Source organism: Rutidosis leptorrhynchoides, chromosome 3, assembly GCF_046630445.1.
Source record: "Rutidosis leptorrhynchoides isolate AG116_Rl617_1_P2 chromosome 3, CSIRO_AGI_Rlap_v1, whole genome shotgun sequence".
NCBI lineage: Eukaryota > Viridiplantae > Streptophyta > Magnoliopsida > Asterales > Asteraceae > Rutidosis > Rutidosis leptorrhynchoides.
In genome coordinates this window covers 691,882,432-691,954,520 of record NC_092335.1, presented here as the reverse complement: position 1 = coordinate 691,954,520, position 72,089 = coordinate 691,882,432, and positions in this window count along the sequence as shown.

The window sequence follows — 72,089 nt, the reverse complement described above, 5'->3', positions numbered from 1 at the left end:
AGATTTTGATATAAAATTCGTAACTGCTTATTTGATTCTGAGCAGGTAAATCTTAGTAACTGATTATGATAAGTTGTTAGACGAATTACTCTCAAAAAGTAGTTAAATTTTCATAAAGATATTGCGTAAATTGGGCGAACGGGTCAAAAGTTACGATTAAAATAAGTTACATTTCGGGATAGGCTGAAAAAGTACGTTTTTAACATGGTTAACGAGGTGTAATTAAAAACCTAGGTTGATAGGATTGCAGACGTCGAAAAACTATTGAATTTAGACTCAAGAATCGGGTCATTTCGATTTTTCTTGAACCCTATACACTCGGTCAAAGTTTTGTACATTTTATTAAAAGTGCTGTTAAAAACTGATTCGACCAGCGGGTACGTTTGCTGTTACTGGGGCTGTTCTGGGTCGAATGAGACTATACAAAAAATTGGGTAGAGTCTCCACTTAAAAACGCCGCATCTTCAATTAGCGGTGACTGATTTGGAGTTGTGATGATTTTTCTAAAAATCACAGAAGTTGCTGCTGTAAATACGATTTTAAACGTGTGTTTTTGCAAATGTTTCGGGTTAAAAAAATAATGACCAATGCTAGATACTTGAGACTTTTTGTACGAAATTGATACACTTATATTAACTATTTCATATAGTGTGAGGTGTTCTAAAGTGATAATTTTGTATAAGTATAAACCATGTAATTTAAACCGTCCGTTTGTACACTTGACCCATTTAAGTCAAAAAGTACCGAAATGAGTAACGAGCAACTTGGACACGTCCGATATATCAATTTAAGTAAGTTTGAAGATTGTAATGTTTTAAAATTGAGTTTTGGCATGTTTTGGTCAAAATGGGTATTTATGACCCATTTGGGTCATACGCGTCTACTTTGACCAATATGCGAAATTTTGAGGATCAAAGATATGTAACACGTCTAAAATATCATTTTTAAACTTATGACATGATTTTTACATGCTCAAGTATTATGGTTTGGAATTTGAGTTGTCAATGGAAAAATTTTATTATTTTAGTGAAAGTGTCAAAATGACTCTCAGGCTCACTTTGTAGGCTCGTAAATTGTAAATGATTAAGTTATGGTGAAAGATATTAATTGGGTCAGAAAGTAGATATGAGATGCTTCAAAATGATATAAGATATGTATGATTTTGTCGAGTCAAAACTAGTTTAAAATGAGCATGAAAACAGGATGTTGGGGCTGACTTTTAGTTTTGGTAAAGTGTCAAAAATGACTCTTGAGTCTACTTTGTGAACTCGTAAGTTGAAATCAGTTAAGTTTGGATAAAAACTATTAATTGGCATTGAAAGTATTTACGACATGCTTTAAAACGATATATTATATGTATGATTTTGTTAAGTCTAAACAGGTTTAAAAGAAGCGAGAAAATGGATAATCGTTGCTGATTTTGAACACTTTAACAGCATTTTTATCAGCATTTTATGTTTCGAGAGACTGTTTTCGCGAGGTCATAACTTTAAAACCGTAATTCCGTTTTACTCAAATAAACTGTCTATAGAAAGGTGGGATGACATACTTTCCAATGGTCACAACCTAAGGTATTATATCAAAGTTGGTGGGACTCGGAATCCGCTGCAAAATATTTAAAAAATACATATATGTAAATAATATTTATTTTCCAAGTAAAATAGATAACTTAAGTTTGACTTATGTTTGACTATTTGACCAACGTGGGTAATATTATGAGATTGTTTATTTGTGTTGACCATGTTGACTGTGTTTGACTTGCGTTTGACTTAATTTGACTTACTTTGACTTGTGTTGACTTTTGCTAAACTTTGCTAAATTTAAGAGTCGGACTTGAGCAATAGGACTATACTTACCCTAAGGACCGGTCTAGCTTATTAGACACTTATTGACAAACATATGTTCTCTAGGTTGAGGTCTACGGTTACTTGCATTTCGATATTCGATCACCTCTCTGTGATTTATTTCTGAAGTTGTCAGGTGAGTTTCATATGCTCCCTTTTTAATTGCTTTTGCAATCTATATTTTTGGGCTGAGAATACATGCACTTTGTTTCAAACACAATGGATACAAGTACATACTAAATTCTACACCGAGTTTGAACCGAAAATCCCTTATCTTTGGTAACTAGTAACTGCCGGTTATAAGAACTGGTGGGCGCGAGTAGTTATATATGGATCCATAGGGCTTGACATTCCCGTCTGTTCCAGGTATAGAAACCTTAGCCTGAACTATAAAACAGACGTATGCTATTTGAGTTTAGTACACATTGGATTACGTGTATTGTACATGTTGGTTGCATGTATGTTAAAACATGGGTACTTATTATAACGTTAAAGTTTAGTTACCTGGGTGCTCAATCTTGTAGAATATTTTGATAAACGTTTCTGGATGAAACAACTGAAATCTTTTGATCCACTTTTATATACAGATTATGCGCAATATTAAAACTATGAACTCACCAACCTTTGTGTTGACACTTTTAGCATGTTTATTCTCAGGTCCCTAGAAGTCTTCCGATGTTTACTTATACGTTATACAAGTTATGTGCATGGAGTCATACATGCTTTATTCGAGAAAACTTTGAATTCAGAAAATCATCATCATGTATCTTATTTTGACTGCATTGTCAACGGATGTATTATCATAAACTATTATTTACGGTGATTGTCTATATGTAGAAATCATCAGATGTCGAAAACCTTGGATTTAGATGTTCATTTATGATGTGCCTTTTTAAAAGAATGCAATGTTTACAAAACGTATCATATAGAGGTCAATACCTCGCAATGAAATCGATGAATAACGTACTGCGTCAATAGCGATTTTGGCGGGTCGTTACAGTTCGGTAGAGAATTATAGCGTTGAAGGTGATATATCTGAAGATGATCAAAACGTGATGAAGAGGCCGATCCAACCTACCGTGAACCATCATTTTGGGTTTCTTAATGTTGAAGAAGATTCCTATCTACCTGCGTTCGATGAGGATGACGGGCTAGGATGGGATTGTTATAACAACGACGGTGTAATTAGAAGACGAATGGTTTTTGGAAATAAAGAAGAACTTTTATCCGCTGTTAGGAATTGGAATATCGATCGACAGAGAAAAATTTTTGTTGAAAATAGCAGGCCAAAATATTATAAAGCAATTTGTTACACAAACAGTCCTCATTACAATGGTCCAAACCAAAATAGACGATGTCTTTGGATGGTAACTGCTACAATGAAAAATAATGATCGTGTGTGGAAAATTACAAAATGCTTTGAAGGACACATTTGTTATGGAAGCGTGCAAAGTAACAACAATCGTTGCTTAACCTCCAGTATAATTGCTACTGATATTATATCTTTTATTAGTCAAGAGATTGCGTATGCGGTTAAACACATCCAAACTCACGTAAAAAAAGTTTGGAAAGTGGATATTTCTTACGCAAAGGCTTGAAATTCTAGGCGTATTGCAATAGAACGTTTGTTTGGAACTTGGCAAAGTAACTTGGCAGAATTGCCCACATATGTCAATGAATTGCTTCACACCAATCCGGATACAATTGTTCGATGGGTATTTGGCCCTCAAGTAGAATATGGTGTCCACACATTCAAATATGTATTCTGGGCATTTGGGCCCGCTATTATGGTGTACCAACAATGTATTCCTATAGTTTGTATTGATGGAACTCATTTGAAGGGTAACTATATTGGCAATATGCTTACATCATTAGCCAAAAATACTAATGGGCAAGTTCTTTCTATTGCATTTGCAGTAGTTGATAGTGAATCGAACGAAAGTTGGGCTTGGTTTTGGAAATGTTCCAAACACATGTTAATGTCGGTAACAGAGATTTGTGTGTTATATCTGATCGTCATGTAGGTATACCGTATACTTAATGCGATGGCTAACCAACAATATGGTTGGCATCATCATTATTGCTTGCGCCACATTCGTAGTAACTTGATGACAAAGTTTAACAGAAACACCGAGTTGAAGAAGTTGTGTTGGAGGACCGGTTCCATGATACAAAGTAATAGATACAAACTTGCAGTGTGTGGAATTAAAACATTAAATGAGGCGGCTTGGAAATATTTAGAAGACGCTGATCTTTATAAGTGGACTTTGTATAGAGACACCGAACGTTTGCGTTAGGGTAACTTAACTACAAACATAGCCGAGTCGTTGAACAATGTTTTGCGTCATGCTCGTATAATGCCAGTCAAAGCGTGTATGGATTATACATTTCACTATACAAGAGAGCACTTCACCATGCAAGAAACAACCGCTCATGAATGGCAAGCACCACTATCAAAGACTATGTGGACACAATTTCAAAATCGTGAGAAACTTGCTTCTACTTACACAGTAACATGCTACAACCAGCAAACAGGGGTGTACAATGTCCAATCTACATATCAAAGAAGCAGTGATGGTGGGACAGAGTACAATGTTAGATATTTGGCCAAAAAGTGCACTTGTGAAAGATGGCAACATCAAAGAATGCCTTGCTCTCATGGCTTTGTAGTATGTCGCATGAGAAATAAAGATAAAAAAACCTTGATTAGTAAATACTACACTACTACCACTTGGAGGGAACACTATAGTTATCACTTAAATCTACTGATCATGCATATTTTAACCATAGGGTTAATATGTCTGTTCATTGTGTAAAGTGAGGTTTAAGGATCTTAGAACAAGGCTCTCCGGTCTGGCTACCGTGAATAACCCTGGCCGACATGATGATGTCGGCGGGGTGGCCAAGTGATTAAGTCCACCTTCGATAACGGTCGTTGATCGAAAGGCCCCATATAAGGCTGTAGGTGCTAGTCGATAAAGAACTAACCTGTTAACCTTGAGAAGACGAGAGATGATGCTGGTTACGTAAGATGTATGGTTGATGATTGTTCCGTAACCCTGTTGTGTGATTGATGATAATAAGGGTTTGTATATATAGGCAAACCCTAATTCTAGAATCATCTAAGATAATGATAATCTCGTCCATAACTAACTCCCCCTAATCACGGTTATAATTATGGAAAAGATATTGACTTGATGACCAAGTAACTGCCGTACCGGGAACAAAGGCATTCGATACATAACCGCATGCCGCATACCGCATACAAGGTACACGCATTCGCATGCTATCAAGGGCCCGCATATGGATGGAATGCGCATGCGGGTTGCGGTATCATTATGTCCCCCCAGTTTGATGTTATATGACGCAAGACATATGATATCAAACTATTAAGCGAAAAATAAAAAACAAGAAAACGGCTAGCATTTAATTTTCCGCGTGCGTTTCGATGTTATTAAATGCCTGTCACTGTCATAGAAACCCATTCGACTAACAAGACGTAAAGTGGTAGCTTGGCAGGCGCGTGTGAGCCACGCGCTCAACACAGGACACATCGAACTGGCGCCCACGCGCGTGCAAAAAACATCAATCGTTGATTCCGTTACACGTGTACAGCCACGATGAAACCCATTTCACCCCCATAACCCCCAAGATGCACTATAAATAGACCTGTTTCTCCCACATTTCCATTTTTCTACATCAAGCTTCCTCAATACGCAGCCTATTTGAATTCCAATCAAATTCCAACATTCCGGCCAACATCTAAAGGTTAGTCGTTCTCTGATTACTCATAGAAAATGACTAAGGCTAACGAGACATATGTAGATAGTGTAGTGTCTATTATAGAGCAGAAGCATATTGATTCTTTAGTTAAACAATACCCACCGCTAGCACAGTATAATCCGGTGCCTCCCCAGTCTAATCAACGTGCTCATTCACCGCCGAGAATAAGGTAGCTATATATGAGCATGCGTTTAAGCATGGCAATTTTATGGTGCCTCCTTCCGACTTCTTTTTGGGCGTTTTAGATCATTTTGGCGTAGGGTTAGGGCAATTACACCCTTACGCGATAGGGAAGATTGTACTGTATGAGATGTGGTGCGTTGCACTCAACAAGATGCCCTTAGTTAAGGTGTTCTGCCATTTATACCGCTTAGCCAACCACCACAAATCCTGGTTCACATTCTTCGCCCGTCAAAACTTCACCAAAACCCCAAAATCGAATGCGGGTCACGGGAAAGAAACTTTCTTTTTCATTGACCAATCTGTTATTGGAGCCAACTTTCCGCAAACGCTTATCAGGTGCGAAAGCATGGCCAAGGACGTGAACAAAACCCCCGTCCTTGATGACGAGGAAACGAAGCTGTTAGCGGAGTGCGCTAACGCCCAGCTTGTGCACCGGTCTTATGGGAACGTTATGTTGCGGTTGGGAAGGATATCCGCGCACTGGCCATGGGAGAACATGCGTCCAGCCATAATCGCGCCGAATGGTAAGGGTAGGAATGGTATAAATGCATATGAATACTTAACCACTAGCGTATACATACATGTTTTAATATTGTGCATATGCTTGCAGAGATGAAGATGAAGAAAGTGCTTACCGCAGAGGAGATTGCGGCCATCTCCTTCCGCAAGAAAAATGTGAACGAGTCGCTTGAGCAGGAAAAGACTGGCGAGAACGAGGTGGAAGCACCTGCCACCTCGGGCAACAAGCGCAAGGCTGCCGAAGCCACCCAGACCAAGCAGAAGAAGAAGAAGCTAACTCCTAAACAAAAGGAGGACATGCAGAATGACAACTTTGTCCCCGTTGATCCAGCATCCGCAGATCTTCCTCCGCCCATCACCGGTAAGCATATCTTTTCTCTCGTAAACACCATACGATTAACTTCACGTGCTAACAAGTGACTGATATGCAGAGCATATTGAGGAGACGCAGCAGGCGTCGCCGCAGGCAAATCCGGAAATGGAGGCTACCGCCACATCCAGGGACAGGGCGATACACCTTGACTCTGATTCTACGCCAGTCCCACCGCCCGGTAGCTTCCGATTGGCAAACCTGGTGCAGCTCACCCAGTCCTCCGCCGAGAATGCCACAGAGTAGTCTGCATTTTTGCAATAAATCTTTCTGGCTGAGTTCCGCAATTAGCTAGCCGCACTGCCCTTTCACCAAGCACTCAATGCCTTCGTCCAGAACGGCCTTGTGTTCTTTGGTATGTTTGCGGATCAGGCCCGCCGCTCCACCAATTTGTATCAGGTGGCCGTGCGGAAAGAAACAGAGTTGGGACTGCTGCAAGTGGGCATTGACCAGGTCAAGAAAGACAGAGATGCCACGGAAGAAGCGCGCAAGGCGGTGGAGGTGACTGCGGCGGAGACAAAGGTTGCGCTGATTGAGGAAAGGAAAAAGAACAGCGAGCTGGTGGGGGCGGTTGACCAGGCTAAGGGGGAGACGCAGCGCCTGGGGATGGAACTGGAAAAGGTGCGCAGGGAGATGGATGATGCGGTGACTGGCCGCGAGCTAGTGGAGGCAGACTTGTCAAAGCTTCGCACCTCCCTTCCCGTCATCGCGCAGAAGGTAATGGACTCGGGACCCGTCACTGAAAAGTTCAACGCCTACGTTGATGCGGTGAAAGAGCATGAAAATAACAAGGTCATGCTTGAGGTGATCAAAGGTTGCGACCTCACGCTACCGTACCCTGAGGTAGTGCGAAAACATTTGAAAGAGGGTACAGCTGAGGCGCTCCTAGAAGCGGAGTAGGCCATCCAGTCCATCCCGATCCCCCTAATAGACGCGTTCACTGCGGATCCTAATATGCCCATTGATGGGTTTCTCAAGGAGGATTTTTAGATTTTGTTTGTAATCATTTGCGCCGTAAGTCCCGTGTTGGGCAAGCATGTTAAACAATGACTGTAATAACCTTAGTTGTAATATATGATATTATTTTGTGCATGTGTTGTGTATTAATTGTTTATATATCGCGAATCAAAACAAATGGTGGACTGCATGCCTATGCGCATAGTTAACCAAAACGCATGCGCATACGTAGGTACTGCGTAAAATAAACCAATATTTTAGCAATTTTACCTTTAACAATTTAGACTCAAAAGCTACTGCGTTATTGCTTTGTCATGTGCTAGAGGTGCACTTTAGCTGTATGGTAAGTAAAGCAACTAAAAACAAACCAATGCTTTTATACTTAAGAGTTCCTCAAGCAAACCAATGCGAGAGTAATTACGCACAAGCAAACCAATGCTTGTAGTTTTAAGTCGACTTGGCAGCCATCTAGTCTGCATGGCGCTTGGCTAGGGGAAAGCCAATTCCCTTCGCCTGCCGTTAATATCTAGCTTTGTAACTAAACAGGCTTCTTCCGCACGAGGGCTAGAGGACACCCCTTAAGTAGGCAGGAAACGCATACAAAAAAGAGAGAAATACACATCAAAAGTATGCTCGAGTAAATATTTAATTGGCATTAATAATGATGACAACCGCGACACATCCAAACGGACGGAAAATACATAGAAAAAATAATGTGCTAAAATAAATAGGAGTGATCAGGTCCATCCAGCTACATATAATATTTTTTCAACAATGTCGCATGCCAAGTGCGTTTCACGGGTTTTCCATCTAATGTCTCGAGATGGTATGCCCCGGTGTTGCTTGTTTTTGCTACCCTATATGGACCTTCCCAACGGGGGCCCAATTTCCCAGTATCCTCCGCATGACTTGCGTCGTTCTGATACCAAACTAAGTCCCCGCACTTATAAGAGCGCGAACGCACACACTGATTGTAGTACTTTGCGATTTTCTGCTTATTATTGGCTTCGTTTACCGCCGCAGAGAGTCTGCGTTCTTCAAACAAATTAAGATTTTTTCGCAAAGCTTCTGAGTTATTTTCCTCGTCAAAATTCTGTATGCGGAACGTTGGTACCCCAATTTCTGCGGGTACAACAGCTTCTGATCCATAGACCAAACTGAAAGGAGTCTCACCAGTGCTCGCTTTAGGCGTTGTTCTATGCGCCCACAAAACTTTTGGTAGTTCATCCACCCAACCAATGGGACCATGACCCAATCTAGCTTTAATTCCGGCCACTATATCCCGGTTGGTGACTTCGCATTGGCCATTTGCCTGTGGATGCGCAATGGAAGTAAAAGTTTGCTTAATATTAAGCTCCGCGCACCAACTACGAAAAGGATCCCCCTCAAACTGTGTACCGTTATCACTAACGATTTCGTTTGGTATGCCGAATCGACAAACATTGTCTTCCCATACAAAATTTCGCACCCTCTTTCCTGAAATTGCTGCCAGCGGTCGCGCTTCAACCCACTTAGTGAAATAGTCGATTGCAACAATCAAGAATTTGATGTTTCCTGTGTGTGCAGAGTATGCATAAGATACTGACTTAAAAAGCATATGGTATAAAATAAATGATGGGTGTCAATTGCCCATTTACAGAATGACCATGGTGAGGAGACCGGTATCATAGGATGCGCAGGTGCCCTGCTGATGGGTGCATGTATTTGGCAAGATTCGCATTGCTTAACTATTCGCGCGGTATCTGCATACATAATGGGCCAATAATAACCTAGCCGCATAATTTTTGACACAATAGACCTGTGCCCCGAATTGAGAGCGCATACACCCTCATGCACCTCGCGTATAACCTCCTCTGCCTCTTTCGGACCACTACACCTTAAGTGCGGCCCTAAATAATTTTTTTGATATAGGACTTCACCCTCAATGGCATACAGTGGTGCCTTGGTGCGGACCTTCTTTGCATTTACGGAATTCGCAGGTGATGTGCCATCCGGCAGGAAATCAATAATAGGTGTCATTCATGTTGAGCTGGATTCCTCAACAGGTGCCACCAAAGGCATCATAACAATTGATTTCGTATGCAACTCTTCTATAAGAACTTTCTTCCCCAGATGATCAAAGGCCAAAGCAGTCAATTTGCTAAGCGCATCCTCCTTCTTATTTTGCCCCTGCATGACGTGGGAGATTTGAAAAGCTTTAAACTGGTCAGCGAGGTTATGAACAAGTGATAAATACTGCTGCATGGCTATGTCATGCGCTTCAAAGTCTCCGCTGACTTGACTGCATACCAGCTTTGAATCCACATAAGCGTGCAGAATTTTGACATTTAATTTATGCGCGATACGCATACCTGCTAACAAAGCCTCATATTCTGCTTCATTGTTCGTAACAGAAAAATTAAACCGCAACGCATATGTATGCTCTTCACCATCTGGGCCAGTTAAAATTACGCCTGCTCCCGCGCCAGCTGCGCTGCAGGCACCATCGGTGTATAATTCCCATGGTGACAAAGATGGCACAGGCGCGTCCTGATGCGCTACCGATGCTTCAACATCCGCAAGTAACTCTGCTAGATAATCCGCAAGTATTTGACCCTTAATTGCACTGCGCGAAGAAAAATTTATTTCATGTTCTCCTAGCTCAACTGCCCATTTAGCCATTCGGCCAGAAATCTCAGGCTTGTATAACACCTGAAAGAAAAATGATTGCGTTAGTTAATGCGGTAACCCCGGACATTGCAGAAAATTAGGCATGTACCAACCTGCTTGATCGGTTGATCAGTTAGAACCATGATTGGATGTGCTTGAAAGTACCGGCGCAAACGCCGCGCCGTGTGGACTAGCGCATATACTAGCTTTTCTATTGGTGAATAGTTTACTTCGCTTGATGTCAGCATCTTGCTTACGAAGTAAACCAGCATTTGCGTCTGAGAAAACCTCAGCGTTATATTTCTGCGAAGTAAATAATGCATGTAAATAAAAGTGGATTACCTTTCCGCGATCTGCGATAAGAACCGAGCTGATAGCCTCTTTCGATGCCGCAAGGTACAGCGTAAGCGTTTCTCCTTATACTGGCGCGGTGAGTGTTGGTAATTCAGCGAGCACCTTCTTCATCTCCTGAAAGGCTTATTCTGCTTCCTGAGTCCATACGAAGTCTTTTTTCTTTAAACAATTCTTCAAAGTATTGAAGAATGGCAATTGTCGCTCTGCGGCCTTCGACAAAAACCGTGTGATCGCCCCAAGCTTTCCGGTTAGACTCTACACGTCTTTCTTTGTCTTTGGAGATGGCAAACTATCAATGGCTTCAATATTTTTGGGATTTGCCTTAATTCCACGCGCTGTCATCACATGACCTAGAAACTTGCATTCCTCTTCCCCAAAACTACATTTGAGCGGGTTAAGCTTCATGTTGATCCTGCGCAGAGACGCAAATGTTTCTAGGATGTCTGTGAGCATTTCTTCTTCGGTGTTACTTTTAATCACCAAGTCATCGACATATGCTTCAAGGTTTCTGCCAATTTGGTGCTTGAAGGCTGCGTCAATTACGCGCTGATAAGTTGCGCCTGCATTTTTTAATCCGAAGGGCATCTTCGTATAACAGTAAATACCTTGCGGCGTATGGAAAGCAGTTTTGTCCTCATCTTCTGCAGCCATTAAGATTTGGTGATAACCCTTGTACGCATCTAGAAAACACTTGTACCGAAAACCTGACAGTGATTCCACCTTCCAGTCTATCTCCGGGAGAGGGTAGTTGTCCTTAGGACACGCTTTATTAATGTCTTTAAAATCAACGCACATCCGCCAATTACCGTCAGCCTTTTTGACTAACACAGGATTAGCAACCCATATCTGATACCGTACCTCCCGCAGAATGTTTTCTTTGACAAGGTTATCTACTTCTGCGCACAACCAATCACTGCGCTCGAGAGCCATATGCCGCTTATTTTGTCTAACGGGTGTGAGTGATGGGTTAACATTCAATTTATGTTCCGCAATATCTCGCGGAACCCCCGTCATGTCTGATTCACGCCACGTGAAAACATCCGCGTTAGCAGATAATATTCCATGCAATTTGGCCTTTGTTTCGGCTAACAAGCCTGCGCCGATTTTAATTCGCTTATCCGGATGTAAACGGTTTGCTATGACCGTATTGCTTGCGAGTTATTCTCCCATGCTGGGAATGTTTACAGGAACAACTGAACCACACAACTAGGTTGCTTGATGTGATGCAATTGTGGCAACCCCTCCCTTCGTAGGAAACTTGATCAAACCATGCACCACCGATGGTATAATGTTAAAACGTAGTATGAAATTTCTCCCAAGCAGCGCGTTGTACCGCGAAGTTGAACGTACCACATAAAAGTCAACCAACTCATGTCTGACCAACTGCGGATTCTTATCACCTGCGAGCTCTATTATTAGCTCTATCCGGCCTAGCGGCCATGAGCTTTCTCCGGAGAACCCAGATAACGTAATATCAGACTGGCGTAGCTGCGTTTTAACTTCTGCAGGGAGTAAACGATAGCAATGCTCGTACATAACGTCGACGCCACTCCCGGTGTCAACATGCATGCGTTTAATTTGTACTCCGCAATTAGGGATGCGACACTTGATGATAATGGACTCGTTAACTGTGTCGATTGACATTACAGGAGGAAATGTGATTGGGATAAGTTCCCAGTCATGGTGATCATTGTACTTTCTCCGCTGGCTAACTTTCTCTGCGTCGACCATATTAATGGTTAAGTCGGCGTTTTTTGTTTTATCAACTTTTTTCCATGCAAAAGTTTTAGCCTTCGACCCTTCCTCTGCGGATTTTCCCTTGTCCTTCTTAGGTGGTTTTACCTGCGCGCAATGCCTCGAGCACTCGTTCCATCAAGTTTTTACACCGATTAGTGTCATGACCATAATCATCATGGAATTCACAATACTTTGTTTTATCCCGCTTACCAAATTCTGTAAGCGGAGTTGGAACCGCAAAGGTCGCGCACACTGGTTCGGTTGCCAAAATTTCCTTTGGTGTTTTAGACAAACTTTTCAGCAGCGCATAGTTCTGATTATTGATGCCGCGGTGGTTACTGTTTCGATAATTGCCACTTGATTTCCCTTTATCATTTCTGATAGGACCACCGCTAGGATACTTTCCGCGATAGTTGTTACCACGATTTTGATCGCGCGAACGATCATCATCGTCTTTCCTCTCGTTGCGTGAGCTAGCTGTTGGAATATCATTATCTTCGCCACTCCGCATATAGTCATGGCATTCATTGAGCGCTTCAGCATAAGTTGTTGGGACTGTATGGCGCAGACGCCTTACCAGTGTTGGATGATGTTCTGAGTTCATACCATGTATGAGTTCGGAAATCTGTTGCTCTGGCTTAAGATCTGGTATACGCAGACACTCATTAGTATATCTTGTGAGAAATTCACCCAACGATTCCTTGGATTTTTGCACAATATCATGACATTCGACATGAGTGCTTTTGCGTGGCCTCTGATTCCGATACTGCAGCAAGAACTTCATCCGCAGATCCATGAATCCGGATATGCTACCTTGTGACAACCCGGAAATTTTTGACCAAATTTAAACTTTATCTTTAAATGATTTAATGTTTTCGACACGATAAGCAAAGTCTGTAATGTTGAGTCATGAAAGTTTTGGAACTATATTCATGTAATCAATTATTCTTTGACTGTTCTCGAAGATTCACGAACAATATATATATAACTTAATGTGCATATATATATGATTTCAAGTTATTTAGTAAACGATAGTAACATTCGATTATTGATTCGATTGATATTTAGATAAGTTAACTAAAACGTTTAAGATGAACCAGTAAAACACTAATTTGCCACAGTATTGTGATGACCCATCCTAATCCATCTGAACGAAGTCATCAACATCTGGTCTCATTGCGAGGTACTGACCTAAATATGCCATGAATGACTCCATGTAATATGAGCAAATGCACAGCGAAAGATTTCTTTCATACCTGAGAATAAACATGCTTAAAAGTGTCAACCAAAAGGTTGGTGAGTTCATAGGTTTATCATAACAATCATTTCAATATATTAATAGACCACAAGATTTCCGTTTATAAATATATGTACACTCGCAAGTGTATAAAAGTATTCTATAAGTTGTTGAGCGCTTCGGTAACCATACTTAACAATTAATGTGGCATATTCCCTTTATTATGAAATCTCCCTACACTGTACCAAGTGTAGTAAAAACGAAGTACTATGCAACCGTTTACGATACTAGAGCGACTAGCCCGGTTGGGGTGGTCAAACCCGATAGATCTATCAATAGGATTCGCGCTTACATGTTCTTCCAACATGTAAATATTAGTTACCATGCTACTAGGGAAGATATGCAAAGTGGTACAACTCAATGTAGAATATATTTTAAGTACTTGTGTCTATTTCGTTAAACATAAAAGCAGCTCATGTATTCTCAGCCCAAAAATATATATTGCAAAAGCAATTAAAAAGGGAGCAAATGAAACTCACCTAATGTATTTTGTAGTAAAAAATACATATGACAATATTGAACAATGCAGGGTTGACCTCGGATTCATGAACCTATATCATTTGTGTATATATAATAATACACATAATCGTAATCGAATAAGTTTATATATAAATATATGATTTACTAATTATATCATTTTTATATTAATAATATATATATATATATACACGTCTCATATATTCATTTTGTATATAAAATTGGAAATTTTGTTATGTTATATGTGTTAAATATATATATCGTTTGTTTGTTAAAAACTAATAATTGTAATAATACTAAAATGATATTTGTAATGGTAAAATGATAATATTGATAATACTTAATATTACTAATAAAAATAATAATGTTAATAATTCTATTAGTGATAAATATAATGATACTAATAAAAACTGTAAAGATATTAATTTTACTATTATTGATAGTTATGATAATAATTTTAGTAATTATATAGTAATACTCATTAACAATAATACTTATAATGATATTAATAGAAGTAATAATATAATTGTAGTGATAATAATAATAATATTAATAAAAGTAATAAATATGATAAGGTTAATAATAATAATAATAATCATGAAATGATACTAATACTAATATTAATGAAAATAATAATAACTTTTATTATTTTCTTAATAATAATAATATTCATAATTGTATCTATTGTTATAATATTGATAATAAATCATAACTTTTATAATTACACTTATATTAGTAACAATGATATTAATAACAATAATTATAATAACACTAATAACAATAATGATTATATTCATAATTATAACATTTATAACTAATAACAATAGTCATAATAATCATAATAATTAATAATAACAATAATAAAAATAAAATAATTATGTATACCATTTAAAGATTTGTGTAAAAAGAATTGCCTACAACGAGGCTCGAACCCGCGACCTCCTGAAAACCCGTCACTTCATTTAACTAACTGGGCTGTGCCCATTTATCCGAAAGATTTCAGAAACCATTATATTCAACCCGTAATTTAAATGCTTCTTCTTCTTCCTCAGTTAAAGATATCGATCAAGAATTCACAGTTACTTATTAAGGAATTTATTATTTAGTTTTAGAAGTTTATATGATACATTAACATTCATAATCTGTTTGAAATTGATTTCATAATAAGAAAAATAAAAATCACGCTGTTAAAGACATGAAAAAAAACACTCGTTTGAAACTCAAGAATCAAATTCAAATTTAGAGGCTGTTTCAGGTCACGATTACTGAATGAAAAAGTTTTAAAATCTTCTTTATAAACTAACTGAATCACTAATTTAACTTAAAACACTAACATGAATTCGAATTTTGACCCAATCGATTCGTTTAACTTTTTATAATAAAAGTTTGACTTCAAAATTTGCATTCGATATAAAGAATTGATTCGTGATATTTTTGCAGATAGTATTGTTACAAAATTCCTAACAACACTACATTCCTAGTTTTTGAAAATTATTTTGAAATTGAACTTTTTATTTAAATGAGTAAGAACAGGGACCGGACCTTTTTTTTATTCTTCTGCCTTTCTTCGAATTTGCCCAGAGTGATTTAATGAATTAGGTAATACATATAATTAGTCAAGGTTGTTGTGTAGTAAGTGTTTGATTTATATCAGAGTATCGACAAGGGAATCAAATTCAGGAGTAAGAAGTTAAAAAAAATAAAGAAAATAAAGGAAGACATCGACCCAAAACAGAATTTGGATTTGCTGTATTTGTTTAATCTGATTTGTACGAACATTGTAAATTAAGTATAGTATGAAAACAACTTGTAACCGATCCAATAACCTTTAATTCATAAGAGTTTTATATTTATTATTAATATTCATAATTATATTAATAATAATCTAAATACAATTAATAAAATAATTAATAATATTTATTATAAGAATAAGAGTAATGATAATAATATATCATATTAATAATTTCAATGAATTTGATAATAATAATATATTTGTATTATTTTCCAATAACAATAATGATTTTTTTAACATAATAATAATAATAATAATACAAATATTATATATATTAATATTTATATTTATATATAACATTAAATAATAATATTTATAATACTGATATTAGTATTAATATTTATTTTAAAGAAAGTAATGGTAACATTACTAATGTAATAATATATTTTTTTTTACTTGTAATTACATTTATTCATATTACAATTTATAATTAGGTAGTATTTAATGATTTTATAATATGTTTTCAAATTACAATATCTATAATTATATCGAGCTTTATTACATAGTTAAATACACTATTTATATTTTTAAACCATTAACTTTAATATCGTTATATATTTACAAGTAATATCCATATGTATATATATATACATGTATATATATATTTAAAATACTAATTTCATTACTTAATATAATATTGTATACTTCGGTTTATTAATATTTTTATATATATAATTATTTATACTTTCTTATTTATATATACTTATTTGTTTATAAATATTAGTTCGTGAATCGTCGGGAATAGTCAAAGGGTAATTGAATCCATATAAATAGTTCAAAAATTTGAGACTCACTGTTACAGACTTTGTTTATCGTGTTAAAATCGAATAAAGATTACGTTTAAATTTTTTGAAATTTTCCGGGTCGTCACAGTACCTACCCGTTAAAGAAATTTCGTCCTGAAATTTGAGTGAGGTGGTCATTGCTAACAATAAAAATGTTTTCATGACGAATATGAGTTGATAAAGAGAGTTTTATCATTAATGATTAATATAGATAAAACGATTCTATATTTGTGAAGCGTACGAATGAAGCTGTCACAAAAGAGTGAGATAGGATTTGACTTTTGATGTAGTCACGGTGAATTTCCGGAATTCAAGGGATTTAAAGGAAATCTTCGAAATCTATATAAGATTTGATTCCTCGAGATTTATGGAAAATTAGGATCCTTTTTAATTTAATGCGATGATCTGTCCCGATTACTACGTCTGATATTTCCATTATAAATTTACCTTTTCCGTTCCATTAGTTTTCACCACTTCTATACTCCATTCCTAGATTCAAAAGATTGTGAAAATGCTTAATCCAGTCCTGATTCTTGTTCTTATCTTCACTATCGCAACAATCATTCTCCTTTTCCAATTACCACCGGAGGAATCTGTTTTCTTCTACTCCGCCCTTGGGGTTATAATGTTTTTAATTCTCCCGTGTCTTTATGTTGCGATAAACATTGATATACACGGTTTGTAATTTCTGTGTTGTTGTTGGGGTTTATATCTTCCCTTATGTTTCGGAGCTCTTTTCCTTTTTATTCTCTTCTCGACCTCTAGTAATGCGAGTAATGGTTCAAAATTTGTAAGTATGGAGTTTCGAATGATTATAGTATTCTAAGCAGAAAGGAATGTATTAGCACGATTTGATTTGTTAAATTACCAGAATCTCTGAGGATCGAATTATCAATAATACATTTTGTTGATATGTTCGGAGGTGAAACAGAATGAACGAGTCGTTTAACATGACACATGATAATGGTATGATCTACTGTGAACCATCATCATGTTTCATTAGAAACTCAGAATGACTTACTGTAATATAATCACGTTGGCCGGGCGTCATTATATTATACTAACCCATGCTTCAATTCCCAACACTTCTCCACAATTTATTCATAATTTATACTTAGATTTTACAGAAGTTTCCAATATAATGGAATACAGAAAACACGAAGAGGTAGATAATTTCGAACAAGAATATTTATGAAAATATCCTCAGAAATATCGAAGATATTTATGATGATATTTTGGAATTTCTAGGTTCGAAGGTTGATGAAGAAAAATTTTCCGCAAGATTTTAACATGACTTCGGAGCAAGATATTCTTTAAAGATTTCATCGGATCCAGAATTACCTGGATTCTTTGAATATAGGGTTTGGTCCTTGTATTTGTCCTTGGTCTCCTTCATGGTTAGTTCAATCCGTTTTTCAGTACCAAATTATCTATCGAGCGTTCCCAACACTCCATTCTTTATCATCAAACTCTTGGCCATTTAGGCCATCTACAATTTTACTGTTTCCTCTGCATTTAATGCAGCCATATCTGAATCGTCGATTATCAATCCGAGGTGGTTTCAGGAGAATTGTGTTTTTTTAGATGATTAAACGCTGATGGTAATATGGTGGAATATAAAAGGTTTTCTGGTAACAATAAATGAGTACGCATATATATTAAGGTTATAATAAGGTTGTTTTGAATGAAAAGTTGAAGTTGTCTTGCTGGAGCTGTGACAAAATTGACTGATTTGGAGAGGGATTGTAAAGTTATTTTCGGTAATAACAACGCCATGAGAGCTAACACAGATACGTGTTAAACGTTTACTCAGGTTCCAAGTGTTTTCAGGTGCATAACTATATGCATCATTCTTTTCTTCCGTAGATGAAGTGCGGTTGGTTCATCCTTTCGATTGAGGTGTTTTCAAGAATCATGAAAGATTTGAACGCAGATTGTAATCGTCAAGACACAAATGAGGTTTAAGATGAAATCAAGTGGCAAACTTGAAGAACTGTTTAGTTTCATATGTTATAATCAATATTTTAATTCATTTTAATGGTCCAATATTATTAGTCCACAGTTGATAGTCCACAATTAACAGTCCAATAATTCATATATAGTTTAATATATAATATTCGAATTAATTAATACGTATCGTGACCCGTGTACATGTCTCAGACTCGATCACAACTCAAACTATATATATTATTATAGAATCAACCTCAACCATGTATAGCTAACTCCAGCATTACTGCATATAGAGTGTCTATGGTTATTCCAAATAATATATATAGATGCGTCGATATGATATGTCAAAACCTTGTATACGTGTCCCGATATTTAAAGTGCGTAAAATAAATAACAGAAATTAAATGACGATAAATAAAATTGCTAGAATTAAAATTGCGATAAATAAAATGCGATAAATAAATTGTAATCAGTTAGCTAGGAACAGTTAGCGTGGATTCTTAACAAAATTCTTCTCATAGTTAAATTGTTTGTTTCTAACAAATTTTATTTTGTCCAATATTTTCTTCATTATGCCACTTGTTGGATTCTGATAGATCAAAATCCAAATATGAAATTGAATGAAAATGGTTATTCTGCGGTGAACGGATTCGTATATCTGTGGATATAAGAAGGATAGTAAATGACTGTTGAATCAGATTCGAAGAATGTACAGTGTAACTTATTAATGTGAAATCTGAATATTCCTCGGGTATTACCTACCCGTTAAAATATTTTCACCATTAACAGTTTGTACAAAAGAATTTTTAATTACAATCTTTATGAAAACATATATACATGTATATTTTCTTCAGATGTAATCATGGATTTAATGAGTTAATATGATATTAATCTCATTTGATTTACCGTTAGAATAAGAATATATAATCTCTAAAACATTAGAGATTACATAATCGCTATGTCGGATGAAGATAAATGATGTAGAACGATTCGTAGAACGATGATTATGCTCGAGGTACATAATGAGATGTTGAGGCGTGGATTGTTGACGGTACTGGTGCTGTTATTGATGGTACTGTTGGTGCCGGTGATGTTGTTGAAGCTGGTAAATTTTGCACCATATTCTCCAAATTGATTACTCGAGCGCGAAGTTCGTTGACTTCTTCTATTATTCCGGGTTAATTGTCGGTCATAACGAGCGGATGAATAAGGTTTTGAATTTAAGATAGTATATAATCTTGGCGAGATATTCAGGTAATGAGGGTGAAAATGGTATTTCGGATTGGTTTGCCGGTGAGTGCTTCAGGTTCATCACCAAGAAGGAAACTTGGTTGATGGAAAGTATCGCCTTCTTCTCGTTTCCATTGGTTAATTCGACTACGAACTCATCAGATGAATTGGGATGGCTGATTTGGTTGAATCCTTCTGGTGACGCTGCTTTCGGAGCTTGAGTGAAACTTCATATCGGAATCCGAGGGACTTGAACTAGTGGCGATTTCCATTTTGTACGATTTAATAAAGAATTTTTCGATATGAAATGATTTCCGGCTATCGGATGGTATTCTAATTACATAGAATATCTATATATATAGAACAAAAGATTTCGTAGAATACGGAGCAATTTACGGAATATGTCAGGCAAAGTTTACAGTAACAGATACGCTAAGATATGAATTTGTCTATACACTATCTATGCAATAAAAGCAGTAAGGCGTGTCTAGACTTAGGAATGATAAGTAGGTAATTTTCCACTAATAATGATAAACAATACTTATAGTATGCAGCTAAGGTCAAAGTCCAGACTCGCTAATGCTTCCTAACAACTATCAGTTAGATACACTAATGCAAGACCTGGTTCGCTAGGACCAACGCTCTGATACCACCTGTGATGACCCATCCTAATCCATCTGAACGAAGTCATCAACATCTGGTCCCATTGCGAGGTACTGACCTAAATATGCCATGAATGACTCCATGTAATATGAGCAAATGCACAGCGAAAGATTTCTTTCATACCTGAGAATAAACATGCTTAAAAGTGTCAACCAAAAGGTTGGTGAGTTCATAGGTTTATCATAACAATCATTTCAATATATTAATAGACCACAAGATTTCTGTTTATAAATATATGTACAATCGCAAGTGTATAAAAGTATTCTATAAGTTGTTGAGCACTTCGGTAACCATACTTAACAATTAATGTGGCATATTTCCTTTATTATGAAATCTCCCTACACTGTACCAAGTATAGTAAAAACGAAGTACTATGCAACCGTTTACGATACTATAGCGGCTAGCCCGGTTGGGGTGGTTAAACCTGATAGATCTATCAATAGGATTCGCGCTTACATGTTCTTCCAACATGTAAATATTAGTTACCAAGCAATTAGGGAAGATATGCAAAGTGGTATAACTCAACGTAGAATATATTTTAAGTACTTGTGTCTATTTCGTTAAATATAAAAGCAGCGCATGTATTCTCAGCCCAAAAATATATATTGCAAAAGCAATTAAAAAGGGAGCAAATGAAACTCACCTAATGTATTTTGTAGTAAAAATACATATGATAATATTGAACAATGCAGGGTTGACCTCGGATTCACGAACCTATATCATTTGTGTATATATATTAATACACATAATCGTAATAGAATAAGTTTATATATAAATATATGATTTACTAATTATATCATTTTTATATTAATAATATATATACGTCTCATATATTCATTTTGTATATAAAATTGGAAATTTTGTTATGTTATATGTGTTAAATATATATATCGTTTGTTTGTTAAAAACTAATAATTGTAATAATACTAAAATGATATTTGTAATGGTAAAATGATAATATTGATAATACTTAATATTACTAATAAAAATAGTAATGTTAATAATTCTATTAGTGATAAATATATTGATACTAATAAAAACTGTAAAGATATTAATTTTACTATTATTGATAGTTATAATAATAATTTTAGTAATTATATAGTAATACTCATTAACAATAATACTTATAATGATATTAATAGAAGTAATAATATAATTGTAGTGATAATAATAATAATATTAATAAAAGTAATAAATATGATAAGGTTAATAATAATAATACTAAAAATCATGAAATGATACTAATATTAATATTAATGAAAATAATAATAACTTTTATTATTTTCTTAATAATAATAATATTCATAATTGTATCTATTGTTATAATATTGATAATAAATCATAACTTTTATAATTACACTTATATTAGTAACAATGATATTAATAACAATAATTATAATAACACTAATAACAATAATGATTATATTCATAATTATAACATTTATAACTAATAACAATAGTCATAATAATCATAATAATTAATAATAACAATAATAAAAATAAAATAATTATGTATACCATTTAAAGATTTGTGTAAGAAGAATTGCCCACAACGAGGCTCGAACCTGCAACCTCCCGAAAACCCGTCACTTCATTTAACCAACTGGGATGTGCCCATTTATCCGAAAGATTTCAGAAACCATTATATTCAACCCGTAATTTAAATGCTTCTTCTTCTTCCTCAGTTAAAGATATCGATCAAGAATTCACAGTTACTTATTAAGGAATTTATTATTTAGTTTTAGAAGTTTATATGATACATTAACATTCATAATCTATTTGAAATTGATTTCATAATAAGAAAAATAAAAATCACGCTGTTAAAGACATGAAAAAAAACTCGTTTGAAACTCAAGAATCAAATTCAAATTTAGAGGCTGTTTCAGGTCACGATTACTGAATGAAAAAGTTTTAAAATCTTCTTTATAAACTAACTGAATCATTAATTTAACTTAAAACACTAACATGAATTCGAATTTTGACCCAATCGATTCGTTTGACTTTTTATAATAAAAGTTTGACTTCAAAATTTGCATTCGATATAAAGAATTGATTCATGATATTTTTGCAGATAGTATTGTTACAAAATTCCTAACAGCACTACATTCCTAGTTTTTGAAAATTGTTTTGAAATTGAACTTTTTATTTAAATGAGTAAGAACAGGGACCGGACCTTTTTTTTTATTCTTCTGCCTTTCTTCGAATTTGCCCAGAGTGATTTAATGAATTGGGTAATACATATAATTAGTCAAGGTTGTTGTGTAGTAAGTGTTTGATTTATATCAGAGTATTGACAAGGGAATCAAATTCAGGAGTAAGAAGTTAAAAAAAAAATTTAAGAAAATAAAGGAAGACATCGACCCAAAACAGAATTTGGATTTGCTGTATTTGTTTAATCTGATTTGTACGAACATTGTAAATCAAGTATAGTATGAAAACAACTTGTAACCGATCCAATAACCTTTAATTCGTAAGAGTTTTATATTTATTATTAATATTCATAATTATATTAATAATAATCTAAATACAATTAATAATAATAATTAATGATATTTATTATAAGAATAAGAGTAATGATAATAATATATCATATTAATAATTTTAATGAATTTGATAATAATAATAATAATATATTTGAATTATTTTCCAATAACAATAATGATTTTTTTAACATAATAATAATACAAATATTTTATATATTAATATTTACATTTATATATAACATTAAATAATAATATTTATAATACTGATATTAGTATTAATATTTATTTTAATGAAAGTAATGGTAACATTACTAATGTAATAATATATATTTTTTTACTTGTAATTACATTTATTCATATTACAATTTATAATTAGGTAGTATTTAATGATTTTATAATATGTTTTCAAATTACAATATCTATAATTATATCGAGCTTTATTACATAGTTAAATACACTATTTATATTTTTAAACCATTAACTTTAATATCGTTATATATTTACAAGTAATATTCATATGTATATATATATATATATATACAAGTATATATATATTTAAAATACTAATTTCATTACTTAATATAATATTGTATACTTCAGTTTATTAATATTTTTATATATATAATTATTTATACTTTCTTATTTATATATACTTATTTGTTTATAAATAATAGTTCGTGAATCGTCGGGAATAGTCAAAGGGTAATTGAATCCATATAAATAGTTCAAAAATTTGAGACTCACTTTTACAGACTTTGTTTATCGTGTCGAAATCAAATAAAGATTAGGTTTAAATTTTGTCAAAATTTTCCGGGTCGTCACAAGTATTTTCGAATTGCTACAGTACCCGAAAAGCTATAGTGTTTTCAAAAATCACTATTTGCTACAGTAACTTTGCTACAGTAAAACAATATTTTAAAATGAAAATGTATATATGTATATGTATATACTACGAGACGATGATTTATAGAAGTAAATAACCAAAAAACTTAATTGATTAAAGCTACACTTCGAGTGATATAGTTTATCAATGATTAAGTTTAATTTTTGATAAAGGTACACGTCGCGTAACGAAAAGTACTAGTTTTCTAAGCGTACGAAAATGCATTCGAGAAACCGAAACTAGGACATAAGTCGAGTAACAACGTACGAGTCAACGGACCAAAAATTACAAGTCAACTATGCACGTGAATATAATATAATATATAATTAATTATATAAATTAAATATATTATATTTATATTATAATAATATGTCGACAAGCTAGTGTACACAACGATTGTGAGCTGGATCCCATAGCCATGCGATCGCATGACCAAGGAGGCTAAACCCCCATGCGATCGCATGGGGTACTGTTTCAAGTCAGGTACTATAAAAGCTCGATCTGGTTCCAGCTGAAATATTCTATCCCTCTTTCTCTAATATTACTCCGTATATTTATTTAATTTATTTTATTATTATTATTATTATTATTATTATTATAATTAATATTATTATTATTATTATTAAGATTAATATTATTATTAATCTTATTATTATTATTATTATTATTATTATTATTATTATTATTATTATTAGTATAATAATTATTAGTATTATACATAAAATACTACGACGAGGTTATGTCCAAATGATTTCAAAATGATTTTCGAGCAAGATAGAGCTAAGGAAACTATGGGTTATAACTATGGATGTTATGGGTAATGTTCGTGGGTATTGTTCGCAAGTCAAACCTAGTGTTTATCATCTTCGTTGCGTCTACGTACTTTCCTGCAATATTGAATCACAATATTGATACGTTGAGATCTACGGTTATTTGGTATTCTGAGTTTCTTTCACATTTCGGTGAACGACTTTATGTGCTGCTAAGGTGAGTTTCATATGCTCCCTTTTTAATTGCTTTTGCAATCTATATTTTTGGGCTGAGAATACATGCACTTTATTTCAAACGCAATGGATACAAGTACATACTAAATTCTACACCGAGTTTGAACCGAAAATCCCTTAGCTTTAGTAACTAGTAACTGCCGGTTATAAGAACTGGTGGGCGCGAGTAGTTATATATGGATCCATAGGGCTTGACATCCCCGTCTGTTCCAGGTATAGAAACCCTAGCCTGAACTATAAAACATACGTATGCTATTTGAGTTTAGTACACGTTGGTTTGCGTGTATTGTACATGTTGGTTGCATGTATGTTAAAACAGGGGTACTTATTATATAGACGTTAAAGTTTCGTTACCAGGGTGCTCAATCTTGTAGAATATTTTGATAAACGTTTCTTGATGAAACAACTAAAATCTTGTGATCCACCTTTATATACAGATTATACGAAACATTAAAACTATGAACTCACCAACCTTTGTGTTGACACTTGTTAGCATGTTTATTCTCAGGTTCCCTAGAAGTTTTTCGCTGTTTGCTTATATGTTATACAAGATATGTGCATGGAGTCATACATGCTTTATTCGAGAAAACGTTGCATTCACAAATCATCACCATCTATCTTATTTTGACTGCATTATCAACAGAAGTATTATTGTAAACTATTATATTACGGTGATTGTCTATATGTAAAAATCATTAGATGTCGAAAATCTTTGATTTAAATATTCATTTATGGTGTGCCTTTTCAAAAGAATGCAATGTTTACAAAACGTAACATATAGAGGTCAAATACCTCGCAATGAAATCGATGAATGACGTGTTCGTCCAAGTAGATTTGGTACGATCATCACAGTTGGTATCAGAGCTTGAGGTCATAGGGAACCAGAATTTTCATTAGTGTGTTTAACTGGTGATTGTTAGGATGCATTAGTGAGTCTGGACTATGACCGTATCTGTTTTTACCGAGTTTTGCTTATCATTTCTTGTTAGAAATTACATGCTTATCATTCTTAAGTCTAGACACGTTTGCCTGCAGTTATTGTATGAATAGTGCATAGATAAAATTCATATCTTAGCGTATCTGTTACTGTAAACTTTCCCTGACATCTTTCGAAAATTCCTCCGTGATTTATGGAATTTTGGTATTATATATACATATGTAAATTATGTATTGAAGAGTACCAATCTAAATTCTATAATCTATTTCATATCAAAAATTATCTCTCTAATTATACAAGATGGATCTCGTATCTAATTCAAATTCCTTAAACTCCGACAGCTATTCCGATATGGATATTCACCTGAACTCCGAAGACAGTGTAATCGGAATGGATCAACCAATCAGCCATCACCTATTCTGGATGAATTGGGGATGGGTTCGTAGCCTGCTTAGTCATTGGAGACAAGAAGAAGGTGATCCCTTCCATCCACTGCATTTCCCTCTTGGCGAAGAACCTGAAGCACTTACCGGAGAACCTGTTCGAGACACCATTTTCTCTTTCATTTCCAGAGTATCTCGTCATGATAATATACTATCTCAAATTATGAATCTTATTCATCCGCTTATCCGAACCAACAATCATCCCGGTGTAATAGAAGAAGTTAATGAGCTTCGCGCTCGGGTAGTGGCTTTGGAGAATATGGTGCAAAGGTTACAAGCACCAGCAGCATCACCGGCATCAACAGGACCACCGACAACAACACCAACAGTACCATTACCACCACCAACAACAACCGCATCGCAAACCTCAACTTCACAATCTATTCCACGAGCATCAACGTCATACGCACCGTATTTACCAAGATATACCAGCAACAATAACCTATGAAGTATTAACTCATTTTCCCTGAATAAATTTTATGTATATTTAATATATATGAATTTTGAAATCAAAATAAATCTTTTCGTACTAAGCTATTACGTGTGAATATTAACTAGTAGGTACTACTCGGTTAGTTCATATTACTAATATGCAATGATGTACATCCTTCCTTAACAACTTAACCATTGTTAACTACAATCTCTGTTTCAACTTAATGAATTCCATTTCATAATAAACCAAGTGTATTATTCAATTACATAATTGATTTTACATTTTCATTTTCGATGTACTTGAAACTTTCCAGAAAACATCATCTGTGCCTTGTAAGGTTCACAAAAATTCAACGAGCATCAACATCCTTCACCGAGGAATAAGAATAAATAATGAAGTATCGATTACATTAGCAAAATACTCCGCAAAGATTATGTAATCTTTAATGTTTTAGAGATTAATCATTTCTAAGTCAAGCCGAAAATCAAATGAGCTTAATATGATATTAACTCATTAAATCTGTGTTACATCTGAAGAAAATATACATACACATATTTTTATAAAAACGGTAATAAAAATTCTTTTGTACAAAGTATTAATTGTGAAATCTTTAACGGGTAGGTAATACCCGGGAAATATATAAGTTCGCAATTAATATGTTACATTGTACATTCTTCAACTTTGATTCAAAAATTATTAACAATGCTCACAATGATATACAATCGTTTTCATACAAATTCAATTACATATTCTGATATTGACGGATCAGAATCCAAGTCATAACTCTGAACCGGTGACATCATTCTTAGATCTCTACATCTTTCAAAGCTATACTTTGACTTTAAATCTGTGCAAGATCCTTTAGCATTGTTTTTACTGAAAATAACCTTGCAATTCCTTTTCAAAGTATCCAGTATTATCAACCGTTCAACCAGTCAACGACGACCTTTCAGACTTGTAACTTTGGCATATACGTTTTTGTTACTGGGGAACCTTTCATGTTCCACTACATTAACAGTAAATGTACCAGCAAATTCATTAATCTGTGACTTAAAGTCTCTCCGAAAAACCATTATAATTGTTCATTGAAACCCTATCATGTACTCATCCACATCTTGTAACGGTAATTGCCATACCAACTACCGGGAATTAGCAATCAGTATTTCGAATTTCGCAGCAATTCTACGCCAACAGTTATATATATATATATATATATATATATATATATATATATATATATATATATATATATATATATATATATATATACATATAATGTCTATCTCCTAGACTTATTTACTTCGAATGTGAAGTTTCTGAAAAACACCCAAACTGCGAAACTAGTTCTCCGAATTTTGGAAAAATGCTGATGTAGCAGCAAAAACTGTAAACGACTTTAACAGTCAAAAGTTTGATGATAAAGAGTAGTGTGTTGGAAAAGCACAGAAAAAGAGAAAGTTTGGTACTGAAAAACGGATTGAGCAAATCATGAAGGAGGCTGTGGACAAATCACAAAGACTAAACCTGCCTTCAAAGAATACAAATGATTCAGTATCTGCTGAAGTCATTAACGAATACCTTGCTCCTAACTCAAAACCACTACGAACAAATCTTCTTCATCATCCTTCGATATTAGAAATTCTAAGATATTATTATAAATATCTTCGATATTTCTGAAGATATCTTCATAACTATTATTATCCGAAATTATTTATCTCTTCGCGCTATCTGTGTTACATCATAAAAGAAACTATTTTAGTTTCTAAATTCTGAAAATCTTGAAAAATGGATGTTTTTGAAGTAGTGTTGGGAACTGAAGCATGAGTTAGTATAATATAATGACACTTGGTCAACGTGATTATATTACAGTAAGTCATGTTGAGTTTCTAATGGAATGTGATAAAGGTTCACAGATCATACCCTCATCATGAACCATGTTACATAACTCTTTCATTCTATTTAACCTCTAAACTATCAAGAAAATATTTTCTTAATGATTCTTTCTTTTTTCGAGGTATTCTGGTAATTTGACAAGCCAGATTGTGCTATTACCGTTTCTTTCTTAGAACATTAATTATGTTCATTTCGAAATTCATACCTACGAATTCTGGACCATTATTCGCTTGATTTAAAGTCGGGAAGATAAAACAAAAGCATGAAGCTTCAAAATATCAATGGGAGTATATATAAATCACAGTAAATTGGAGAGAGTATTAACTGTGGATGTCAATGATTATGGAAAGACAGAAGCAGAGACATCGAAATATAAGGGAAGATATAAAACCCAACAACCACCCAGAAATTATAAACCGTATATATCGATGAATATAGCAATATAAAGACAAGGGAGGACTAAAAACACTATAAAACCAAGAGTATAGTAGAAGTGAATAGATTCTTCTGGCGGCAGATGGAAAAGAAGAATGATGGATATGAAGGTTAGAAGAATCTCAAGAATCAGAACTGGATGGAGCATATTGACGAATGCTTTAAAATAAGAATTGAGGGAGAAAGAATAAAAGGTATGAGCTATGGAAAATAAGGAAACGAAGGGGGTAGATTTATAGTATAATATCAGACAGGAAAATCGAGACAGATCATCGCATTAAATTTAAAAGAATCATAATTTTCTTAATTACCGAAGGATCAAATCTTATTACGAAGATTTTCTCCAAATCTCTTGAACTCCGGAAATCAACCCATCTATGTCAAAAGATATGACGAAACTTACTTTTTCTCATTTCACTCTTTTGTGATAACTTCACTCGTACACTTCACATAAACAAATTGTTTTATCCATATTACTCAATGATGATAAAACTCTAATTTTCAACTCGTATGAGTCATGAAAACATACTTATTGTCCTCCATGACCATCCCAACCAAATTTCGGGACGAAATTTCTTTAACGGGTAGGTACTGTGACAACCCGGAAATTTTTGACCAAATTTAAACTTTATCTTTAAATGATTTAATGTTTTTGACACGATAAGCAAAGTCTGTAATGTTGAGTCACGAAAGTTTTGGAACTATATTCATGTAATCAATTATTCTTTGACTATTCTCGAAGATTCACGAACAATATATATATAACTTAATGTGCATATATATATGATTTCAAGTTATTTAGTAAACGATAGTAACATTCGATTATTAATTCGATTGATATTAAGATAAGTTAACTAAAACGTTTAAGATGAACCAGTAAAACACTAATTTGCTACAGTAGTTTCGAATTGCTACAGTACCCGAAAAGCTACAGTGTTTTCGAAAATCACTATTTGCTACAGTAACTTTGCTACAGTAAAACAATATTTTAAAATGAAAATGTATATATGTATATGTATATACTACGAGACGATGATTTATAGAAGCAAATAACCAAAACACTTAATTGATTAAAGCTACACTTCGAGTGACATAGTTTATCAATGATTAAGTTTAATTTTTGATAAAGGCACACGTCGCGTAATGAAAAGTACTAGTTTTCTAAGCGTATGAAAATGCATTCGAGAAACCGGAACCGGGACATAAGTCGAGTAACAACGTACGAGTCAACGGACCAAAAATTACAAGTCAACTATGCACGTGAATATAATATAATATATAATTAATTATATAAATTAAATAGATTATATTTTTATTATAATAATATGTCGACAAGCTAGTGTACAAAACGATTGTGAGCTAGATCCCATAGCCATGCGATCGCATGGCCAAGGAGGCTAAACCCCCATGCGATCGCATGGGGTACTGTTTCAAGTCAGGTACTATAAAAGCTCGATCTGGTTCCAGCTGAAATATTCTATCCCTCTTTCTCTAATATTACTCCGTATATTTATTTAATTTAATTTATTATTATTATTATTATTATTATTATTATTATTATTATTATTATTATTATTATTATTATTATTATTATTATTATTATTAAGATTAATATTATTATTAATCTTATTATTATTATTATTAGTATAATAATTATTAGTATTATACATAAAATACTACGATGAGGTTATGTCCAAATGATTTCAAAATGGTTTTCGAGCAAGATATAGCTAAGGAAACTATGTGTTATAACTATGGAGGTTATGGGTAATGTTCGTAGGTATTGTTCGCAAGTTAAACCTAGTGTTTATCATCTTCATTGCGTCTACGTACTTTTCTGCAATATTGAATCACAATATTGATACGTTGAGATCTACGGTTATTTGGTATTCCGAGTTTCGGTCACATTTCAGTGAACGACTTTATGTGCTGCTAAGGTGAGTTTCATATGCTCCCTTTTTAATTGCTTTTGCAATCTATATTTTTGGGCTGAGAATACGTGCACTTTATTTTAAACGCAATGGATACAAGCACATACTAAATTCTACACCGAGTTTGAACCGAAAATCCCTTGGCTTTGGTAACTAGTAACTGCCGGTTATAAGAACTGGTGGGCGCGAGTAGTTATATATGGATCCATAGGGCTTGACATCCCCGTCTGTTCCAGGTATAGAAACCCTAGCCTGAACTATAAAACAGACGTATGCTATTTGAGTTTAGTACACGTTAGTTTGCGTGTATTGTACATGTTGGTTGCATGTATGTTAAAACAGGGGTACTTATTATATAGAAGTTAAAGTTTAGTTGCCAAGGTGCTCAATCTTGTAGAATATTTTGATAAACGTTTCTTGATGAAACAACTGAAATCTTGTGATCCACCTTTATATACAGATTATACGAAACAATAAAACTATGAACTCACCAACCTTTGTATTGACACTTGTTATCATGTTTATTCTCAGGTTCCCTAGAAGTCTTCCGATGTTTGCTTATATGTTATACAAGATATGTGCATGGAGTCATACATGCTTTATTCGAGAAAACGTTGCATTCACAAATCATCACCATCTATCTTATTTTGACTGCATTGTGAACAGAAGTATTATTGTAAACTATTATATTACGGTGATTGTCTATATGTAAAAATCATCAGATGTCGAAAACCTTTGATTTAAATATTCATTTATGGTGTGCCTTTTCAAAAGAATGCAATGTTTACAAAACGTATCATATAGAGGTCAAATACCTCGCAATGAAATCGATGAATGACGTGTTCATCCAAGTGGATTTGGAGCGAGCGTCACATACCTGATGGGAGCTTATTAAACCATTCGCGAGCAATGCCCTGCAGCGTCATGGGAAATATCTGACATGCGATCAGATCCACCCAGCCTTGGGTGCGTATTGCGCCCTCAAAACGCTGCAGGAAGTCATCCGGATCAATCAAACCATTATAAGTACCCAGTGTATGGGGTATCTTTGGCGCTGATGGAAAAGGATATGTAGTTATATGCGGAGGAAATTTAACAAAAGTAGTTGGTAGCTCAAAAGGTGGTTTAACAGGGTCACCTTTTAGCCCTGCGAAGAAACGTTTCATCATATCCTGAACAAAATCAGGTTGTGAAAATAGGTGGACCATGTTAGGAGGTGCCGCTTACATAAATTGGCTTGCGAGATTCGCCTGCCCCTGAATATTTTGCCAAGGCTGCCCTGGCGTCTGCGGATACAACCAAGGCTGATGCGTTAGAAAAGAAGGCAGGCTTGCCGGCGTAGAGTATACGGGTAGCTGAAAAGGTGCCAAAACCTGTGGCGCAGATGCCTACGAGACCTGAGGATATGCCGCTATAAGCCCGACCGTATGCGCAGTGCTTTGCTGTTCTGCGGTTATCGGCATCCAATGAGAATTGGCATCCGGAATGACATCGAACCCCCAACTATTAAGTAATGCCTGCGCATCCGCAGGAGTCAGAAACTGAGAAATTGGACGCGGTGGTTGCCAAGGTTGCAACGGTGTAAACGATGAATTCTGCTGAACACTCTGCGTCTGCAGAGAGATTGAAACCGTGGTACTATAAATAGGTACCTGGCCGCAGCATACCACGTACGGGCCTACTGTTTCACCGCTAGTGCCTACCAAGATGACCCTTGGATCCACCGCGGAAAAATCCAACCGCGTGGTGGTGACTGGCGAGTTTGCCCTTGGCGGTGTAATCCCATCTGGATATATCGGTTTATACCTCTAGAAAGGCTCGCCGGATACAGTCGAAGGATATGGCGCGTATCCCGCCCCCGTAGCCATAGCTTATGTCTGCTGATTACCAGACGGCGTGTTTTGATTATCTGTTTGAGTACGTTCCGATGATTCCCCGGAAGTCATGATACTGTTAAATAAAAAATTCAAAAAATTTTGTGAATAATAAGCCTTATAATTCAAAACTTTAAAAGAAAAAACAAATAAACATGTCTTGAATTAGTTCAACTCTCAATGAAAGCATCACTTGATCATGCATATTTTAACCATAGGGTTAATATGCCTGTTCAATGCGTAAAGTGAGGTTTAAAGATCTTAGAACAAGGCTCTCCGGTCCGGCTACCGTGAATAACCATGGCCGACATGATGATGTCAGCGGGGTGGCCAAGTGATTAAGTCCACCTTTGATAACGGTCGTTGATCGGAAGGCCCCATATAAGGCTGTAGGTGCTAGTCGACAAGGAACTAACATGTTAACCTTGAGAAGACGAGAGATGATGCTGGTTACATAAGATGTGTGGTTGATGATTGTTCCGTAACCCTGTTGTGTGATTGACGATAATAAGGGTTTGTATATATAGGCAAACCCTAATTCTAGAATCATCTAAGATAATGATAATCTCGTCCATAACTAACTCCCCCGAATCACAGATATAATTATGGAAAAGATATTGACTTGATGACCAAGTAACTGCCGTACCGGGAACAAAGGCATTCGATACATAACCGCATACCGCATACAAGGTACACGCATTCGCATGTTATCAAGGGCACGCATACGGATGGAATGCGCATGCGGGTTGCGGTATCATTATCTACTAAGAGATGCCACATACTGGACCACATCAAACTGGACAATGAAGGCCGATCCAGCATGATTGATCACACATAGGGGTAGGAGACAATCTCGACGGCACCATAATGAGATGGATGAAAGGCACAACAGAGATACAGGTCCACCTAGGTGTGGTTTTTGCTCACAACCAGGTCATAATAGGAATTCGTGTCCTACTAGGTTTGGTTAAGGGTAGTTATGTTGTAACCGTAGTTATTTGTGATCAATTGTTGTAAGGGTAGTTATATTGTTGTAACCGTAGTTATGTTTTCAATAAAAGTGTTGTACGCAATAATGACAATGATAATAATAATAAACCAATCACTACTAAACTATTACAACTAAGTTTATGCATTATAGTATTCACCATAACTATCATATATTCTACCGAACTCAAGTGCGTCTTCAAAAACGCCAAATAAAACATACAACTCAATTTTTTCAGAAAGTATACACGCTTTCACAACTAATGTATACCACTCTTCTTCAAAGCACAATGCTTCAGATTGAACTATTCCTCGTTTGTAATAATATATGTCCATTGAACCTGGATTCTCCGGTAAATTTTATCGAAGAATTTCATTCAACTTTTGCATATCAAACCCACGAACATCAACATTATTAAATGTAGTCTTCTCACCTCCTGAGAATCTCATCTTCAAAATCGCAGCCGTGGTATACGTCAATTGAAATGTACTTCGGTTCCATGTTTAACATATGTTTATACAACTGTCAACATGCACTTTTATAACCATAACATAAACTGGCTATCATAATGTCGGTTTCAGTGTTACCATTCATTGTTTTCAGCTTTTACTGTTCTTTGACAGTTTTTTCTGAAACCGGCTATCAGAATGCCGGTTTATGAAACTATGTTTTACAGCTTTTTCTGAAACTGGCTATCATAATGCCGGTTTCAGTCTTGTCAACTTTTAATGTCGGGTGCATACTTGTCAACTTTTACTGAAACCGGCTATTAGAATGTCGGTTTATCAATCCCTATTAGTCTATATAAATACACATATACTTGTTATTTTTATTGTATCACTCTTTTCATTCACACATACACTCTTTTTACTACACAACAATGGATCCTTGGATTGATGTCTACTTCAAAGGTTGGTATGCTGTCGACATGTCTCGGTATACACTGGGGGGAAAAAATCGTTCTCACCCATGAATGTTAGAACTATGCCTCTTTCCAAGTTGTTTGAGTGGATCAAGAAAAAATGTCCCATCGAACACTCGGGCATGATGTATTATCATGTTGCCCATGAAAAATTTGTGTTGCTAAATGAGGAAGAGGAATGGGATGAAATACGAACAAGAGCGTTTACCAGACGTGAACCTATTGGCTTGCATCTGAAACCTATAGGCTTGAACCTATAAGTAATGTTTTTAATGATTATGTTGTGTGTTTAATTTTAATTTACTTATGTATTTTCTTTCTTCCAAAAAAATGTTACCGTGTTTATGTTGATCAATAAAAGTGTTGTTCAAAAATTGTTATATTATTAAGAATAATACTGATAATATTAATAAAGACGTACTGATACGATACAATGTTTATTATTAAACACAAACTAATACATCATTTGAAACTTAAAATCATAGCCATAATTTAAAAAACACGTAACACACAAAATAACACACAACGAACTAGGCGACTAGACGATTTCTTTCAGGAATACAATATTCACCCGATGTTGATATGCCAAGATGTCAGAATAACTTGGTAATCATCATCCCAAATGGTAACGGTGCATTTAAGCTTTCCCTTGCTTCTTGCATCCGATTAACCATGATGTATCCGACAGCGAAAGATATACCATTCGTGATCCAGTAAATTATAAGAGCTTCAACTAAAAGCACACTGTTAGAGTAATCATCCACTGCACAAATGGGACGACCAGTTATGTTGCTACTGATGATAGTATATATTTTCAGTTTATTGGCTCTAAGAAAACCGAAAAACATCTTTTTTATATTTACACAAATGTTAAAACGGTGATCTTCAACACGTGTTGACCACATCATGTATAGAAGTGTCGCCAACAACATGTGTCTCAAGAAGATCGCCATCAATTTGACTGGTAGGATTGTAAAATTGCAATCCTCCAGTTGGGAGTCCCAAAGTATTGTTGAAGGTATCCATATCCCAGCAATATGGTATACCTTTCAACATAAACCTAACATTCTTATCTTCTTCAGAAAAAGAAAAATGACTACCCTTGTAGAATGATAGAAAACCCCGTAGGTAATAGAATTCTCCGTGAGGTGTATCGTATTATTGATCACTATTTATAGACTAAAAATACCTAGAAAACCTAATATAAAACCCTAATGAACCATAATGGACCGAGCTCATCTATAAAATTGGGTTGGGCCGATCATTTTCTAATACATATTCTAATACTCCCCCGCAGTTTGAGCGTGAGGAAATTACAAACGCTTAAACTGGAACGTACATGATATAAACATAAAAACATAATTAATAAAACTAAAAATAAATATTTGTCTTCATACTTCAACTTGGCTGATGTCAACTTCATGACTTGAGGTTCTTTTTTTTCACGATGGATAGAAAATAAATGAGAAAGAGTTTGGACAAAATTAGAAGATTGTAAAAAAAAAATGCAAAAGATGAATGAATTTAGGAAACAAATATGAAGCAAGAATAATATAAAGAGATATGATTGAGGTAAATGAAGAAAGGAAATAATGGGAAGTTTTGAAAAGATTTGATTACCATTGAAAAAGAAATTATGATTAAAATTTAGAAAGGAAAGAAATTAATAGTAAACGATTTTTTTTTAATGGCACTATTATCAAATAGAAAAAACAGTAGATAAAGTAAGAGACTAGGATTAAAGATAGAGTAAGAAAATAGAAGATTCAAGAAGATTTGCAAAAATTGTGTTTATGATTATGGCTTAAAAATAATATATATAAAAAGAAATAGGAATACGGATGAAATAATAAGGTTTTTTTTTTCAATGTTAGAAAAGAGATTGAAGGAGATTAAGAAGATTCAGACTAAAGAAACAACTTTTTTTTATATATATATTGCAACTTCAAAGTGTAGGGTCTATGGCAACAGCGAACAAGCAACAAGGAGATATTCTTTTATTTATGACGGCTATACAGTCGGATATGAAGAATCAATTGAATAACTGATTTAGAAGAAAGAAATAAAAGAAATATGTGTGCATCGGATAGTCGGTGGGTAACAAGAAACTCGAGAAAATATCAAAAGCTAAAAAGTTAAGGAACTATTGAAGATATTAACTTATACAATTGAAGATTGGTGGATGGATAACCAACGAAGAAAAAGATGCAGAAGAGAAAGATTAAGGAAAAAAAAAGTTAAAAAGAAAGTGATGTCTGAATTGAGAATTCGTGGACGGGGAGCACGAAAAGAAGAAAAGAGGAGAGATTGGAACCTAGCTCTGATTACCATGTAATTGAATAAAACCTTGTAGGTTGTATTGTAATATTCATCAATTATATATAGACTTTACAATGACACTATCTAACCCTAATGAACCATAATGGACCGAGCTCATCTATACAATTAAGTTGGACCGATCGTTTTCTAATACATACTCTAATAGATAGAACTCACGTACACAATCAGGGTATACAGGGAAAATGTCAGTTATCATACACAACACTGACAATTCTTCAAATTGTTCGTATGTGAGTTCATGATCTTCTCTAGGCTCAGTTCCTCTTAAAAAAAACTCATCGAGGATTGTCCTGTGGAATATGGAAATTTGACGACGACGATTCATAGTCAGAAAAAAAAATGTGAAAACGTATAGTTTGAGATACAATTTTACTAAACTGATAACAACACTCAATACTAATGTCCGTCTAAATAGAACTAAAAAAATTTAAAGTAGCATGCAAACCGAATTTTGAAAGTTAGGTTTGTCAGTCAAAGGATCCAAACCGGCAATTCAAATGCCAGTTTGGTTATTTCTACGGTCCACAGCCAAACCCTAATAGTCCGTATACCGGTTTTGAATAAAAAATCCAAACCGGAAATTCAAATGCCGGTTTGGATGTTTCTACGAGTCCACACACACAAACCGGCAAATGAAATGCCGGTTTGGTGTTCAAACTGACAAACCGGCAAATGAATGCTCGGTTTTCCTAGTTTTATATATTTTTTTAAACTATTTCTGTAAAACCTCAAAATATATTACTATTTTGAAAAAAAAATTCCTTTTTATACACAGGGGAGTTCATTTAAAAGATGATGAAACCTCCAATAAACGTACAAACGGAAGAGTTAAACAAGAAAAATCAACAAACAAACTAAGTTCACAAAAACAAAACTAAAGTGAAACTAATCTAGAGACAAAAACTATCCATACAAACGCACAAGGAGATGTACATCAATTTAACCGATGAAGTAGAAGATTTAAATCCATCTACACCCCAAACCAAAAAAAGCCAAACGGTGATCGAACCAAGAACACGCGATTGAAGATCTCAAGGGTCTTTGATAAAAACTCTAAAGGCCTCCATTTCTACTCCTTGAACCAACTTTTTCCTTTTCTCCTTCTTTTGCTTCTTAGTATTCACCGGATCGGTAGACGGGACATTAGAGTTGACAACACAACCATTTTGAACATCTTCCAAATTATCCATGACTTTGTTAAAGACTGCAAAAGAATCTACATCAGCCCTTCCACTTGACACCGAAACAATAGGCTTTTTCTGGATAGCTTTGTCAGACTTGGACGCTACGAAGTCAAAAACGATTGGCCCCTATTATCACGCAATTTTGGACCATAATCATCACAAAGTGGGCTGCTATTGCGATGTGTTGCGTCGCCAATGCTCGACGCAAATAACTTCCATGTTTTGTGACGGCGTGGGTTCCACACGAAACTCGCCGTAAATGGGTCGTCGCAATTGGTTCCCGTTTGTTGCGATGACGTGGGTCCTACCATGACATCGTCGCCACAATGGGTCCGTTATAAACAATTTTTCTGTTTTCTTTTTTTCCTTTTCTATAAAAAAAAAAGTGGGTCCCACAAAATAAAGCCGTAAATAGCCGTCGTAAAAGACTTTAGACGGCGAAGCTATGGAGTCGGCGTAGTTGGGGCGATATCTTGCCGCAAAAAGTTATTACGGCGAGAAAACTCTCCCCAAAAAGAGGTATTACCTGTTGATGGGAAAATAGTTACAACGGACAATCTACAAAGAGGAAACAAATCCGTTTGACCAACACTTTCCCGACCCGTATGAACCCGCGAGGATGCTAACAAACAAGCTATACCAAATCCAACCCAAATTAGTAGCTAAACAATACCAAATCAGTAGCAAATCAGTAGCTAAGCAATAATCAAGCACACACAATACACACAAGACTTTTTTACGTGGAAAACCTCTCAAAATCGAGAGTAAAAACCACGGGACTCGTAAGCCACTTAAATTCCACTATCATCAACAAGAGAGCAATACAATAATCCTACTCTAGATCAACTAGAGGTATAAAACATCATCATACTCTTGAACTATAACAATCAACAAGTATATGAAACAATTAAAGACAAAAGAGGAATGATTTCACCCAAAAACTGCAGTCTGATCCAGAAGCTATAACTCGATCTAAAGACCTCGTTAGATGAATTCAACGGTTGAAAACCTTGGCACTGATGTCAGGAAGACACAGCCCAAATTTGATGAAGATCCAACGGTTAGATCTCCAGGGATCGTCTCTGTTCTGACCTGCTATTTTCAAAGACGGGAATGGAATATCTCACTCTTTTTCTTGATCTCTCTTATGAACAAAATAGCTGCACACTTGAAGTTTAAAATGCCTTAGAATGATTGACTAAGTCAATTAGCATCTTGGGCCTATTTTTTTGGGCTTTGGACATTGGGCTATAAGTTCCTCATTTTGGAAACCAAATAAAAACCCAACAAATCTCCCCCTTTCCAATTATGAGGAATGGATCGCCATCCCGGTGATCGAGCAACATACCTTGAGCTTCTCACTTGCTAAAGACTTTGTGAACATGTCGGAACCATTATCATCGGTATGAACTTTATCAAGTTCAAACGAACCATCTTCAAGACGTTCTCTAATCCAATGATACCACACATCTATATGTTTTGTTCGCTTATGATACATAGAATTCCTAGCCAAATGAATCGCACTCTCATTATTACAAAGAACCACATATCGTGATTGCTTAAACCCAAGGTCTTGTAGAAACCTTTTCATCCACAATAGTTCTTTGCACGCTTCTATTGCTGCCATATACTCAGCCTCGGTTGTAGACAATGCAACACACTTTTGTAACCTTGATTGCCATGAAAGTGCTCCCCCTGCGAAAGTCATCAAATATCCAGAAGTGGATTTCATGTTATCTTTGTTTCCTGCCATATCTGAGTCTGTATAACCAACAAGCATCGGCTCTCCATTTCCAAATGTGATACCCAACTTTGAAGTACCTCGTAAGTATCTCATAATCTATTTAACTGCTTCCCAATGCTTCTTACCCGAATTTGACATAAACCGACTAACAACGCCTACCGCATGAGCTATATCAGGTCTAGTACGCACCATAGCATACATTAAGCTACCAACCGCTGAAGCATATGAAACTTTATCCATCTCCTCAACATCCTCCTTTGAAGAAGGGCAATCTCTATCTGTTAGCTTAAAGTTGGTAGTAAGAGGGGAACTAACCACTTTAGCATTCTCCATGTTGAATCTACTAAGCACCTTTTCAATGTATTGCTCTTGTGATATATGTAATGTCTTAGAACCTCTATCTCTAGAAATCCGAATGCCAAGAATCTGTTTTGCTGGCCCCAAGTCTTTCATAGCAAAAGACTTGCTCAATTCTCGCTTCAACTGCGCAATTCTTTTAATATTTTTACCAACAATCAACATATCATCAACGTATAACAACAATATGATGAAATCATCATCACCAAACCTCTGAAAGAAAATACAATGATCTGAAGTTGTCTTTCGGTAGCCTTGCTTTCCTATAACCGACTCAAACTTCTTATACCACTGTCTCGGTGCTTGCTTCAACCCATATAAACTTTTCCGAAGTCTACAAACATAATTTTCTTTACCCTTAACCCAAAAACCTTCAGGTTGCATCATGTAGATTTCCTTATCTAAATCACCGTGAAGAAAAGCAGTCTTAACATCCATCTGTTCAACCTCAAGATCAAGACTAGCAGCTAACCCAAGAACCACTCGAATAGATCCCATCTTCACAACCAGTGAGAAAATCTCATCAAAATCAATACCCTTTTTCTGGCTGAATCCTTTAACGACTAACCTAGCTTTGTACCTTGGTTGTGAAGTAAGCTCATCTGTCTTCACTTTGAATACCCATTTGTTTCGCAAAGCCCTCTTGCCTTTAGGTAACTTCACCAGCTCATAAGTATTATTCTCATGTAAGGAATTCATCTCATCTTGCATGGCTTCACCCCACTCTTTCTTATGCTCATCTTTCATAGCTTCTGCATAACACTCTGGCTCTCCCCCATCAGTGAGTAATACATATTCATCAGCAGAATATCTAACAGAAGGATGACGGTCTCGGGTAGACCGCCTAAGTTGAAATGTCCCGTTCTTATTGATTAAAAACGTTCCATATTAATTGATTTCGTTGCGAGGTTTTGACCTCTATATGAGACGTTTTTCAAAGACTGGATTCATTTTTAAAATAAACCATAACCTTTATTTCATAAATAAAGGTTTAAAAAGCTTTACGTAGATTATCAAATAATGATAATCTAAAATATCATGTTTACACACGACCATTACATAATGGTTTACAATACAAATACGTTACATCGAAATCAGTTTCTTGAATGCAGTTTTTACACAATATCATACAAACATGGACTCCAAATCTTGTCCTTATTTTAGTATGCAACAGCGGAAGCTCTTAGTATTCACCTGAGAATAAACATGCTTTAAACGTCAACAAAAATATTGGTGAGTTATTGGTTTAACCTATATATATCAAATCGTAACAATAGACCACAAGATTTCATATTTCAATACACATCCCATACATAGAGATAAAAATCATTCATATGGTGAACACCTGGTAACCGACATTAATAAGATGCATATATAAGAATATCCCCATCATTCCGGGACACCCTTCGGATATGATATAAATTTCGAAGTACTAAAGTATCCGGTACTTTGGATGGGGTTTGTTAGGCCCAATAGATCTATCTTTAGGATTCGCGTCAATTAGGGTGTCTGTTCCCTAATTCTTAGATTACCAGACTTAATAAAAAGGGGCATATTCGATTTCGATAATTCAACCATAGAATGTAGTTTCACGTACTTGTGTCTATTTTGTAAATCATTTATAAAACCTGCATGTATTCTCATCCCAAAATATTAGATTTTAAAAGTGGGACTATAACTCACTTTCACAGATTTTTACTTCGTCGAGAAGTAAGACTTGGCCACTGCTGATTCACGAACCTATAACAATACATACATATATATTAAAGTATGTTCAAAATATATTTACAACACTTTTAATATATTTTGATGTTTTAAGTTTATTAAGTCAGATGTCCTCGTTAGTAACCTACAACTAGTTGTCCACAGTTAGATGTACAGAAATAAATTGATAAATATTATCTTGAATCAATCCACGACCCAGTGTATACGTATCTCAGTATTGATCACAACTCAAACTATATATATTTTGGAATCAACCTCAACCCTGTATAGCTAACTCCAACATTCACATATAGAGTGTCTATGGTTGTTCCGAAATATATATAGATGTGTCGACATGATAGGTCAAAATATTGTATACGTGTCTATGGTATCTCAAGATTACATAATATACAATACAAGTTGATTAAATTATGGTTGGAATAGATTTTTACCAATTTTCACGTAGCTAAAATGAGAAAAATTATCCAATCTTGTTTTACCCATAACTTCTTCATTTTAAATCCGTTTTGAGTGAATCAAATTGCTATGGTTTCATATTGAACTCTATTTTATGAATCTAAACAGAAAAAGTATAGGTTTATAGTCGTAAAAATAAGTTACAAGTCATTTTTGTAAAGGTAGTCATTTCAGTCGAAAGAACGACGTCTAGATGACCATTTTAGAAAACATACTTCCACTTTGAGTTTAAGCATAATTTTTGGATATAGTTTCATGTTCATAATCAAAATCATTTTCCCAGAATAACAACTTTTAAATCAAAGTTTATCATAGTTTTTAATTAACTAACCCAAAACAGCCCGCGGTGTTACTACGACGGCGTAAATGCGGTTTTACGGTGTTTTTCGTGTTTCCAGGTTTTAAATCATTAAGTTAGCATATCATATAGATATAGAACATGTGTTTAGTTGATTTTAAAAGTCAAGTTAGAAGGATTAACTTTTATTTGCGAACAAGTTTAGAATTAACTAAACTATGTTCTAGTGATTACAAGTTTAAACCTTCGAATAAGATAGCTTTATATGTATGAATCGAATGATGTTATGAACATCATTACTACCTCAAGTTCCTTGGATAAAACTACTGGAAATGAGAAAAATAGATCTAGCTTCAAAGGATCCTTGAATGGCTTAAAAGTTCTTGAAGCAGAATCATGACACGAAAACAATTTCAAGTAAGATTTCCACTCGAAATAAGATTGTTATAGTTATAGAAATTGAATTAAAGTTTGAATATGATTATTACCTTGTATTAGAAAGATAACCTACTGTAAGTAACAAAGGTTTCTTGATCTTGGATGATTACTTGGAATGGATTTAGAAAACTTGGAAGTAAACTTGCAATCTTGGAAGTATTCTTGATTTTATGAAACTAGAACTTTTAGAATTTATGAAGAACACTTAGAACTTGAAGATAGAACTTGAGAGAGATCAATTAGATGAAGAAAATTGAAGAATGAAAGTGTTTGTAGGTGTTTTTGGTCATTGGTGTATGGATTAGATATAAAGGATATGTAATTTTGTTTTCATGTAAATAAGTCATGAATGATTACTCATATTTTTGTAATTTTATGAGATATTTCATGCTAGTTGCCAAATGATGGTTCCCACATGTGTTAGGTGACTCACATGGGCTGCTAAGAGCTGATCATTGGAGTGTATATACAAATAGTACATACATCTAAAAGCTGTGTATTGTACGAGTACGAATACGGGTGCATACGAGTAGAATTGTTGATGAAACTGAACGAGGATGTAATCGTAAGCATTTTTGTTAAGTAGAAGTATTTTGATAAGTGTCTTGAAGTCTTTCAAAAGTGTATGAATACATATTAAAACACTACATGTATATACATTTTAACTGAGTCGTTAAGTCATCGTTAGTCGTTATATGTAAATGTTGTTTTAAAACCTTTAGGTTAACGATCTTGTTAAATGTTGTTAACCCAATGTTTATAATATCAAATGAGATTTTAAATTATTATATTATCATGATATTATGATGCACGAATATCTCTTAATATGATCTATATACATTAAATGTCGTTACAACGATAATCGTTACATATATGTCTCGTTTTGAAAATCATTAAGTTAGTAGTCTTATTTTTACATATGTAGTTCATTGTTAATACACTTAATGATATATTTACTTATCATTTAACATAATTAACCAAGTGTATCAATATCTTAATATGATTCATATGTACCTAGTAAGACGTTATAACGATAATCGTTATATATATCGTTTTCGAGTTTCTTAATTTAATAGTCTCATTTTTATGTATATAACTCATTGTTAAAATACCTAATGAGATACATACTTATAATAAAATCATGTTAACTATATATATAACCATATATATGTCATCGTATAGTTTTTACAAGTTTTAACGTTCGTGAATCACCGGTCAACTTGGGTGGTCAATTGTCTATATGAAACCTATTTCAATTAATCAAGTCTTAACAAGTTTGATTGCTTAACATGTTGGAAACACTTAATCATGTAAATAACAATTTCATTTAATATATATATATAAATATGGAAAAGTTCGGGTCACTACAGTACCTACCCGTTAAATAAATTTCGTCCCGAAATTTTAAGCAGTTGGAGGTGTTGACGTATCTTCTGGAGATAAATGCGGGTATTTCTTCTTCATCTAACCTTCACACTCCCAGGTGAACTCGGGTCCTCTACGAGCATTCCATCGAACCTTAACAATCGGTATCTTGTTTTGTTTAAGTCTCTTAACCTCACGATCCATTATTTCGACGGGTTCTTCAATGAATTGAAGTTTTTCATTGATTTGGATTTCGTCCAACGGAATAGTGAGATCTTCTTTAGCAAAACATTTCTTCAAATTTGAGACATGGAAAGTGTTATGTAAAGCAGCGAGTTGTTGAGGTAGCTCCAGTTGGTAAGCTACTGGTCCGACACGATCTATAATCTTAAATGGTCCAATGTACCTTGGATTTAGTTTCCCTCGTTTACCAAATCGAACAACGCCTTTCCAAGGTGAAACCTTAAGCATGACCATTTCTCCAATTTCAAACTCTATATCTTTTCTTTTACTGTCCGCGTAGCTCTTTTGTCGACTCTGGGCGGTTTTCAATCTTTGTTGAATTTGGATGATTTTCTCGGTAGTTTCTTGTATTATCTCCGGACCCGTAATCTGTCTATCCCTCACTTCACTCCAACAAATCTGAGACCTGCACTTTCTACCATAAAGTGCTTCAAACGGCGCCATCTCAATGCTTGAATGGTAGCTGTTGTTGTAGGAAAATTCTGCTAACGGTAGATGTCGATCCCAACTATTTCTGAAATCAATAACACAAGCTCGTAGCATGTCTTCAAGCGTTTGTATCGTCCTTTCGCTCTGCCCATCAGTTTGTGTTTGATAGACAGTACTCATGTCTAGACGAGTTCCCAATGCTTGCTGTAATGTCTGCCAGAATCTTGAAATAAATCTGCCATCCCTATCAGAGATAATAGAGATTGATATTCCATGTCTGGAGATGACTTCCTTCAAATACAGTCGTGCTAACTTATCCATCTTGTCATCTTCTCTTATTGGCAGGAAGTGTGCTGATTTGGTGAGACGATCAACTATTACACAAATAGTATCAAAACCACTTGCAGTCCTTGGCAATTTAGTGATGAAATCCATGGTAATGTTTTCCCATTTCCATTCCGGGATTTCGGGTTGTTGAAGTAGACCTGATGGTTTTTGATGCTCAGCTTTGACCTTAGAACACGTCAAACATTCTCCTACGTATTTAGCAACATCGGCTTTCATACCCGGCCACCAAAAATGTTTCTTGAGATCCTTGTACATCTTCCCCGTTCCAGGATGTATTGAGTATCTGGTTTTATGAGATTCTCTAAGTACCATTTCTCTCATATCTCCAAATTTTGGTACCCAAATCCTTTCAGCCCTATACCGGGTTCCGTCTTCCCGAATATTAAGATGCTGCTCCGATCCTTTGGGTATTTCATCCTTTAAATTTCCTTCTTTTAAAACTCCTAGTTGCGCCTCCTTTATTTGAGTAGTAAGGTTATTATGAATCATTATATTCATAGATTTTACTCGAATGGGTTCTCTGTCCTTCCTGCTCAAGGCATCGGCTACCACATTTGCCTTCCCCGGGTGGTAACGAATCTCAAAGTCGTAATCATTCAACAATTCAATCCACCTACGCTGCCTCATATTCAGTTGTTTCTAATTAAATATGTGTTGAAGAATTTTGTGGTCGGTATATATAATACTTTTGACCCCATATAAGTAGTGCCTCCAAGTCTTTAATGCAAAAATAACCGCGCCTAATTCCAAATCATGCGTCGTATAATTTTGCTCGTGAATCTTTAATTGTCTAGACGCATAAGCAATCACCTTCGTTCATAGCATTAATACACAACCGAGACCTTGCTTTTATGCGTCACAATAAATCACAAAATCATCATTCCCTTCAGGAAATGACAATATAGGTGCCGTAGTTAGTTTTTCTTCAATAACTGAAACGCTTTCTCTTGTTCATCCTTCCATTCAAATTTCTTACCTTTATGCGTTAATGCAGTCAAGGGTTTTGCTATTCTGGAAAAGTCTTGGATGAACCTTCTGTAGTAACCAACTAGTCCTAAAAACTGGCGTATGTGTTTCGGAGTTTTCGGAGTTTCCCACTTTTCAACAGTTTCTATCTTTGCCGGATCCACCTTAATACCTTTTTTGTTCACTATGTGACCGAGGAATTGAACTTCTTCCAACCAAAATGCACACTTTGAAAATTTAGCGTACAATTATTCCTTCCTCAATACTTCTAACACCTTTCTCAAATGTTCACCGTGTTCTTGGTCATTCTTTGAGTAAATAAGTATGTCATCAATGAAAACAATGACAAACTTGTCAAGGTATGGTCCACACACTCGGTTCATAAGGTCCATGAACACAGCTGATGCATTAGTTAAACTAAATGGCATGACCATAAACTCGTAATGACTGTAACGTGTTCTGAAAGCAGTCTTTGGAATATCATCTTCTTTCACCCGCATTTGATGATACCCGGAACGTAAGTCAATCTTTGAATAAACAGACGAGCCTTGTAGTTGATCAAATAAGTCGTCGATTCTCGGTAGTGGGTAGCGGTTCTTGATGGTAAGTTTGTTCAACTCTCGGTAGTCGATACACAACCTGAATGTACCATCTTCTTCTTGACAAACAAAACAGGAGCTCCCCACGGTGATGTGCTTGGTCGAATGAAACCATGCTCTAAAAGTTCTTGTAATTGGCTTTGCAGTTCTTTCATCTCGCTGGGTGCGAGTCTGTAAGGAGCACGAGCTATTGGTGCAGCTCCTGGTACAAGATCTATTTGAAATTCAACGGATCGATGTGGGGGTAATCCCGGTAATTCTTTCGGAAATACATCGAGAAATTCTTTTGCGACGGGAACATCATTGATGCTCTTTTCTTCAGTTTGTACTTTCTCGACGTGTGCTAGAACAGCATAGCAACCTTTTCTTATTAGTTTTTGTGCCTTCAAATTACTAATAAGATGTAGCTTCGTGTTGCCCTTTTCTCCGTACACCATTAAGGGTTTTCCTTTTTCTCGTATAATGCGAATTGCATTTTTGTAACAAACGATCTCTGCTTTCACTTCTTTCAACCAGTCCATACCGATTATCACATCAAAACTCCCTAACTCTACTGGTATCAAGTCAATCTTAAATGTTTCGCTAACCAGTTTAATTTCTCGATTCTGACATATATTATCTGCTGAAATTAATTTACCATTTGCTAATTCGAGTAAAAATTTACTATCCAAAGGCGTCAATGGACAACTTAATCTAGCACAAAAATCTCTACTCATATAGCTTCTATCCGCACCCGAATCAAATAAAACGTAAGCAGATTTATTGTCAATAAGAAACGTACCCGTAACAAGCTCCGGGTCTTCCTGTGTCTATGTCGCATTAATATTGAAAACTCTTCCGCGGCCTTGTCCATTCGTGTTCTCCTGGTTCGGGCAATTTCTAATAATGTGGCCCGGTTTTCCACATTTATAACAAACTACATTGGCATAACTTGCTCCGACACTACTTGCTCCGCCATTACTCGTTCCGACACCATTTGTTCCTTTCGTTCTGTTAACCCCTGGTCCGTAGACCTCACACTTCACCGTGCTATGACCATTTCTTTTACACTTGTTGCAAAATTTGGTGCAGAACCCCGAGTGATACTTTTCACACCTTTGGCATAGTTGCTTCTGATTGTTGTTGTTGTTGCGGTTATTATTGTTGTTGGGATGATTGTTGTAGTTGTTGTTGTTGTTGTTGTTGTTGTTGTTGGGCCGTTTGTTGTAGTTGCGATTGATGTTGCGATTGTTGGGATAGTTGTTGCGATTATTGTTGTAATTGCTGTTGTTGTTGTATTGGTGATTTTTATCACCGTTTTCCTCCCACTTTCTTTTGAATTGCTTCACATTGGCCTCTTCAGCAGTCTGTTCTTTAATTCTTTCTTCAATCTGGTTCACTAGTTTGTGAGCCATTCTACATGCCTGTTGTATGGAGGCGGGCTCGTGTGAACTTATATCTTCTTGGATTCTTTCCGGTAATCCTTTCACAAACGCGTCGATCTTCTCTTCCTCATCTTCGAATGCTCCCGGACACAATAGGCACAATTCTGTGAATCGTCTTTCGTACGTGGTAATATCAAATCCTTGGGTTCGTAACCCTCTAAGTTCTGTCTTGAGCTTATTGACCTCAGTTCTGGGACGGTACTTCTCGTTCATCAAGTGCTTGAATGCTGACCACGGTAGTGCGTACGCATCGTCTTGTCCCACTTGCTCTAGATAGGTATTCCACCATGTTAACGCAGAACCTGTGAAGGTATGCGTAGCGTACTTCACTTTGTCCTCTTCAGTACACTTACTTATGGCAAACACCGATTCGACCTTCTCAGTCCACCATTTCAATCCGATCGGTCCTTCGGTTCCATCAAATTCCAAAGGTTTGCAGGCAGTGAATTCTTTGTAGGTGCATCCTACACGATTTCCTGTACTGCTAGATCCAAGGTTATTGTTGGTATGTAGCGCAGCCTGTACTGCGGCTATGTTTGAAGCTAGAAAAGTACGGAATTCCTCTTCATTCATATTCACGGTGTGTCGAGTAGTCGGTGCCATTTCCTTCAACATAGTCAAATGGAACAAGTTAATCATACAGAATATTAAGAGTAGTTAATAGTATTTCGTAGCATAATATGAACTCATTTATAAAAGCTTTTTCTTCATATTAGCATTTTATAAGTTTAAATTCGGGTAGTACCTACCCGTTAAGTTCATACTTAGTAGCTAATATACAATTCAACTACTACAATTCTATATGAAAAACTGATTATAATAATATTTCGCGTTCAAACTTTTACACAATATTTTACAAACTTACAATACCGCTTATTTTACATATAGCATGAAATATAGCACACAATAAATTTGATACAAGATGGTTGTGAAGATAATTCTAGCTAGTACACAAGTCGTTCAGCAAAGGCAATAAAGACACATAATTCATACGTCCAGAAACAAGTCATGCATTCTGGTTTTACTAGGATTACTTCTCATCCTTGGTCTTGTGGAACATAACCGTTATGGCCGTTGATAAGACAGCGTGTTGTAACATCGTCAAAGGGACGAGGGTTACGTAATGTCCAACAGTCCCGTAACAATCTAAAAACCTCATTTCTTACCCCAATTACTGACTCCGTCACTTGTGGGAACGTTTTGTTTAATAGTTGTAGCCCGATGTTCTTTTTCTCACTTCGGTGAGAAGCGAACATTACTAACCCGTAAGCATAGCATGCTTCTTTATGTTGCATGTTAGCAGCTTTTTCTAAATCATGAAGTCCTATATTCGGATACATTGAGTCAAAATAATTTCTTAACCCGTTGCGTAAAATAGCATTTGGGTTCCCCGCAATATATGCGTCAAAGTAAACACATCGCAACTTATGGGTTTCCCAATGTGATATCCCCCATCTTTCAAACGAAAGTCTCTTATAAATCAAGACATTCTTGGAATGTTCTTCGAATGTCTTACAAACTGATTTCGCCGTAAATAGTTGTGCCGAAGAATTATGACCGACTCTAGACAGGATTTCATCAATCATGTCTCCGGGTAGGTCTCTTAAAATATTGGGTTGTCTATCCATTTTGTGTTTTTATACTGTAAAATAGACAAGAGTTAGATTCATAAAAAAAATACTTATTAATACAAGCAATTTTTACATATATCATAAAGCATAAGCACACTATATTACATATATTACACCACACGAATACAACTATCTTATCCCGACTCGCTCATTTCTTCTTCTTCGGTTTTGGTTCATTTTGCCAAGTTTCTAGGGATATATGATGTTCCCCTAATACTAGCTGTCGTTTTCCACAACGGTTTAGAAAAACCTGGTGGTTTAGAGGTTCCCGGGTCATTGTTACAACTTAAGGACTTCGGGGGTTGACGATACATATAAAATTCATCGGGGTTGGAATTAGATTTCTCTATTTTTATGCCCTTTCCCTTATTATTTTCTTTTGCCTTTTTAAATTCAGTTGGGGTAATTTCTATAACATCATCGGAATTCTCGTCGGAATCCGATTCATCGGAGAATTGGTAATCCTCCCAATATTTTGCTTCCTTGGCGGAAACACCATTGACCATAATTAACCTTGGTCGGTTGGTTGAGGATTTTCTTTTACTTAACCGTTTTATTATTTCCCCCACCGGTTCTATTTCCTCCTCCGGTTCCTCCTCTTCCGGTTCTGATTCTTCTTCCGGTTCTGATTCTTCTTCCGGTTCTTCTTCGGGAACTTGTGAATCAGTCCAATATATATTCGACTCTTCGTTATTATTAGGTGAGTCAATGGAATTTGTGCTAGAGGTAGACATCTATCACACAATATCAAACATGTTAAGAGATTAATATATCACATAATATATACATGTTAATAATATATAGTTTCCAACAAAAATGTTAAGCAATCATTTTTAAAGAAAACACGGTCGAAGTCCAAACTCACTAATGCATCCTAACAAACTCGATAAGACACACTAATACAAATTTCTGGTCCTCTAAGACCAACGCTCGGATACCAACTGAAATGTCCCGTTCTTATTGATTAAAAACGTTCCATATTAATTGATTTCGTTGCGAGGTTTTGACCTCTATATGAGACGTTTTTCAAAGACTGGATTCATTTTTAAAACAAACCATAACCTTTATTTCATCAATAAAGGTTTAAAAAGCTTTACGTAGATTATCAAATAATGATAATCTAAAATATCATGTTTACACACGACCATTACAAAATGGTTTACAATACAAATACGTTACATCGAAATCAGTTTCTTGAATGCAGTTTTTACACAATATCATACAAACATGGACTCCAAATCTTGTCCTTATTTTAGTATGCAACAGCGGAAGCTCTTAGTATTCACCTGAGAATAAACATGCTTTAAACGTCAACAAAAATGTTGGTGAGTTATAGGTTTAACCTATATATATCAAATCGTAACAATAGACCACAAGATTTCATATTTCAATACACATCCCATACATAGAGATAAAAATCATTCATATGGTGAACACCTGGTAACCGACATTAATAAAATGCATATATAAGAATATCCCCATCATTCCGGGACACCCTTCGGATATGATATAAATTTCGAAGTACTAAAGCATCCGGTACTTTGGATGGGGTTTGTTAGGCCCAATAGATCTATCTTTAGGATTCGCGTCAATTAGGGTGTCTATTCCCTAATTCTTAGATTACCAGACTTAATAAAAAGGGGCATATTCGATTTCGATAATTCAACCATAGAATGTAGTTTCACGTACTTGTGTCTATTTTGTAAATCATTTATAAAACCTGCATGTATTCTCATCCCAAAATATTAGATTTTAAAAGTGGGACTATAACTCACTTTCACAGATTTTTACTTCGTCGAGAAGTAAGACTTGGCCACTGCTGATTCACGAACCTATAACAATACATACATATATATTAAAGTATGTTCAAAATATATTTACAACACTTTTAATATATTTTGATGTTTTAAGTTTATTAAGTCAGCTGTCCTCGTTAGTAACCTACAACTAGTTGTCCACAGTTAGATGTACAGAAATAAATTGATAAATATTATCTTGAATCAATCCACGACCCAGTGTATACGTATCTCAGTATTGATCACAACTCAAACTATATATATTTTGGAATCAACCTCAACCCTGTATAGCTAACTCCAACATTCACATATAGAGTGTCTATGGTTGTTCCGAAATATATATAGATGTGTCGACATGATAGGTCAAAATATTGTATACGTGTCTATGGTATCTCAAGATTACATAATATACAATACAAGTTGATTAAGTTATGGTTGGAATAGATTTTTACCAATTTTCACGTAGCTAAAATGAGAAAAATTATCCAATCTTGTTTTACCCATAACTTCTTCATTTTAAATCCGTTTTGAGTGAATCAAATTGCTATGGTTTCATATTGAACTCTATTTTATGAATCTAAACAGAAAAAGTATAGGTTTATAGTCGGAAAAATAAGTTACAAGTCATTTTTGTAAAGGTAGTCATTTCAGTCGAAAGAACGACGTCTAGATGACCATTTTAGAAAACATACTTCCACTTTGAGTTTAACCATAATTTTTGGATATAGTTTCATGTTCATAATCAAAATCATTTTCCCAGAATAACAACTTTTAAATCAAAGTTTATCATAGTTTTTAATTAACTAACCCAAAACAGCCCGCGGTGTTACTACGACGGCGTAAATCCGGTTTTACGGTGTTTTTCGTGTTTCCAGGTTTTAAATCATTAAGTTAGCATATCATATAGATATAGAACATGTGTTTAGTTGATTTTAAAAGTCAAGTTAGAAGGATTAACTTTTATTTGCGAACAAGTTTAGAATTAACTAAACTATGTTCTAGTGATTACAAGTTTAAACCTTCGAATAAGATAGCTTTATATGTATGAATCGAATGATGTTATGAACATCATTACTACCTCAAGTTCCTTGGATAAAACTACTGGAAATGAGAAAAATAGATCTAGCTTCAAAGGATCCTTGAATGGCTTAAAAGTTCTTGAAGCAGAATCATGACACGAAAACAATTTCAAGTAAGATTTCCACTCGAAATAAGATTGTTATAGTTATAGAAATTGAATTAAAGTTTGAATATGATTATTACCTTGTATTAGAAATATAACCTACTGTAAGTAACAAAGGTTTCTTGATCTTGGATGATTACTTGGAATGGATTTAGAAAACTTGGAAGTAAACTTGCAATCTTGGAAGTATTCTTGATTTTATGAAACTAGAACTTTTAGAATTTATGAAGAACACTTAGAACATGAAGATAGAACTTGAGAGAGATCAATTAGATGAAGAAAATTGAAGAATGAAAGTGTTTGTAGGTGTTTTTGGTCGTTGGTGTATGGATTAGATATAAAGGATATGTAATTTTGTTTTCATGTAAATAAGTCATGAATGATTACTCATATTTTTGTAATTTTATGAGATATTTCATGCTAGTTGCCAAATGATGGTTCCCACATGTGTTAGGTGACTCACATGGGCTGCTAAGAGCTGATCATTGGAGTGTATATACCAATAGTACATACATCTAAAAGCTGTGTATTGTACGAGTACGAATACGGGTGCCTACGAGTAGAATTGTTGATGAAACTGAACGAGGATGTAATCGTAAGCATTTTTGTTAAGTAGAAGTATTTTGATAAGTGTCTTGAAGTTTTTCAAAAGTGTATGAATACATATTAAAACACTACATGTATATACATTTTAACTGAGTCGTTAAGTCATCGTTAGTCGTTATATGTAAATGTTGTTTTAAAACCTTTAGGTTAACGATCTTGTTAAATGTTGTTAACCCAATGTTTATAATATCAAATGAGATTTTAAATTATTATATTATCATGATATTATGATGCACGAATATCTCTTAATATGATCTATATACATTAAATGTCGTTACAACGATAATCGTTACATATATGTCTCGTTTTGAAAATCATTAAGTTAGTAGTCTTATTTTTACATATGTAGTTCATTGTTAATACACTTAATGATATATTTACTTATCATTTAACATAATTAACCAAGTGTATCAATATCTTAATATGATTCATATGTACCTAGTAAGACGTTATAACGATAATCGTTATATATATCGTTTTCGAGTTTCTTAATTTAATAGTCTCATTTTTATGTATATAACTCATTGTTAAAATACCTAATGAGATACATACTTATAATAAAATCATGTTAACTATATATATAACCATATATATGTCATCGTATAGTTTTTACAAGTTTTAACGTTCGTGAATCACCGGTCAACTTGGGTGGTCAATTGTCTATATGAAACCTATTTCAATTAATCAAGTCTTAACAAGTTTGATTGCTTAACATGTTGGAAACACTTAATCATGTAAATAACAATTTCATTTAATATATATATAAACATGGAAAAGTTCGGGTCACTACATAAGTGGGACAAATGGGGGCACATCTGGTACTGGAATCTCTACTTGCTCCGGAGCATCATTATCATCAGTACAATGTTCATTATCATGAACTTCATCATCAACATGTGAATCAACATGTTGTAGAGTAAATGGATATAAATCAACAAGATCAACACTAGATTGAAGAACTGAATCTGTCTTATCAACATCTTTTAACATCTGATCTTCTATAAACACAACATCTCGGCTTCGTACAAGTTTCTTCTGAACTGGATCATATAACCTGTACCCAAAATCATCTTCACCATAGCTGAGGAATACACATGGCTTAGTCTTCATATCAAGCTTTGACCTCTCATCTTTGGGAACATGAACAAAAGCTTTACATCCAAAGACTCGTAAATGACAGTAAGAAACATCTTTGCCGCTCCAAACCCTGTTAGGAACATCAAAATGCAAAGGTACACAAGGGGTTAGATTAATAATATGAACTGCCGTATTTAAAGCCTCACCCCAAAAGGAATCAGACAACCCTGCATGTGAAAGCAAACATCTAACTCTCTCAACCAAAGTTCTGTTCATCCTTTCTGCTAAGCCATTCAACTGAGGTGTCTTTGGTGGAGTCTTTTGATGCCGAATACCATTCTCCTTACAATAAGCATCAAATCTGCCAATGTATTCACCGCCATTATCAGTCCGAATACACTTGAGTTTCTTCCCTGTTTGCCTTTCAACTAGTGCATGAAATTCCTTAAACTTCTCAAATACTTGATCTTCTGACTTTAAGGTGTAAACCCACACCTTCCTGGAATGATCATCAATGAATGTAACAAAGTAGGAAAATCCACCAAGTGTTCTAGTCTTCATAGGCCCACAAACATCCGAATGAACTAGATCAAGTACGTTCTCCATTCGAAAAGAAGAATGACTCTTAAACACAACTCTGGTCTGTTTCCCTGCCAAACAGTGAGAACACTTACTCAAATCAATACCACTAACACCCGACAACACATTCTTCTTGAACAAGATAGACATTCCCTTTTCACTCATGTGGCCAAGTCTTTTATGCCACAAATCAGTAGATTCAACATTGTCCACTGCATTGACAATGTTCTGGATGATCTTCGGACGTGTAATGTATAATTTTGAGTCTTTCTTGCCTCTTCCCACTATCATAGAACCAAGAGTTAGTTTCTAAATACCATTACCAAAACCGCTATGATAACCATCATCATCAAGAATGCCTGTTGAAATGACATTAAGTCTCATATCCGGAACATGTTTTACATTATGCAAAACCAACTCCATTTCCGTGTCAAATTTCAAACAAACATCTCCAATACCAACGATCTTTGATAACCCGGCATTACCCATCCTAGCAAATCCATAGTCACCCGAAGTGTAAGATGAGTAGTGGTATCTACATGTTGCAACATGACATGTAGCACCACTATCAACAATCCAACTCGTGTCATCATGAGTAATATTGATCATATCATAATCAATACAAACAAAGAACTCATCCGCGATAGCATTAACTTCAACCTTATCATCACCACCATCACTTTTCTTTTGTTTATTCTTGTCGTATCCTTTTTTCTTCTCGTTCTTTAACTTTGGACAATACCACTTTCTGTGCCCCTTTTCATGACAATTATAACACTCAACATTAGCAAATTTACCTTTGCGTGAGCTGCTACGATGATTGCCTCTTTTACCCTGACCTCTACTATGACTTCTCCCCCACGTTTCTGTAACCAAGATATCTGACTGTGAAGAGGAACCTTGTGACTTTCTTCTCATCTCTTCATTCAAAATACTACCCTTAGCCAATTCCATGGTGATAGTACCATTCGGTGCAGAGTTGGACAAAGATGTCCTAAAAGTCTCCCAAGAGTCCGGTAATGTACCAAGTAACCAGAGACCCTGAATCTCATCCTCAAACTTGATACCCATACCTGCAAGCTGATTTATAATACCCTGATATGCATTTAGGTGATCTATAATAGGAGTCTCATCATGATACTTCAAAGCCATTATCTGCTTAATTAAGAACAACTTGTTATTCCCAGTCTTTTTTTCATATAACTGCTCAAGCTTTTTCCATAAGGCATTAGCATCAGTCTCTCCAGTAATATGATTCACAATATTATCATCAACCCACTGCCAAATATATCCACATACTTGTCTATGCAAAATTTTCCATTGAGCATCAGATTTTTTCTCAGGTTTATCCTCAGTAAAAACAGACAAATAATAATCTTTCACATAAAGAAGATCCTCCATCTTGCCTTTCCAAACATGATAATTTGAACCATTTAAACTAATCATTTTACTTGTATTAGCTTCCATCTTTCACACAAGTCAATCAAAAAACCTTAAGCTCTAGATACCAATTTGATGGGAAAATAGTCACAACGGACAATCTACAAAGCGAAAACAAACCCGTTTGACCAACACTTTCCCGACCCGTATGAACCCGTGAGGATGCTAACAAACAAGCTATACCAAATCCAACCCAAATCAGTAGCTAAACAATACCAAATCAGTAGCAAATCAGTATCTAAGCAATAATCAAGCACACACAATACACACAAGACTTTTTTACGTGGAAAACCTCTCAAAATCGAGAGTAAAAACCATGGGACTCGTAAGCCACTTAAATTCCACTATCATCAACAAGAGAGCAATACAATAATCCTTCTCTAGATCAACTAGAGGTATACAACATCATCATACTCTTGAACTACAACAATCAACAAGTATATGAAACAATTAAAGACAAAAGAGGAATGATTTCGCCCAAAAACTGCAGTCTGATCCAGAAGCTATAACTCAAGCTACAGACCTCTTTAGACGAATTCAATGGTTGAAAACCTTGGTACGGATGTCAGGAAGCCACACCCCAAATTTTATGAAGATCCAACGGTTAGATCTCCGGGGATCGTCTCTGTTCTGACCTGCTATTTTCAAAAACGGGAATGGAATATCTCACTCTTTTTCTTGATCTCTCTTATGACCAAAATAGCTGCACACTTGAAGTTTAAAATGCCCTAGAATGATTGACTAAGTCAATTAGCATCTTGGGCCTATTTTGTTGGGCTTTGGACATTGGGCTATACGTTCCTCATTTTGGAAACCAATTAAAAACCCAACACCTGTAGTGTAAGGCGGCGTTCTAGGTTGAGCTATCACTACCAGAACGACCTAATTGGTAATCGGTTAAATTATATCTTTGGGTTCTTGCCAAATGCATTGAGGAAATTGATTAAAACTGACGTTGAGGTAAGGGAAGCAAAGAGAAAAAACAAAAGAAAAGAGAAAAAGCACAAAAAATATAGTCTTTTTTTAGATTTTCCGGCATTTGTCCTAGTGTCGAGTTACCACTAGGATACGCAAACTCTATGACAAAAAGCCACAAGCTTTATTTAAAGTACTCATCATTGTATGATTTGTCAACAATTTCTCTTATATACTTGTGCGTACTATCAGATTTTTCACCTGGTTAGTACGTTTTTTGAGAAGCTTAGCAGCGTGGAGAACGAGGACAAAAACTGTAACCCTTTGTAAAAAAAAAATAAGCATCAATATTCTAGATATCCTCAACATTGACATGAGCCGAAAGTAAGGTTATTGTTTCAGGTTGAAATTGAGAAGAACTTTAAGGTAGTTGATAGGATTTGCAAGGGCGTAGAAGAAGATCGAAGTCATATACTTCAAGGCTTACTTCCCATGGCAACTCTGGATGGATTTTTGTTAGGGTTAAGATGTGTGGGTGTTTATCTCATTCGAACCTAGCTTCCGATGTCACGTATACCAAGTTCAGTTCACTAGGTTCGAACATATGTCATTGTCATCGAACATATATGTGTTCGAACCTCATTGCCAAAGTCGTGTCCACATTTGTCGGTCAGAAACATTATTACGTGGCAACGTTCAAATTAAATACGGTTGGAATGAATTGTTGTTGATATTGGATCTTTATATATAAAACAAACATCATCAAATTTCACTAAATTAGATTGTGATACTTCAAAGTAAATATTTAACAAATGAGGTTTAAATGGGTCACACCTAATCAAAGGATTTAAAGCTCAAATATAGTGCATCAACATGAATGATAATTGATGTATTTTGATAAATAAATGTATTTTGTTGTCAATTTCCTAAAGGAAAATTCGTTTACCTTCCTTTCCCCAATACTGAATACTACTGATTAAGCAAAGACCATTGGGTAGAAGTTGGCCAAATCTGCGCTGGTGTTGCACATATCGGGTATCTCCTATCCTTCCTATTGTGAACACAAAATCCCCCCAAAATTTAGGGTTCTCATTACCGCCTTAAATTCGATCATGCCGGCCGAAACATTACAGACCTGCAGTAAGTTCAATTCTTAGTTGTTTTAGTTACAGTTAACGCTAATGTATAGTAGTCCTACAAATTGAAAACTTTTCTTTTTATTTATGTACATATATTTTGATATTTTTGAGTTAATATATTTCAGGTAGATACAGCACATAAGTGTGCTAGTAATAACTGAATATTTGAGAGTGGTGTGTTACAAAGACTATGAATGAGCTCTATATATAGAGCAAACAAGAAACCAACCAAACTACAACTTGATCTTTAAGTGTGCTATTAATCATGAAAGATAAACCAACTAGCCATGCTTTTCACCTTGTATTGGCATGATTATAGCCTTAATTTTAGGTGTAAAGTGATCAACTTTGCACCTAAAGCAAAAGGAAGCCAAAGCATGCTCGGATGTAAAGGTTGCAACTTGCCAAATTGCTGACAGAGAGGCGATGCGCCGCATCGTGATAGTGATGTGCCGCATCACTCAGTTTTAATGTGCCATATCAGCTAAATGCCCCGCATCTAAAACCTTCGACATAAAACGCTTGATGGATGCTCCGCATCCACCCTATGATGCGCCGCATCGATGCTCAGAACCATGTTTCTTGTTGTTTAAACGTCTCCATACTCCAACGGATACAGTATATAAGTAGGTCACAAGCTGTTAACTATCTTCAAGTCAGTCTCTCTGTTGGTTTATGTGCACGTCATAACACAAATCTATACTACCGCTTATATACAAACCTACGGGGTCACACAAAATGGGCACTTAGATATCCGGCTATATGTATATATTGTATATACATATTTATAATCACCAATTATTATTCTTGTTGATATATAATTATATAATAGTTATAATAGTTTGATTAAATATAATTTAATTAAACATACTTAATGGACAAATTAACCACAAAATACTCAATGGACTTGTTTTGATTTGAATTAAATCAAAATATTGGGTTGGTTATAAAACATGGCCTACTAAAAAGGTTGTTGGCCCGTATGTTTTTGAGTAGGTAACAAGAAAAGAATTTGTGTTATATACGGAGTAGATAACAAATAGTTAGTCGACTTCATTCTTGCTGCCGTAAAATCGAAAACAAAATAATAACTTTGGTGACTCTTTTTTTTTCGTTTCTGGAAGTCACCGAAGAAAGAAAACAAAAGTGTTACTCACCTTTTGTTTGCAGTTGTTGTTATTATTATAATTATATTATTTATTATCCTTGGCTATAATATAATAATAAAATTATAACACCACATATAGTGGTAATTTTGGGCTTATGCGAAGAGATGAAAATAAACAAAAGGGTTTTGTTTGTTTTCATTAATGTTTGGTGATTGAAGATCTAGCAGTCTCCGGTGTTTGTTTGACGTGCTCTGTGGATTACCTGTAGAGGTGTTCTACTTTGGACACTCGTTTCAACCTAGTCATGGACATCGATTCGTAAAGGTATATCTAACTAAACTTTATTTTGTAAATATATTATTTGACAATTATTAGTGGTGTAATTGGATATTGTTGGAAACCGTTAATCGTGTGAAAGTTTATAATAAAATAAATGATGTTTATTTTAATGTTCATTAATAAATAAAAATATGTTTATTTTTATCGTTCCGCTGCGTTTATTAAATTTAAAAGTACACACGATTTTCCATCAGTGGTATCAGAGCCAGGTTTTACACCATTTTAATTGTCGTGTGATTATTCTTTAGATTTAGCTTTGTGGTGTATTGGTGAAAGTCAAAAACTTTTTAGTTTTTCATGTCAACTCGGTTGATTTAGACTTAACTTCATGACGCACAAATATGATTGAAAGAATCACTTTTAAATTGTAGATTTAATTATTATGGCTTGAATAGTTATTATAATTGTTGATTGTTTTATTCCATGGTTATACACATGCATTGTAACCATAGACAAGCCATATGTAGATTTAATAATGTAGTTATTAAAATTGTGGTTGCATACATAGCCCATGATGCCCCGACCTATGTGTTTTGTTTTGTGTGATTGTTGTGATTGTTGGTCATGGCAATTTTAAGCCATGTTTGTTATTTGATTTATTGAGAGGCCATGAAGCCAAAGTTGTATAGTATTTATTTTCAGTTTCATAGTTTTGTATTTAGATTTATTTCAAATTGTAAAAGTACTAGATTAGTTGTATTTTTCAATTTTAAAATAAATGTAACAAGATGAAGATTGAAGATAAAGATGCGACATGAAGTTTGGTTTTGAAGATGACACATGGATCAAGTTAACACCAATGGCATTCGGCACATGTTTTCACTTGGTTCTTGAATCAAGTGGGAGCTACGGTATTGTCCTTAGTTTGACCTCTTGATCTCATGTCGGCTCATGCTGATTTTAAAAGTTAAACTCTAACGAGTTTAAAATTGATGATTTTAAAACTCAAAAAAAAATATATATATATATATATATATATATGGACGACATCTTTTAAAATTGTTTTAAAACGATACATGTTTGTGTATTTGTTAGTTTATATGCTATAAATTAATAGCAAATTAGACACACAAACATAATCGATATATACAATTGGTTAAAATATATATATATTTTTTTTTAACTAATAGTGTAGCGAATCTTGTGTGCATGCATTATGCGTTGACACAAACTTTTTCTAAATTACCCGTCAAATTTAAGTCATGCCATCCAATGAGCTTGCAAACACTCCTCGTTATTTTTCTGATCTAGTGAGACTAGGCTGAATTATAGCCACGAGGTAGATTTTTCGGTCTAGTGAGACTAGCGTGAATTTCTACTGTTTCCAAATTGGACGACTTAATCGTATTCACGGTGAGACCTGAGTTCGAGGCAAGGATGGGACAAACATGCCAGTAGATAATAGTGGTTTGTTGGACTACATATATCTCTAGGTCCCATAAAGATCTAAGAGTTGCACTTGTAATGCAATTGGTACCCACTACCTACCAATAGACTCCATAACTGCTAGCTGGTCAACAGATGTGGCTATGGAACCTCTATGTGAATCTTAGGCTTTCGTAAATTAATTATTTTTAAAAATATTATAAAAACTTGGGTAGTTAATTTATTAAAGCTCAATATCGAAAATACTAAATTGAATCTTATATCCGTTGTAGATGTCAAATAATCAAAATGTAAACCAAAACACATTTCCTTCTTTGTTGGAGAAGGATTAACTCAATGGTTCAAACTTCCTAAATTGGCACCGCAATCAGGGAATTGTTCTCAAGCATAAAATGGAAGTTGAACAAAATTAGGACCCTTATCCGATCCTCCTGTTTGCGCAGCTCCTGCTGCTCAGCCGAATGCTTATCGAAAGTTGTTCGATGAGTAGGAGAAGTAGGATAAAAGGGTGAAAAAGAATAAGCCGAATACTTTGTGGTAGGAAATGAAAAATCATTTGCTAGAAAAAATATTCCACCTTTCAAAAAGGAAATCCCAACAAAAGACGCCGAATGTTTCAATTGTGGAAAAGTTGACAATTGGATAAGGAAGTTGTCCTATCCACCAATCTGAGCTGAGAAAAGGCAATGCTAGTAAGACTAGCATACTCAGGTATATTTCATATACAGTTATATACTTCTTCTAGTGATTCCTGGATCTTTGTTAACCGGTTGTGGCCTTCACACCTGTAACAATATAAAGGGAATGAGAAGAAGTAATGGACTGAAGAAAGGCACACTGGATTTGCGAGTGGGCAATGGGAATCAAGCTTCGGTTGAAGCCATTGGTCACTATGAGCTTACTCTTCCAAGTGGTCTTATTGTTTTGTTGGAACAATGTCATTACGTTCATAGTATTATGAGCAATATAGTTTGAATGATGCTGGTTTTGAACTTGCATTTATGCACTTTGGTTTTTCAGTTTCTAAGGATAGTATTTCTATCTTAATGCCTATCCACGTGATGGTATTTTTGAAATTGATAAACATGGTGTGATTTAAATTGATAAACTATGTGTATACCTGTACCGCCAAACAATTCAAGCAAGACTTGAATAAAACCTATCTATGACATTGTTGTCTTGGTCATATAAACAAGGCATTTCAAAACTCCATTCTAATGGATTTTTGGAATCAACTGACTTTGAGTCATTTGATGTATGTGGGTAATGTTTATGTGAAAGGATGACAAAGGCTCATTTCTCCTATTTATGTGAAAGAGCTATAGATCTTTTAGGACTAATGCATACTGATGTATGTAGCCCTTTAGAACAATGTTTAGAAATGGTGACTCTTACGTCATTACAATAACCGATGGTTATAGTAGATATTGTTATGTTTACTTGATCAAACATAAACATGAAGTTTTTAAAAGGTTTGAAGTCTTTCAAAAGGATGTAAAGAATCAGCTTAGAGAGACTATTAAATCACTTCACTCTGATTGAGGAAGTGAGCATATGAGTCAAGAGTTTTTGGACCACCTATAGAATTGTAGGATTGTCTTACAATTTACTCCACCTTACACACCACAACACAATAGTGTGTTTGAGGGGAGGGATCGAACTTTACTTGATATGGTTTTAATCTATGATGAGTCTGACTACTCTATATCACAGTCTTTTTGAGATATAAATTTGAATTTGCAGCAAGCATACTCATTATGGTTCTAACCAAGAAGGTATAAAAGACACCATATGATCTATGGCATGGGAAGAGTCCCAAGTTGTCTTGTCTGAAAGTCTGGATTGTGATGTGTATGTGAAACATGACAATTTAAACAAAACCCAGAAGTATCAATGTCACTTTTGTGATACCTAAAGGAAACAATGAGTTACTACTTTTACTACCAAGCTGAAAACAACGTATTTTCTACTCGGTCTGCTGAGTTCTTTTTAAGAGATCTTCTCTTACAAGAATTTAGTGAGAGTAAAGTAGATCTTGAAGAAATTCAAGAGACACAGAGTAACATACCTTCTATAAACACTAGCTATCCACACGTTAAAGCTGAACACACTGTTGGTGAGCCAGAGCGTGTTGCACCTGCACTTTATAGATCTAGTAAAACTCTTCATAGACATGAGGTATTATCTTCTGATTAATTCAGATGAACCTCATATAGGGGATTATGATGAACCCTCTAGCTATCGTGAAGGGTCATATCAGATTATGAGAATCTGCCAAATGACGAGATACTATGAATGCAAAGATGCAGTCTATGAAAGATAATAAAGTATGAGACTTGATTAATCTTCTACCCAATTGTAACACATTAGGGTGTAAATGAGTCTTCAAAGTAAAGACTGGCATGGACGGAAATGTAAAAACTTTTAAAGCTCTATTCGTGGAAAAAGGTTATGATGAAACTTTTTTCACTAATCGCGAGCTTTATAAATTAGGATACTTATTGCCATTGAAGTTTTTCATGATTATGAAATATGGCAAATGAATGTCAAAAATGCTTTCCTAAATGGTGACCTAAGCGAGGACGTATATATGGTTTGTCCAGAAAGGTTTGTAAATCCTAAGCATCCTAATAAAGTGTGCAAGCTTCTAAAATCTATTAATGGATTAAAGCAAGCATCTATGAGCTTGAATCTTAAGTTTGATGAGAAAATCAAAGAGTTTGATCTTTTTCTCAAAACCAAGATGAGCTCCGTGTTTACATTAAATCTAGTGGGAGCAAAGTAGTCTTCTTGATCTTTTATGTTGATGTCATACTGCTTATTGGAAATAACATATCAACTTGCAAGATGTCAAGTCTTGGCTTGAAAATGTTTTTCCATAAAGGATCTTGGAGAAGCTACTTATATATTTGGAATCATGATCTATAGAAATAGATTCAAATGGCTTATTATTTTGAATTAATGTACATATCTTATCTTGTAGAGATTTAGCATGCATTACTCCAATCTTGGAGAATTGCCTGTGAAAAAGGGCATATCCTTGAGCAAGTCTCAAAGTCTTATCAAACATGATGAGATATGACGAATGAAATGTATCCCATATGCTTCGGCTATAGGATCCATTATGTATGCCATGTTATGTACTAAAATGATGTCTTATTATTTTTGAGTTTGACGAGTCATTATCAACAAAATCTTGGTTAAGAACATTAGATTGTTATTAAGAACATTCTTAAGTATTTATAAAGTACTAAAGATATGCTCATGGTTTACGGTAGTTTAGAAGAAGAGTTGAAATACTGGTTTCCGAACTGATCGAGATGATTCTCGATCCCACTCAGGCTATGTATTTGTCATGATGGATAAGATAGTTGATTAGAAGAGCTCAAAGCAGAGCACTGTTGCACAATCTACAACAAAATCAGAATACACTGCTACCTGAGAAGCTGCTCAGGAACCTGTCAGGATAAGAAGTTTGTTTCGGAACTCGTAGTAGTACCTAACATTTAATCTTCTATAAAAGGTGTACTATGATATTTCGAGTGTTAATATACTTTCAAAAGAATCACATGTACATAAAAGTATCTGACACATTCTTTGAAAGTTTGACTACATTCGTGAAGTCGTTGAGAGGAATGAAATTAGTATTCTTAAGGTTCATACAGATGATATCGTGGCTAACCCATTCACGAAGCCCTTGATGCACAACTAACATGATGATCATGCTAGTAATATTTGACTTCGTCTAGCTACTAATCTTTTTCATTTGTAATTTAATATTTAGATATTTTTGGAAAATTAAGTAGTTTTATCTTAATGAATTGAGATACTCGGTATGCTCGTTTTCATTTATATCACTGTGTTCTATATTAGCATGTTTAATCCATGAATAATTGTTGATTATTCTAAAACTCCATAATCGGTCATGTTATGGGAATAACATGAATTAAGATTATTATGAATGTTCGGTTTTATTCACTGATGGCGAATAGTTAACTAGTTGAGGCCAAAATTCATATGTATTCATTGATGATGAATATTGGAATGACCCGATCATGAGATGCCACTACATGGATCGTCGTCAATAGTGAATCTCATAATGGTTATGTCTTTGTGTCCTTAGACCTGAGATGTATATGTTGGTTTAGATTGTATGACACATTATACTTTGATATGGTTAAATGCTATCCTGAACAAGGTAGTTATAAAGGCCATCATTGGGTATGATGTGAAGTACATGACGAACGCATATAATCAAAATGGAATTTATTCCTCTATGTGAGAGTATGATACCACTAGGCCCCTCGAAGAAAGTGAATGGATATTTACACGGCCGTGTCCAAGCTATATTGATTGTTGATCAATTCTAACTTGGTGATCGCATTCAATTTTTCTAGATCGAGAAACAAAATTGGTTGACAAATGAGAATGACTAGATCCATGTCTCATGTTAACTCGGTATCTGTAATAAAGGGACGATAGACACTAAATCATTAAATCATTTTTTAATAATAATGATAGTTCGTTTAGCTGAAACATCGTTTAGCTGAAACAGACACTTGTATATTTTCGGGGGCATTGACGTGTTGCTAGACGCCAATATATGTCTGTATAGTTTTCCGGATGTTATGACATGCACAAGTGGGAGTTTGTTGGTTTATGTGCACGTCATAACACAAATCTATACTACCGCTTATATACAAGCCTACGGGGTCACACAAAATGGGCACTTAGATATCCGGCTATATGTATATATTGTATATACATATTTATAATCACCAATTATTATTCTTGTTGATATATAATTATATAATAGTTATAATAGTTTGATTAAATATAATTTAATTAAACATACTTAATGGACAAATTAACCACAAAATACTCAATGGACTTGTTTTGATTTGAATTAAATCAAAATATTGGGTTGGTTATAAAACATGGCCTACTAAAAGGGTTGTTGGCCCGTATGTTTTTGAGTAGGTAACAAGAAAAGAATTTGTGTTATATACGGAGTAGATAACAAATAGTTAGTCGACTTCATTCTTGCTGCCGTAAAATCGAAAACAAAATAATAACTTTGGTGACTCTTTTTTTTTCGTTTCTGGAAGTCACCGAAGAAAGAAAACAAAAGTGTTACTCACCTTTTGTTTGTAGTTGTTGTTATTATTATAAATATTTTATTTATTATCCTTGCCTATAATATAATAATAAAATTATAACACCACATATAGTGGTAATTTTGGGCTTATGCGAAGAGATGAAAATAAACAAAAGGGTTTTGTTTGTTTTCATTAATGTTTGGTGATTGAAGAGTCTCCGGTGTTTGTTTGACGTACTCTGTGGATTACCTGTAGAGGTGTTCTACTTTGGACACTCGTTTCAACCTAGTCATGGACATCGATTCGTAAAGGTATATCTAACTAAACTTTATTTTGTAAATTTATTATTTGACAATTATTAGTGGTGTAATTGGATATTGTTGGGAACCGTTAATCGTGTGAAAGTTTATAATAAAATAAATGATGTTTATTTTAATGTTAATAAAAAATGTTCATTAATAAATAAAAATATGTTTATTTTTATCGTTCCACTGCGTTTATTAAATTTAAAAGTACACACGATTTTCCATCACTCTCTCTGTTATCAGGTACTCATTTTACCGTTTCTTATTATTAATTGTTCTGTTTATATTTATTTTTATTTTTATTAATTGTTCTATCTATGAATGATATTCGGATACAAATGCAATGGGACGACTGAAATTCAGCTTGTTTATAGTTATCACGTATGTTCATACTACAAATCCTGATGACATCTTTCACATACATAGAGTTTATACGTCATTTTTCATCATTCTTTTTGTATTAATTTAAGTTTAAGAACAGATAGAAGAGCGTATTACCGAATTTTCTTATGTGTTTAAAAAGTTTGTTTTTTTTTTTTTTTTTTTTTAAAATTTTGTCAAGGGGGAGGTAATTAGTTGCATACAATGAGGGCGGTCAAAATAGAAACTTTGTCCATTTAAATTGTAAACTGGAAATGCACTCATTTCATTTTCTATTGCAAGGCGGATGGTGGTTTTTAAAATTTTAAGTATACCAGTTAGTGTTGAATCAAGGTTTGAAGAAACCTAAGATAAAAAACTAGGTAGCCAAGGATATTAGCCAAAATCAATAGATAAGTGGCTAAATGTACTTTTATATTAACTCATTGTTGATGTGAATATTAGAATACTAAAAAGTGTTAGGTTAGATTTATCATGTAAGTCAGTACATGATCAAACTATTTCTTTTAAATGGGCTGTGTTTGAGAATACATTATATCATTTATTAGTTAAGGATGATCCTACTATTTCTTTTAAGTGGGCTATGTTTGAGATTAAGATGTTACCTTTTTTTTTCCTTTTCATCACCGCAATAGATAGGATTTCTGGAATTATGTGCATATGTATATGTATTGTATAAATGGAACCCGAGGAAGGGTAGTAATTTTACTTATGAATTTCTGAAAGGTGATTATAATAATTACATATTAACTGTTTTGTGATCAATACGGTCAGCGGTTATGTATCTTCAAAGGTGTTTTTCCTCGCGACCCAAAGAAAAAGGTGAAGGGAAACCTGTAGGATCAAGTCCCTTATTAAATGAAAATAAAACTATGTACAGAAAGATATGCGGCTTTGTTTGTGATATTTGTGATATGCAACAGAAAGTGAGTAATGTAAATAAGAATTAAAGGAACCAGTTTTCTCTGCTGCTTTCATTAATAGACTACAGCTATAAATAGCCAAGAAGTAATACAACGTGTGCTAAAAATAATTAAACTCCACTACCCTTTTTCAGCCCCTAAGAACCGGTTATATACGCACGTTCATAGCTTCACGTGCACATGATTCGGTCAGCATATTCTTACTGATTCCAACTACCAAATACTCAATTAAAATTATAACATAAAATTACTAATACTAACTATTAAATCTAAATAAATAACCATGCATATTTATTTATCAAACCAATTAGACCCAACAATCACCACCCTAATTGGTTTATCATAGTAATGCATGTTCCTCTTCAACCAAATTAGCTCTCTTCTCACGTGTAGGACATTCATGACGATAGTGACCAAGTTCTCCACACCCGTAACATTTCACGCGGCTTTTATCCCGGATCCGTTCACCACCTTCTCGACTCTTCCCGGACCCCCGACCTTTTCCCCGGTCACGTCCATAGTCATCTTGGTTAGAACTCCCGCCGCTACAATGATTACACCCGTGTGTCTTCTCATGACTAGCCAACAATAAACCACCTTGAATGCCCTCCATTCTATCGGTTCCTTTGATTCATTCTTCATACGCCTTCAACCTTCCAACCGCTTCATCAAATAACATCTCATCCAACACGAAACATTGCTCAATTGAAGCCACAATTTGGAGAAATGACATAGGCATAGAATCAAGTAACCTTTTCACCAAGTCTACCTCTTCAAGCTCATAACCTAGGCTCCTTGCTTTTGAAGCCAAACCGGTTAATTTTGTAGCAAAATCATCAACCGATTCTCCCTCTTTCATCTTCAAACCTTCAAGCTCCCTTTTCAAGGTTGCAAGTCGAGCCGATCTCACACTCGATCCACCCCCAAGTAACGTGTTTTCAAACCGTCCCATACTTGTTTTGGATCGGTATAACTCGCCATTTGCAACACCATTTCCTCAGGAATCGGTTGAAATAAGAAGGCAAGTGCTCGCTTTGATTTTTCCGGATCAATTTCCGCACCTAACATCCTTGGTTCCACCGTTTCCAATATTCCATAAGCATCCATGATTTCCTTCACCTTGACAGCCCACATAGGGTAGTTTGTAGCTGCTAAAATTGGTACTTGAAATGTCAAAGAACTTCCATCTCTAGCCGGAACTAACGCTATATTTTTTTCAGCCTTTTGAGAGCTTAAAAAAAACAGCACCTTAACACCTCAATCAGCACCTTCTTGACAACTCCCAACAATACCCTTGACAGCTACAAAACTACAATCTTTGACACCTTCAATGGAACCTCGGAACACCTTTCACGGCTTCAACTTTGTGATCAAATTGCTCGAAAAACTCTTCTACCACCCAAGAAAACAACCATGGCCACGAGTTCTACAGCTTTCTCGTCTCCGATTTAGTTTCTTAACATGAGAATAACATTATCTAAGATGAAGCTGCTACCAAGCTCTTGATACCAAGTGTAGGATCAAGTCCCTTATTAAATGAAAATAAAACTATGTACAGAAAGATATGCGGCTGTGTTTGTGATATTTGTGATATGCAACTGAAAGTGAGTAATGTAAATAAGAATTAAAGGAACCAGTTTTCTCTACTGCTTTCATTAATAGACTACAGCTATAAATAGCCAAGAAGTAATACAACGTGTGCTAAAAATAATTAAACTCCACTACCCTTTTTCAGCCCCTAAGAACCGGTCATATACTCACGTTCATAGCTTCACGTGCACATGATTCGGTCAGCATATTCTTACTGATTCCAACTACCAAATACTCAATTAAAATTATAACATAAAATTACTAAGACTAACTATTAAATCTAAATAAATAACCATGCATATTTATTTATCAAACCAATTAGACCCAACAAAACCACCACACCTATTATCACATGAAGGATATTTTGTTCCTTAAACATGAACCACTTCTTGACAAGTTTCATGAGATTCGTTCATAGGAGAAGAAGGTAAAGAAAGCAGTGTCTAAGAAAAACAAAGATGTTGCTGAACGTATATTGACTCGAAAACCAGCCTTCATACACACTCGATATGCTTATTAGAACTTTTGTTTCCGGTGTATGCTTATCATCATCGATTTGTAACTTGTACTTTGTGTATTGCTTTAGGTATCCAAAATTCATTATCAAGATGTTGATTATAAGATCATGCTTACGTTTTTGGAATTTTATGAGGTTTGTAATAATTAGAGTTGCATAACCTTGTAATCAACTTTGTGTATTGCTCATGTCTGCATACTTTTTCATATGTTATTTTTTTCTAAACTCGCACTTACAATTACATTGATGCGATTTGTAGACTCTTGTGTTGGTTCAATGTGCACGTCATAACACAAATCTATACTACCGCTTATATACAGGCCTATGAGGTCACACACATTAGCATTTAGACACCAATTATTATATATTGTTGATATATAATTATAACCTATAGTTCGAAAAGTATAATTTAATTAAATACGATTTAATTAAATATATTACAAATATATAATTCTCAATGTGCCATTGAATTACTAAATATTTGATGGGTTTATTTTAACTAGAGTAAAATAAAATAAACTATATATATCATTATATATATATATATATATGCCCATCTAGTTCTGGTGACCTACACTAAACATGACCAACTAAAAGGCTATTAGTTTTAATAAATATAAAGCTAAAACTAATGAGTTGTTGCTTGTAAAGTTTTGTCGACAAGCAATAAAAGAGTTGTTAATTTTTATTGCTTTACAAGCTAAAAGTAAACCAAAACAATTGAATAATTTTTCCTTTAGAAAAGTAGTCAAAAGAAAAAGACTAGAAAAAAATGCTAGTGTGTTTGGTTGGTTTTCTCCACTTACAAAAAAAAAAGAATATATTAGTAAATATATTAATAGTATTAGAAAAAGGGGATGAGGTCTCAATTATATATAACTTGCAAAGAACAAAACTACACTATGTGTGTGTCTCTTTTTCTCTGCATCGTGAAAATCAAAACTCTTGTTGAATAATTATACACGGTCAATTGTTAATTGATTACTAATTACGGAGTATGTAGTATAGTCATTTTGGGTGTTGGTCAGAACTAAAAAGGAGTACGGTATCGAATATATAAAACAATATATGATATTGTTTTTTGGTTATACGGACTAGCATCCAACTGGTGTTGTTTGATGTGTTGTGTGGATCAACCATGGAGATATTCATACACTTTGAATATATGTTTCAATCTAGACGTGGACAGTTGTTTCTGCCGTTCTTGCATCGCTCGCTAAAGGTATATCTAAACTCCTCTTTGTGAATTATTTACTTGGCAATTATTAGTGGTGTAATTGGATCTTGTTGGGAACGGTTAATCGTGTAAATGTTTATTTTAAAGTTAATAAAATATCTTTAT